At 37.7% G+C, this 72,089-nt stretch overlaps 1 long non-coding RNA gene across 1 annotated transcript; it reads left to right on the top strand.

Moving 5' to 3' along the window:
- Positions 1 to 44,061: 44,061 nt before the first annotated feature.
- LOC129006801 (uncharacterized) lies at positions 44,062 to 52,967 on the top strand. Its single transcript, XR_008492078.2, has 3 exons — positions 44,062 to 46,755; positions 47,924 to 48,011; positions 51,587 to 52,967. It is a non-coding gene; the product is annotated as an uncharacterized LOC129006801 (long non-coding RNA).
- Positions 52,968 to 72,089: the final 19,122 nt, after the last annotated feature.

Here is a 72,089-nt window from a genome sequence, read left to right as displayed (position 1 = left end):
ATTGGTGCATTTACAAACCTTGAGCTAGATACATAGTGCCAATTGGTGCATTCACAATCCCTTAGCTAGACATAAAGGTTCTCCAAGTCCCCACCAGATTAACTAGATACAGAGTACCAATTGGTGCATCCACAAACCCTGAGCTAGACACAGAGTGCTGATTGGTGTGTTTACAAACCTTGAGCTAGATACAGAGTGCCGATTGGTGTATTTACAATCCCTCAGCTAGACATAAAGGTTCTCCAAGTCCCCACTAGACTCAGGAGCCCAGCTGGCTTCACCCAGTGGATCTTGCACCAGGCTGCAGATGGAGCTGCCTGTCAGTCCCGTGCAGTGTACCCACACTCCTCAGCCCTTGGGTGGTTGATGGGACCGGGCGTCATGGAGCAGGGGGCTGTGCTTGTCAGGGAGGCTTAGGCTGCACAGGAGCCCACAGCGGGGGAGAGGGGGAGTCTCAGGCATGGTGGGCTGCAGGTCCTGAGCCCTGCCCCACGGGGAGGCAGCTAAGGCCCGGCAAGAAATCAAGCACAGCAGCTACTGGCCCAGGTGCTAAGCCCCTCACTGCCCGGGGCTGGCAAGTCCAGCTGGCCACTCCAAGTGCGGGCCCGCCAAGCTCATGCCCACCCGGAACTCGCGCTGGCCCGCAAGCACTGTGTGCAGCCCCAGTTCTGGCACGCACCTCTCCCTCCACACCTCCATGCAAGCTGAGGGAGCTGGCTCCGGCCTTGGCCAGCCCAGAAAGGGGCTCCCACAGTGCAGCGGTGGGCTGAAGGGCTCCTCAAGCGTGGCCAGAGTGGGCGCCAAGGCCAAGGAGGCGCCAAGAGTGAGCGAGGGCCGTGAGGGCTGCCAGCACGGGGTCACCTCTCAATATCTCAACAAGTGACCAGTACATGTAAAGGGCTCATGTCTCCTCCACTTAGAAGAGTGCAGTTCACAATCCATCGAATACTTTGATGGGTGCAGGAGACCTAATATTATTGAGAAAGATAAAGTCTATATGCCACATCTGAGCTTTATTTTTGAGGCAAGAACTGTGTCCTAGTCTATGTGAGTTGCTATAAAGGAATACCTGAGGAGGAGTAACTTATATAGAAAAAAGGTTTATTTGGCTCATGATTCCACTAGCTGAAAGACTGGGAATCTGGTGAAAGCCTCAGGCTGCTTCCACTCATGGCAGAAAGTAAAGGGGAGCCAGCACGTGCAGGAATCGCATGACAAGAGAGGAGCAAGAGAAGGAGAGGGGAGGTTCCACGTTTTCTAAAAAACCAGCTTTGTGGGGAACTAATAGAGCAAGAACTCACTCATCTTCCCTAAGGGCAGGCGTTAATCTATCCATGTGGGGCCCATCCCTATGACCCAAACACCTCCCATTAGGCTCCCATTTCCAACATTAGGATCAAATTTCAATAGAGTCTCTGGGGAACAATTCTCCAAACCATAGCAGCCTGCAATGTTTTGGTTGGTTGGTTGGTTGGTTGGTTGGTTGTTGGTTGGTTGGTTTTGTTTTGTTTTTGAGACATGGTCTCATTCTGCCTCCCAGGCTGGAGTGCAATGGGGAGATCTCTGCTTGCTGTAATCTCCCTGTCCCAGGTGAAACCATCCTCCCATCTCAGCCTTCCTAGTAGCTGGGACTACAAGTATACACCACCATACCTGGCTAATTTTTGTATTTTTCATAGAGATGAGGATTTGCCATGTTGCCCAGGCTGGTCTCAAACTCCTGAGCTCAAGTGATCCTCCCACATTGGACTCTCAAAGTGCTGAGATTAGAGGCATGAGCCACCATGCCCAGCCAGCAGCTTGCAATCTTGTAATTAATTTTATAAGCTACATTTACTCAATGGAGACAGCAGGATCTATTCTTTAGAGAGAACACTGGAATTCACATGGTGGGGGGAAGGCAATAAAGTTAGGAAAGTCAGATGTTTTAAGCTTGAATTTAAGAAAGTTTGAGTCTAACAGGAAGGATAACTCCATGTTGTGAATTAAGCAGTTGGAGAGTGGAAAAAGAATCATTTATGAAAAATAAAAATATCTCTTAGTTGTTTCATTTTGAGACATCTACCTTAAAATATATACAACTGTCCTTCAACTCAAGTATGCTTCACATTATGTTGATATTTAATAACTATAGCTACAATATATTGACAGTTCTTTAATATCAGTATTAATATAGGTACTTTACCTATATTAACCCTAATATTTGTATGGCAGGGAATCTATTATAATGTATATGTCATAACAATGAGGAGAGATTAAATAATTTCTTCTACAAGGGAAAACACTTATTTTATACTATTAACTATAACATTTGTATCTACAGGGAAAAAAATAGCCTCATCATTTTACAATCGTATTGCTTACTCATAAAATGGTTTAAGAATAAGGATAAAATATCATGCCAACTCTGAGGGTTAATTTTATGTGTCGACTTTACTGGGCTAAGGAATGTTCACATAGCTGGTAAAACATTATTTCTGGATGTATCCATATGGTTGTTTCTGGAAGATATTAGCATTTGAATCAGTAGACTGTGCAAAGACAGAACACTGGAATTCACATGGTGGGGGAAAGGCAATAAAGTTAGGAAAGTCAGGGTCTAACAGTAAGGATAACAAATAAGACTAATAAGAGATGTCTCACCAATGTGTACAGGCATCATCCAACCAACTGAGGGTCTGAATGGAATGAAAAGGTGGATGAAGAGTGAATTTATTCTTTCTGCTTGAGCTGGAACACTCATTTTCTCCTTTCCTAAGAGATTGATACTCCCACGTATTGGGCCTTTAGACTCAAACTAGAATTACACCACTAGCTTTCCTGGACTTCCAGCTTGTAGATGGCAAATCATGGGACTTTTCAACCTCCACAGTCAAGTGAGCCAATCCCTCATGGTGACTTTCTTCATATGTATCCATCTATAGAAATATAGATATCTGTTAAATATCCTAACATAGATAGATAGCATGATGGTTAATACTGAGTGTCAACTTGATTGGATTGAAGGATACAAAGTTTTGATCTTGGGTGTGTCTGTGATAGTGTTGCCAAAGGAGACTAACATTTGAGTCAGTGGGCTGGGAAAGGCAGACCCACCCTTAATCTGGGTGGGCACCATCTAATCAGCTGCCAGTGCAGCTAGAATATAAGCAGGCAGAAAAATGTGGAAACAGAGACTGGCCTAGCCTCGCAGCCTACATCTTTCTCCCATGCTGGATGCTTGCTGCCCTCAAATATCAGACTCAAGTTCTTCAGTTTTGGAACTCAGACTGGATCTCATTGCTCCTCAGCAGGCAGATGGCCTATTGTGGGACCTTGTGATCATGTGAGAAAGATGTAGGCTGGGACTTGAGTCCTCATGGTATGGTGCTGTTTTTGCGATAGTGAGTTCTCATGAGATCTGGTCATATAAAAGTATGTGACACCTTCCTGCCAGGCTCTCTCTTGCTCCTGCTCTGACCATGTGACATATCTGCTCCCCCGTCACCTTCTGCCCTGATTGTAACCTTCTAAAACCTTACCACCACCATGCTTCCTATAAAATCTGCAGCACCATGAGCCAATTAAACCTTCTTTCTTTATAAATTACACAGTCTTAGGTATGTTTCTTATAGTAATGTAAGAAGAGCCTATTATATCTTCTATGGTTTCAGTGTTTATGTCTCATTCAAAATTCATGTTGAAACTTAATCTCAATTCAACAGTATTAAGAGGTGAGGCCTTTAGAAGGTGATTAGGCTACGAGGTCCCTGCCCTCATGAATGGGATTAGCATTGAAGCAAGCTTGCTAGGCCCTTTTTGCCCTTCTGCCTTCTTTCATGCAAGGACACAGCAACAAGGAAAACTGAACACAGAGACCAGGCCCTCATCAACACCAAATCTGCCAGTGCCTTGATATTGGACTTCCCAGGCTCCAGAACTGCCCTTTTGGAGGCATTTTGTTATAGCTGTACACATGGACTAAGACAGAACTACAACTATAATTAAGTATCAGTAAGTAATAATTAGTGAAAATAAACATTTAAAATATTTTATTTGGTATATGACAAGGCTACAACCACAAAACTTGAAGTCTTTACTAGATGTGCCCCTGAGGTGAGCTTAGAGGGAGGATTTGCCTTGAAGAAGTTCTTTGGTCTCCATCCATTTCAAAATCCATTCCAGTTCCTTATTCCTAAGCTACCAGGCAGTCTTCCCACAAGGGCCAGGCAGAATCCCTCTCTCATTTTTTGGCCCCCTTCACCTGTGTTAGAATGCTTTTCATGGCCTGGTGGAAATTGTGATTAATTAGATTTATGTACCTTTCCTTTGTTAGATGGTGAAGGCTTAGAGGATAGACAGTTTGTCAGATTTATCACTGATCCGTCAAAATGTTTAGCATAGAATCTCCTGCATATTCATTAGCTGTTCAATGAGAGAAGTAGCCATATCCCTTGAACCTCTCTTTCTGTCTCCCTTTCTCTGCGTCTCTTAATCTCTCTTTTTCCTTCTCCCTCTTTTATTTGTATTTCTCTTTCTCTTTCATTTCTCAGTTTGGGCCATTGGTCACTTCACAGAAATATAAAATGCTTCTAATCACTCTTGCTGCCCCAACTCTCTAGTTTTGTTACCCAAATACAGAAGCTAAAAGAGTTAAAGAAAAACAAACTTCCAAAGGGACAAATTGTATTTCAGGCTATACAAATTAAATTGGACTTTAAAAGTTCTAATATAAGAAAAAATACTTGCAGTTTTGCCATCTGGAATGAAAGAGGTGTGAAGCAACGAAAATAGGCTCTGTGCGCGTAGGTGTTGTGGCAAAGATGGTAGCTGGGAGGGGCTGTTTTATGCAAGAGTTATAGTCAGAGAAGTTATAAAGAATTTCATCAACCCTTGGTATTCTATAGCCATATGTCATTCACTGTCTCTCCTAGCTTAGTTTGGCTGAAGCAAGGACTCCACAGATGGTTTTTGCAGCCATGTATCTCAACCTGTGCCTGGTTGGGCTAAAAACCTTCAGGAGAAGAAAGGATACTTTTGCAAGTCCAGGCATCTCAGAAATTTGGAAAATCCTTTGCCCTACAAATATTTTTCTCATAAACTGGGATTTTGTTTTTGTTTCTGGCTTGGACAGGAAAAGAGAAAAATGGGTGGGAAAGCAAAGAGTTGCAACATGAAGGAATCAGTTTCAATTCTGTGAAAACCTTGAAGTCTGGGTGTAAATTCTAGTTAGTCTCTTTTGTTATGTGAGTCTATTTATTTATGCCTAATAAAAACAAGACCATATTCTGAGAAGTTCAGGAAATGATTTCTCTATTTGAAGGTATGTGCATTTCTAAGAAACATTTTGCCATTTTCATAGGGGTAGTGGTGGTCCCGTTTGACTCTTAATCTCCATTTCATATTATGCTATTTAGTATGAAGTAGTTTCCCACTAAATGTTTATTCAGTTAGTAAATGAGTATACTGACTACTTGAACAGTCTGATAGTTTTCTATTGCTGTGTAAAAATTACCACAAGTGTAACGGTTTAAACAACACCCACTTATTATCTTACAATTTCCATGGATCAAGAGTCCAGGTTCATGTTAGCTGAGTACTCCACTCAGAATATCACCAGGCTGAAATCAAAGCGTTGTCCGGGGATTCAGTTATCATCTGAGGCTCAGGATCCTTTTCCAATCTCAGAAGTTTTTTCTTTGCAAAATTCATTTTTTTTTTTTTGCAGATATTTTACTGCAGTCTCATTTTCTTGCTAGTTGTCATCCAGGGTAGCTCTCAACTCCTAGAGGTGACCTCCATTCTCTCCCTCATGGCTGCATGGAAGTTTACACAAACCTATTTGCTTTCATCCAGTCAGCAGGAGTGCATCTCTCTGACTTCTCAATTCCACTCCAATCTGCTATAAGGAAGTCTTACATCATGTAAAATAATAGTAGAAGTGACTATCCCATCACCACTTGTCAGATATAACATAACCTAATCAAAGGAGTAACTATCTCATCATATTTACAGGTTCTGCCTGTAGAAGGGAAGAGGACTATCCAATGGAGTAGGAATGTGGGTCCATCTATGAATTCTGCCAACTACAAGTGAGATGGATCTATCACATATCAAGATTAAGGATATATACATTTGATTTATATATGAATTTTATGTGGCTTGTTTTAGACATGGTCAGATTTCAATCAGATATCATAGTTAGTCTATTTCCTATATTTTTAAAAATCTGTCTTTCTTGTCAGTAGGACAGGTAAAAATTATCATTTTGCCCTAAGGCACAGAAGATGTAGGCTAATGTACCCAAATTTGCACAGGTGGTTTGGTTTCTTAGATAGTCTTAGTTCTTGGCCAAAAGGAAGGCCCCATCATTTTAAGAGTTCTTTTATTCTTGCCTGCTGAATGTTGGCAGTCTTTCGATAGAGGAAGAAAGTATTCACATCATATAAATGTTTGATTTTATCATCCATAGTCTTCCAGTTTTACCCCCTTATTCACTAGGCAGTGACTGGTCACCTGAACGCAGATGAGCCTGCAGAGTTCATTTGTATTTCAGTGAATGTACTTTGTGTAAAGGTCCCTATATGATCAGGCATGTACTAGTCACTATGAGAAATACACACTTACATAAAAGTAGGACTTTCTATAGAGACGAGTATAAAATTCCTAACTTCCTAGGGAGATCCACACAAAGGCTTTCATTTGTAGTAAGATGTAATTGCCATTCTCAGAGCCTTTGTCCAAAATAGACATTGATCATAGCTAAGGAATTTTTTGCTCTATTGCAGAAAGAAAGGCCTGCTGGAAAAATAGACAATGGGCCGAAAAGAGTGTCTTAGGCCATAGCATCACTCTACATAGTCCAGTCCTCCAAAGATTTGATTTCCTAGAGATGCTAAAGTTAATCCATGCTCTTTCTCCAGTCTGTTCATCCTGAGCTGGAGATAAAACATAAAGATCATGTTTTTATGTTTATCCAGAGTGTCTTAGGGTAACTTTAAGTGACTGTTTCCTCATGCAGTGAGATCATTTTAACCCATTTCCTGCCCACTGTGTCCCATTTGGTTCTGTTTAAGCCTGATTATTCCAATGCATCTCTCTTTCTCCTTCAATGTAGGCTTGGCAGTGTCTTCATTCTGGCAAGGTTGTGGGGTGCTAAACATCTATTCTCCTACCCTCCCACTTATTGAAACATAAGATGTCTCAATAGTGTTCTTTATCTTACCCCCATCAGTTGATAAGTTAATCATCCATGGCATGTTGGGTACCTGCGTTGTGAAGAGCACAAAAGAGATAAAAGTCACTATCTTTTCCATAGGGATCTTTATATTTTTCTGCAACTTTAATACTATTTATTATATATTTAGAAGGAGAGAATGATCCAGGGCAGTTTATTAAATGGTGAAGTAAATTAGATCACCCCCAACTCCACTGAAGCTGTGATTATATCTCAGTCTGAATGAGCAAAGCTAGAATAATAAGAGTCTCTTTCCCACAAAATTTGAATTATAGGAGTCTTTACTGTGCACTTGACCTAAAAGGACATGTAACGTTTAGAGAATTCAGCCATAATGTGGCACAGAAAAACACGTGTAAAGAGAGAAGACAAGGAACAAATGTAGAGAGAGAGGGTGAGAGAAAAAGAAAAGTTTTCTCATTTTGGTTTGAATCCCTCATAAAGTCCAGATATATTATGTGCCCATGGGTTACCAAATATGCCTTTTTGTTTTGCTAGTTCTTTCCTCTTACTTGGGTAAGCTAGTTTGACTCATGTCTAATACTTTTGAACAAAGGCTGTCTCACAAAGAAAAACGCTAATCTTTATGGTTCCAACCATGCTTGCAATATGAATGCTGAGAAAGGAGAGGTTTCAGTAGATCAGAACAAGCAAGGTGGTACTTCATTGGTCCTGAAAGAATGAGGGATATTTGGAGAGGCATAAGAAGAAAGAAGGAATCACAAGTGGTATGAACAGTATGACCAAGAGCAAAGAGAGAGTAAGGGACATTGTATACGGAGAGTATGGGACCAACCTGGTTTCCACAGTAGGTTTCTGTCATATGTTTGTGGTACATTTAAACTGGAATATCATCAATGTTCACTATTTGAAAGATGAAAACATTTACTTATTTTATTACTAACCTCAAAATGTCAGGATTGCAAGAATAATAGTCCTAATTTCCCACTGATGGTCAGTTACCCATGCATTTAATGTAACTCCTTCTGCAAAATGTCATAACAAAAATTGAGAAAATCTGGTGTGGACAAAAAAATCACATATGCTTTGAGAGCAGTTAGATGAGGGCTCAACTCCTAGCTGCATCACTTACCAGCTGGATGATAGTCAGTAAATTACTAAGTCTCTCTGAGTTTGAGTTTCAATTTTCTCATGTATAAACTTGGGACAATAATACCTAATTCACAAGACTAATATTTGAATTAAATTAAACTGTCCATATATAATGATCTTAGAAAGATGCACAACGTATGTATGTGACTTCCTTCCCTACTCTGTTCATTAAGTATCTGCATTGCTGCCAATTCAGCACTAATCTACTGTAATAATAATAATGTCATGACTGATAGAGACAGAATATGACTTAAGAGCTTTACTAAGTATTAATACTTTGTGTGCCTTATCTCATTAAATTCTCACAACTAGTCTCAAGAAAGAAAAACAAATCCAGTTTAAGGTTATCTTTGTAAAGATTTTCCATCGTGCTTACCTCTGGAATTCCTTCCTTTTGCTAGCAATTCTGGATAAGTGAGTATGTCTCTGAACTCTGAAATAGAGTTCCACTCTGTCATGAAAACAAATGCTGTTCCTCAAACCTAGGCAATTAGGAAAGGCTTAATGAAAACTAAGCATCGCTTGAGATCAACCTGTGTTTATTCTCAGAGACAGAATATGTGTGTGTGTGTGTGTGTGTGTGTGTGTGTGTGTGTGTGTATGTACCAGGAAAGGCATTCAGAAAGCATGACTAAGAATTCTTGTACTTGGTAATTTGTGAAGAAAGAAAGGATTAGGCTCCAGATATAGCTTTGCCACAATTATATTATTTTTGTGACTCTTAGATAAGTCACTTTATCTTTTTGGATTATACTTTCTTCACTTATATTAAGTGGCTTTCAAAATATGTAATATGATGAATTTCAGTGGTTTTAAACCAGGGCTTCACATTAGAATCACCTGAGGAATGTCTAAGACCTACTTCAGACCAATTAAATGAGAATTTCTGGAGGATGCGGTTCAGTCACAGATAATTTTAAGGAGTACAAAAATGATGTAAATGTGAAACCAGGTTTGAGATCACTGAAATAGATGGTTTCTAAGATCTAGTATATGTCTAAGATTCTAGATACCAGGACATAATTACCAGAAAGAAAAAAGAATAGGGCCACTATTGGAGGAACTGAAAGGGGTCAATGAAAATGATATGTTTCAAATAGAAACTATGGTAGCCTAATTACTTTGGAACCATTTTTGAGACTGAGAGCAACCTAGTAAAGACAATTTTGAGATAGAAGCTGAAACTGGTAATGAACTTTGAGATTATTGTGTTGATAGGTTATTTTATTTATTCAATAATTTTTTTTACCACCTACTATGTGCAATCCTCTAGGCATCATAGTAGAAATAGAGATAAATTAGACTTGGGTCTTAGCTATAAAGAACAGAATCTCTTTCTGTGGGCATCTGGAATACTTCACGGAGGGATGAGGTAACGTTTGAGTTGAGCCTGGAGGAACAGGTGGAGACATATGCACATGTGGAACTCGGGGTTGGGAAGATGGGTGGAAGAACATCCAAAGCAGAAGTGAAATCAATGCTTTTCACTCTATTCAGCATTGCTGAATTGTGCAGTTGCATTGTGCCACTTTATAATTCCATATACCATTAATCTAGCTATATATTCACCCAGACCTTAATTCCCTTCACTTCTTTTCCATATTCAAGAGTCAATGGAAGGCTTCCTCCTGGAAACTATCCCATTACACCTGGTCTGGTATGTCTACCCATATGTCCCTGGGCTCCTCTCTACCATGATATTTACAATGTAATATACCAACTAGGTTGTACGTGCTTCAAAGAAGGAACCATGCTGCTACCTTTTATATAGAGTACTGTGCCTATTACATGACCTGGCTCAAAATAAGCCATAAAAAAATTGTTGAACTGCAAGAATTAAATATGTCTTAAATAGGGTAATTGTAATGATTCAATCTCTAGCTAATTCCTATAATATAATTTTTGTGTTTTGCTATACTTAAAATTAAACCCACTACCAGATTTCAAGTTTTTTCAAGGTAAGATTTATGTCCTTGCCTTAATATACAACTCACACTATTTGTCTCCTGAATATTTTTCTACTATTGTGTCATACCCTTCTCCCTCATTCTTTACTGCGTCCCATCCACACTGTTTGCCCTTCTTCTGTAACATGTGAAAACCATTCCCTTCTCAGCTTCTTTATACTTGCTGCTTCCACTTCCTGAAACACTCCTCCCTCTCACATGGAGAACATTAACATTATTTCCCTTCCCCATTGTTCCTTTTTTTTTTTTTTTTTTTACACTGAGTCTCACTCTGTCACCCAGGTTGGAGTGTGCAGTGGTGCGATCTCAGCTCACTGTAACCTCTGCCTCCTGGGTTCAACCGATTCTCCTGGCTCAGCCTCCCAAGTAGCTGGGATTACAGGTGCATGCCACCAAGCCCGGCGAATTTTTGTATTTTTAGTAGAGACAGGGTTTCACCATGTAGGCCAGGCTGGTCCTGAACCCCTGACCTCAGGTGATCCTCCCACCTTGCCCTCACAAAGTGCTGGGATTACAGGCGCAAGCCACCGTGCCCGGCCTCCTTCCCCATTGTTCTTGTCTCAGCCTAAATGACATCTCCTCACAGAAGTCTACCTTGATCACCACTTCTTTCTACCACCCAAATGCTCTCTTTTTTACATATATTATTCTGTTGAATTGTCAGTTTACTTGTTTATTATTTGACACCTCCTGGCCAGAACATAAGCTATATGACAGCAGGAATATTGTCTCTTATTATTAACTCTTGCATCCCTCATCCTAGAATGAGGCATGACATATCATTGGTCCTTGGTATTCATTCTATTTTAATAAGTGAAAATAACTGCACAGGAAAGAACAATTTGCCCACTGTGCCTACCCATCTGGTTTGGAAAAGAGAATAATGGAAGACAGGGGTGGAAAGTTTCACTCACGACAAATTATGTTCAGTCTTAGATGCCAAATCTCAACATTGGTCACAAGTTCATGTACCAATTGTTGGCGAAAAATAATAATAATAGTAACAATAGCCCAACATGAAAAATGGGACAGACTCCTAGAAAAACATGTGTAAACTGATTAGCTTTACAAAATGTCATATTTTACAAAAAGGCAAGTCTTCCTTCCATCTCCTGATTGTGTCCTTTCCCATGAGAAATGCAGTAATTGGTTGCCATGCATTTAGGTGGCCAAATGCCAAATGCATAAACAAGCTAGGTGGCATGTAAACAATGGTGACATTTACACTTCACACTGAGAATCCTCCTTCAGAAGTAGAAAATGTATTTGTAAACTGGGAAGAATGGTAAGTATAATCTTCCCTTGGTGTTAAATCAATATAGAAACTAAAAACATTACAAAATATATAGGTCTCAGAAAATATCTCCTATCATTGTTTTTATTCTTGTCAGTATATTATTTTTGTCATTGCAACATTTTTTTTTAATTCAAAAACCACCAAGTCTAAAGTTCCTGGAATTAAAGGTATAACAAGATATAAGAAATATACTTTTTTTGGCTTGTTTTGATGAGGCTGATAGAAATCTCCTATTTTATAAGCTTCAGCCCTGTGTGTACCCTAAATGCAGCCTTTGACTCATTAAATACAACACGAACAGGAATACAAATGAGAAAGTGCTAAATTATATTGACCAGTAGGGGTGGATAAATGCTGACTTACCTCCCTTCCCTAGAAAATAGAATGCTAAATGTAACTAATGATCAGGGAAATGCGAATCAAAACCACAATAAGATACCACCTTACTCCTGCAAGAATGGTCATAATTAAATAATAGTAATAATAGATGTTGGCATGGATGTGGTGAAAAGGGAACACTTTTACACTGCTCGTGGGAATGTAAACTAGTACAACCACTATGAAAAACAGTATGAGATGCCTTAAAGAACTAAAAGTAGAACTACAGTTTGATTCAGCAATCCTACTACTGGTTATCTTCCTGAGGAAAAAGAAGTCATTACATGAGAAAGACACATGCACACGCATGTTTATAGCAGCACAATTCACAGTCACAAAAATATGGAAGCAGCCTAAATGCCCATCAACCAATGAGTAGAGAATGGAATACTACTCAGCCATAAAAAAGAACAAAATAATGGCATTTGCAGCAACATGGGTGGAGTTTAAGACCATTATTCTAAGTGAAGTAACTCAGGAATGGAAAACCAAACATTGTATGTTCTCACTTATAAGCAGGAGCTAAGCTATGGGGATGCAAAGGCATAAGAATGATATAAGGGACTTTCGGAGCTCAGGGAGAAGGGAGGGAAGGGGGCAAGGGATAAAAGACTACACACTGGGTGCAGTGTACACTGCTTAGGTAATGGGTGCACCAAAATCTCATAAATCACCACTAAAGAACTCTCCCATGCAACCAAACACCACCTATTCCCCCAAAACTATTGAAATAAAAATAAAATTGTAAAAAAAGAAAATACAATTTAGGAAAGATTAAAAATAACGAATCAGGCCAGGTGCAGTGGTTCACGCCTGTAATCTCAACACTTTGGGAGGCCGAGGTGGGCAGATCACGAGGTCAGGAGATCGAGACCATCCTGGCTAACATGGTGAAACCCCGTCTCTACTAAAAAATGCAAAAAATTAGCCGGGCATGGTGGCGGGTGCATGTAGTCCCAGCTACTCAGGAGGCTGAGGCAGGAGAATGGCGTGAACCTGGGAGGCAGAGCTGGCAGTGAGCCAAGATGGTACCACTGCACTCCAGCCTGGGTGACAGAGTGAGACTCCGTCTCAAAAAAAAAAAAAAAAATTAGATTTTGGATGTAAATCTGAACTCGCCCATTTCAATGAATGATTGGTATATGTTTTACTACTGTCTATCCCAGTAGAAGATAAAAGGCACAAGGATTTGGTTGTCCCTAAGTATTTGGGTTAGTTGTGATATGATAACAAAGGCTAAGATTTAGTCTGAATTTTATTGCTTATTCTGCCCCTAACTACATATGTGACCTGGGACAAGTCACTCAACCTTACTAAGCTGTAGTGTTCTCATTCGTGAAATAGCATTAGATTTCCAAATCCTTTCTAGCTTGAAAATTTTATGGACATGGCACATGCCTACACAAAAAAATTTCCAATATTTGTAATATGCCTTGTAAACCACCATTTGTCTTGAGTCCCACAAATGGACCCACACCGTATGTTATTATATTCATTTTGCTGCTGAGTAAATGGAGGTTTAACTGAGCTGAAGGACACATGCAGTGATATCATCAGCAGGTGATAGTTCTGTTTCCGAGATCCAGCTTGCTTTTCTTATAAATTGTAAGAATGAAAAAAAAAATGGTATTGGAAGATGTTTAGGAAGCACTGTGCAGAAAATCTTTGAAAAAGATTTAGATGTGATCTAGTCCAAACTTTGACTTCATGCTAACATCTCCCAGTTACTGAGAGCCGGCTATTTTAACTATTTTCTCACTTTCCTTGAGATGAGGAGCTACTTGCTAACTGACAACCTTTTATCATTTGTAAGTTAGAGAAACAGAACATGTCTGTTCTTCCTGTATTTTACAATGTGAAGAACGATATGAAGGATTCAAATAGATGAAACTTGCCAGTTGTTGTCAGACTGAGCAGTATACTAAATCTCCCTTTAGTGACAATGTATGTCTAATGTATTTTTGGGTAAAATCATAGAATGATCAAATATTACAGAAAAGAAAATGCACTTGGGAAACATTTATTCTTTTCACCATGGTCGACTAAAAGTTAGTAGGGATCCTTTCCCTACTGAAGAGGATGGAGGTATTTGATGACAATTTGAGCAGTTTTACTTTGCAACAGTTATCTTTAGTGTTGATGATGTCCTTATTATTCAACCCTCTACATCGGGTTTGGCAATGATTCTCTTTTGCTAGAGCAAGAGGACAGCTCCTTTGTTATCAGTTTGAAAAAAATAATGGCAAATTTGGAACATCTGCACATTGTCACTTTGGCCCTTTTAAGGAAAGAAAGTGGCTATTAAATACATTATTTTTATTATTATGAAAGAAGGAAGTGAATAAATTGGGAATCCCATTACCTCAGCTATTTTCTATGCTTTTTTTTTTTTTTTTTTTCAAGATAAGAATGAAGCAAGGAAAGCACAGATTTACTGAAATGAAAGTACACTCCACAGACTGGGAGCAGGCTTGAGCAAGCAGCTCCAGAGTGCTGGTTACGGAATTTTCCAGGGTTTAAATATCCTCCAGAGGTTTCCCATTGGTTACCTGGTTTACACCTTATGTAACTGAAGTAGTGGCCTGCAGTCAGTCTGATTGATTGCAGAAGGTGACCAATCAGAGGCTGAAGTGAAGTTGCAAAGTCTGTTACACGAAGTCTTGGCGTAAGACCAGTCTGATTGCTGATTGGTTGCAGGAGGGACCAATCACAGGTACTTTCATTTTTTTATGGTAGAGCCAGTACCAATATGTCTGTTAGTGTCGGAAGCAGAACTGCCCCGTGCTTTCTTGCCACACTGCCTTACTCACACTCCCTCTTCCACGTTTAATGGCATTATCTCCTTATGCCTTTCGATGACCTATGTCCTGATTCTCATAGGTGTTAAGTATTCCTTCTCCATCAAATACTTTTACAAAATACTTAGCCTTTCTCCTGTCATTAGTTCAATTCTTTCCAGTATTGTGGTTATTTCCATATTGTCTTTTCTTTCATATTAAATGTTACATTTATCTAGGACCAGATAAATATCTCCTTCCACAGGATATGAAATTAGAGGTTTAAACCAGCATTCTCTAAATCACCATGGTTCCAGGAGATCCTGATTGACATCCTGCTTTACACAAATTTTCTTGGACACTGAAAAGCTTTAGACATAAATGATCAAAATATTTGCTGAATACTGACTACAAGTTTATTTATTTGCTTTTCTTTGAGGACACTATGTAATGAATTAATCTCTTCTAAAACCAAATCAAATTTATAGAACAGCTGAGAAATTTCTATCTATATTTGTGCAAAATTTCCTCCTAGAAAACAAAGTCTAAGGTGCCTTTGTAATTTTTTATTCCTTGTATTACCAGGAGAATTTGGGCTTGTTTCTAATGTGTAAATGATGGAATTAATGTTGTAATATATTTTTAAATGTCCAAAATATGTTGTTTGGAATGGAAGAATTTTTATTTTGATGCTTTAAAACATTATTCAGCTGAATGCTAACCCATATTCTTAATCATCATAAATGTTTCAAGGCACAGAATATTTACAATGTTATGCCTGTTGTAGATAGGGTATATTTTATTTGCTCTATAGTTTATTAGACTATGAAGACTCAGACTGGTGCTTTTAAATGATCATGCTGTTAAAAAAAAATAAAGTTCCTCATCTGGACGTTTTCATTTGAATCTTCAAAAGTGTTGTTTTCTGTACCTCTTTAGAGACAAAATTAAATCTCGTCTGTGACATACCCTAACAGCTTAAATCACATTCAGTATTTTTGCTATATCATCTCTGTACAGATAATACTGATATGGCTATTCCTTACAGAATACGGCTAACTCTTAAAAGAATACTTCTCAGTACATATTTACTAAATGAATAAAATATTTTTTCATTAAATTTCAGAATTTGAAATAACTCTTCTCTATTGTTTTGGTTTTTAAGAGGAAGTGCTGGCTGTGTCAATCACTTAGAGAGGGACAAGCCACAGCTTTTCCTTTATTCCTGAAATTGTTTCTACTTTTATCTTCTAATCATTTGTCTTTTTCAATTTCTTTATGTCCCTTCTTTTTTTAACTGTTTTTCTGAAACCATTATCCTTACCATTTTTCTTCTTTCATTTTGATCATTATTTCCTGCATTCAGTTGTAGATGATCAATTAATATTTTTAATAGAAAGAAAATTATTCTAGCAAATATTTTTATTAGGTGTTAGGTACAATACTAGGAACTAAAGATAGAATATTAGAAAATAAGCTGGACTTGGTGGTACACGCCTGTAGTCCCAGCTACTTGGGAGTCTGAGGCAGGATAATCACTTGAGTCCATGGATTTGAGGCCAGGTGGGCAACATAGTGAGAGCTCATCTCTGAAAAAAGTACATAAAATTAAAAAATAAAAATGTTTCTGCCACTGCAGATTTTGTAGTTCATGGGGTGTCTTTATCCAAATCATCAAATGAATCCAGTGGAACGTTGTTAAAATAGATAAAGGAAGAAAAGTAGCAGGACTGCATGGACAGAAGAGAAAATATTAATCAGAGAACAATACTACGTTCTTACCTATTGAGCTGTTGTTGTGTACCAGCCTCTGCTACAGTGATACACCTGTTCCTAAAGTAATTGTCCACTTTACGTCAACTCCAAGAAGAATCTCTGGAACTCAACATCCTGTTCTGGACAATGGGCTTTCAGCAGTGTTAATTTGCAAAGCAGTTAATGAAAAACAAATAATAAAGAAAAATTACAAGTAAATGAGTTATAAGAAATGAGATGAAAATTCCAGTGGCTATTTAACTCATTCAGTAAGAGTTTAGAGACCCCAAAGCCATATGACAGTTCTATGTCATATAGGCTGCTCAGCTGCAAATATACTCCAGCTCCAGCTAAACTACAATCTATGATAATCATTATTCTAAGACATATCATGGTCACCAGGATATCAGCTGATACTGTGCCACTCTTATGTTTGCAGAAATCCAGCAGATGTGATTTATTGACCTTGACTAATACCATTGGTTTGCCAAGAAAGAATGTTCCATTTGCTTATCATCTAGGATGTTTTAATGACATCACATTTCACCAGAACACTAAATACCATTTTAAGTTACGGAACTATCTGATATGATTCATAGCATTAAACATAAGAATCATACCTTCATGTATAAAGAAATATCCTTGTATGGATTGCAGTAATAATGTGTGAATTACCAGTTTGTTATGACTATTCTCTAAATACCAAAAGCCTTTTAACTGTGACTCAGACTATTTCTCTCAATTTTTTTCTTCCTCATAGAAGAATATAATGAATAGACTATATTTTTAAAAAGTGATCTAATTTACATATCTATCATCCTAATTAATTCAAGCAAAACTCTTTACCTTTCCTTTGCCCTCTTACACCATTGAACACAATTTTAAGGTTTATGACTTCATAATACCTCTATCATTGAGCATTTAGCCACTCAAGTGGCTAAAATGTCTTGTTTTGTTTTGTTTTAATTTTCTTCTCCTTTGAAATTCCTAAAGCTTCCATATCTCATTTGTCCAACAATTGCATTTTGCCTTCCATAATTATCACCCACCCTCACTCGATTGAAAGATTTTAAGGACAAGACTCATGTTTGCACATTCACTTCTGCAACCTTTAAATTACTTATCCCAGCTTATAATAGATTCACCATTTATTGAGGTTAGCCTTAACCGAACAACAGAAAAATTCTAGGGAAATTTAAACTTGAATCCCAGCTCTACTAAAGCCTCATTGACAATGTGTGAAAATATGTTTCTTATGTTGCAGCCACCATTTTCCATCACTTGAGCTGGATCTCTTTGCTGCCAAAATTCCGATAAATGTGAATCCAAGCTTAACAACTGAGAAAAGTTTTTTTTTAATTTGCTTAGCTGAGATGATTTCAATCTCAATTGTGAAAATTGCTAAAAATTTTAAGACATGTATATTAGTCATTTTAGAGACATTGTTTTATTTACGTGTGTGTGTGTGTACACACACAAATATATCATTTCTTTTTTTCCTTATAATAAAACAGATCAAACTTGTTCACAGAGATCAATTGACTTTCTTAATGTCACAAAATTGGAAAGCAGTGAAGGTGAAATTCTGGGGTAGTCTTTCTGAGTTTGGAGTGCAACCTCTTAACTTCTAAACTCTTCCTTCCTAAATAACATGGTGTGGAGAGCATTTCTGTGCACTGCTACTTTGTATGTGCTCTCTAACATTGGAAGAAGTTCAAATCCTCACTAGAAAAAAAAACACTCAACTTGAAATTTAATTCTTCCTTTGCAGCCATTATTTGCTTGAAGATATAAAAAGTTCAAAGTAATTCCTGAGAATCTGAATGAATAAATAGATTTTGTGTGAAAAATACAGAAAACGATTTTCCTAAACATTCTAGCTATTTCTCTCTTGCCAATGTCTAACATTTAAAATACGATTGAAAATAACTAAGGTTTTTATAAAAATTCCAGTGAAAGACGTTTGGAGAGCGTTTTTAAGTATTAGCTGCTGAATTGTATCCTCACCCCATTTATATGTTGAAATCTTAACCCCCAGTACCTCAGAATGTGACCATACTTGGAAAGGGTGTTCAAAGTAGTAATTAAGTTAAATTAAAATCAATAGGGTGGGCCCTAATCCACTATAACAGCTGCCCTTATACGAAGAAGAAACTGGGACACAGACACCTGTGAAAGGCAGATCCTGAGAAGACACAGGGAGAAGGCAGCCATCCACAAGCCAAGGAAAGATGGCTCTGAAGAAATTAACCCTGCCAACAACTTAGTCTCTGATGTTTACCCTCCAGACTAGTGACAGAATAAATTTCTATTGTTTAAACCATGTTGTCTGTGGTATTTTTATGGCTTTCCTACTACCCTAATACAGTAACTTTTTAGAAAATTGGGAATGTCAACTATATATCTTGTTCTTTAAGAGGAAAGTTCTGTGAAGCAGGGAGTCATTATGTACTTTGCTTCATCTGGGGTCAATTCAAACTATACCCAGAAATTTAACCAGTAGAGGGAAACAGAGAAGAAGCAATCACAGTGGTGCTCTCAGCATAGAGGGCCAGCTTGAGTGAAAGGGCAGGAGAGAAGCTGTAACTCTGCTGACTCTCTCCTCTCTAGTGTGTGATTCAAGTCCTTCACTGAGAACCAAGCAAGTAAGCCATGAGAAAAGCCAGGACAGAGGAGCTAAAAACTAGAAAACCAAAAATAATTTAGTATTGTATAATAAAATGTTGGGAGTGCTGAACCAACTATTAGTCTAGTAATAGTATAATGCCAACACACACTCCAGAATAATTGAAAAAATCAGTAACTACATATTATTATCATCACCCACTGAAATTCTTTAATAAGCTGGGCATGATAATAACCAAAACATTCTGAGAAAGATGATCTATGACATAAAAATTTGCTTCTCTCTTTTTATATAGAAGCTATAGAGGGATAAATACAATGGGAGATATTATAACTAATGACTAAAAGAATTCCAAGTCACAGACACAAGATTTAAAAGAGTTTCAGTTGTGTCAAAATTTTGCAGACCTAATGTGTAGATTTCCAAATTGACTGAAATTTCTACTGTATAGAAACACTCAAAGGTATGTAAACATATGTGTGGTAATAAGTCCATTATAGGTATTCTGAACTTATGAAATAATCAATTTCCCAAAGGAAATTATATATGAAAAAATGGAGTTTTACTGTCAATATCTAAATCTGCAATGACATATTTTTGTCATTTGCTAAGTCATTTATTTGTTTGCACTATATTTAATAACTTTGTTTTAGTTTGTAGACATTCACCTGAATTATTTGAATAAATTTGGACAATCAAATAATGAGTGTTACCTAAAAATAAGAATTCAAGGCCCTTTGACATAAACTGACAGCTTGTTTAAGTGAGGATTTCTCACCACAGTCATATCTAGAGCAATCTTTTTCCTTTTTGGCAGCAAAGCTGATAATAACAAATGTTGTTTGCTTCTTAAACCCCTCTTGTTTAAAATGAAATAAATTTTTGACAACCTGGAATGGTTACCTCTACATTTTGGTGAATACCTGTGTCTGTCATAGTTAAGGGAAAAAATAGCATATGGTTCAAGATAAGAATAGACTAAGAAGGCGGGAGCAGGTATGTCTGATAACCCTTAGAATTCCCTCCTCACCGTTGAAAATACTCAGGAATGTTTTGGGTTGATGTTCATATTACATTGTATTAGAATATCTTTTAAAATTACTATCAAACCCCACATTTCCAAATAATTTTAAAGTTTTCAAAAGTGTCCAGTATGATTTTTTTTTGAACCCACACATACTCTATGGGAATGCAGGACAGTCATTTTAGCATACGACAAAGAGGTTTAGAGAAAGTAAACAAATTGCTAAAAGTTACACTATAAGTAAGCGGACAGAAACAGGAATGTACAATCCATTTAGCTACCAATATCCTTTGATAATTCTACGTAATGGCATGCTGTCGATATTAAGAATCACCCAGACCAGCCATTCATTTTGCAGGCCTATGGAATGTATAGGATGTTCCACATAACACAACTACTGTGTGGCAGAGCTAGAATTCCCAAGAAAGAACTCGAATGAAAGGCTGAAAATCTTCATTCATGATGCTGAATTGCCATTGCAAGATTACTCCATATCATTACAAATGGTTTTAAAAGTTAAACTTGCAGCTTATGTTGCCTGGAAAATCTGGTGTTTGTCAATGCATATACTTGCTGTTAGTTCAGCTCTGGCTCATTAGACTTCCTGAATTTAAAGCAAATTGCTTAAGATACAACACATGTGAGACTAGTACATTGATTAATATGACTCATGACGTAATCAAAACATACTTTATTTTTATCTCTCACTATTTCTTTAAAATTTTGCTTAAAAGGAGGTCTTTCTCTGACCCTAAATAAAAATTCCCAACGTTCATGATTTTCATGTTAACTTTTTGGTAACAGAAAATTCTACCTTAAGTCACAAAGTCATCTCAAATCAGAAATTAGAATCTCCAAATCTAAGATATTAATCAAAAGTTGAAACTTAATTTAGCATTGAAATCTCCCTATGCCCCAGTTGGAGCCTACTTCACACACAAAACCTACTGTGAGAAAGAGAGTTGTGATTTTCTACTGCTTTCCTCTGCAATGTCCACTATTTGTTTATGCAGATATATGCTATCTGAATATTTTACCCCTTAATTCTACTGAATTTAGTTTCAGTTAATATCATTCATCTTTGAGTAAGTTCTTTGAAAATACATGGAAAGAACTAATGGCTTCTTCCCTCGACATAGCCTGTCGCTATTCCTTAGAGAAATGTGTAGAAAGATATTCACCTCCCTTGCTGCTCTTCCTCTAGCTGGTGATCCCAAGGTAATTATAAAGGACAGTTGTGGCTCTCTGACTTGTTCTTTCATTTGTGCCTTTCAGAGTTGGGTTTGTGAATTAAATGAAAATAATACAGCGTGTTATTTTTAACCTGGTCTAGTATGTTAGAGAGCTAACGGGGTTCAGGATGGTTCTTTTCAAGACTAAATGTATGAAATAAGACTAAGGTATGTTAGATCATTTCAAGACTATTTTGATGTAATGCTAATGTATTTTAAGACTTTGCTATAAAATAAGAAATCTAATTAGATTTGTAAATGCCTCTACTGAGATGTGACACACATTTCATTTAATTGTTATTCTACTCAATATGACTTCCTCTAAAGTATATATACACATATATAAATATATATATAATATGTACATGTGCATGTATATATATTCATACATTGACAATTACATTATTTTACTATTCTCTTTTGCAACATTATCACACAAGTGATGTTTTAGAAACCTGAAATAATTGAGAAAGTACGTAAAGCTAGGAAGCATTCTGTAGATTCAGTGTATGTAAAAAGAGTGAGGAGATAATAAGATTAATCTAAGGGAAAAAGGTATACAATATTTCTGCATTTTATCTCTAAATCTAAATATATTTTTAGATTGCTGTGTTGCATAGAAAGTTCATGTGCTCAAATGATAAATAGGTATTTATTCCTTGCCACCTATTTATCATTTGAACTTTCGTAAGACTAAGAAAATTAGAGAAAATAAATGGAGAAACTGTGTATAGATTTGATGGGATACATGTCCAATAAATATAAGATAATGTACATAGTGCCATTTATGTTGAGTATATAATCAGGAGTATAATTGACGGAATGTAGGTTTTACATACATTTGGCCTTGCTAGTACTCTGATTGATTTGTAAAATGACAGTAACAATTTATTCTTCTACCCACAATATGAAATCAATCTTTTTACTGTGCATCCTCACTGATGTTTAATATTATCCATCTCTCATTTTTTTATTTTTTGCCATTTTTTTCTAAGCTTTATATTCAAGTGGAAGTGAAGTATTATCTCCTAGTAGTTTTGATTTGCATTTTCTAATGGCTAATGATGTTGAACTTCTTTAATTTCTTGTACCTTGGTATATGTGCTGTTTAAGTCTTTCATAAATTTTTCAGATTGTATTGTTTGTACTTTTATTACTGATTTGTAGATATTTCTCATATATGCCCTCTACAGGTCCTTTGTCGTTTCTATTGATTGTGGATATTTTTCTCAGACTGTGTTAGGCTGTCATACCTTTTCATTTTGTTGATAGCGTTTTTGAAAGAGCAGGAATTTTTTAAGAACTTTATTGAGATAAAATTTGCATACGATAAAATCCACCCATTAAAAGTAAACATTTATTTTACTAAATTTATATAATTATGCAACCATTAACACATTCAAATTTTTGTTTGTTCGTTTGTTGGTGAGATGGAGTCTCGCTCTGTCGCCCGGGTTGGAATAGAGTGGCGCCATCTCGGCTCACTGCAAGCTCCGCCTCCCGAGTTCACGCCATTCTCCTGCCTCAGCCTCCCCAGTAGCTGGGACTGCAGGCGCCCGCCACCACGCCCGGCTAATTTTTTTTGTATTTTTAGTAGAGAGGGGGTTTCCCCATGTTAGCTAGGATGGTCTCGATCTCCTGACCTCCTGATCCGCCCACCTCAGCCTCCCAAAGTGCTGGGATTACAGGCATGAGCCACCGTGCACGGCCCCATTCAAGTTTTTGAACATTGGTATTGCTCCAAAAAGTTTACACCTACCTCGTTGTGGTTTATCCCTCCACTCTGACACCCAGCTCTGTCACTGTCAGTGTCCATACACTGACCTCCTTTCTGCCATAATTTATTTTTTTAAACATTCCACTAAATGGAACCACACAATATGTAGTCCTTTTCACCTGACTTCTTCTAGTGAGCATATTATTTTTATGTTTACCCATGTTGCATTGAATCTTTCACCATTAAATATAGTGTTAACTGTTGATTTTTCATAAATGTCCTTTATTAGCTGGAAAAAACTTCGATTCCAATGTTACTGAGAGTTTTATAATATTTTATGTTTTATAGCTAAATGTTTTTCTGTTGCAAGGATATACCATATTTTGTTTATCCAGTCACCAGTTAAACAACATCTGGATGATTTCCAGTATTTAAGCTATTATGAATAATGTGGCTATGGATATGTGCACACACATTTTATGTGGACATACATTTTACTACTCATGAATAAATCTCTAGGAGGATAATTGCTGTGTTGTATAGAAAGTTCATTTTTAACTTTTTAAAAGTTGCCAATTGGTTTAAAAATAGCTGTGGAATTTTACTTTCCCAGCAGCAGTATATATGGGTAGTTCTAATTTCTCCACATTCTCAACAACACTTAGTATTGCCTGCCTTTCTTTTTTGAATTATAACAAGTTTGATACATTTGTAATAGTTTTCATGGCTTTAATATTCATTTCCTTAATAATTAGTGTTGAATGGTGTTGACCATGCTTCTATGTGCTTATTATTTATGTGCATAGCATAGCTGCTTTAGTGAAATATATATATATATATTCAAATTGCATGTCTATTTTTAATTTGGTTGTCTTATTATTATTGAGTAATGTAGTTTCTTTATATATTCTAGGTACATTTCTTATTATCAGGCATGTGATTATCAACATTTTCTCCTTATCTTTGCCTTGCCTTTTCATGTTTTTAATAATGTCTTCTGAATTGCAATTTTAAAAAATGATAAAGTCCAATATACCTTTATTTTTCTTTTATGGAGTGTGTTTTTAGTATATTTTGTAATGTAAAATATTGTTATAGGATTTTTCTTGCCCTAATAAAAATGTAATTTAGTTTGAGGCATTGATTTTACTTCCTGATTGCACTGGCTAGAACCTCCAGCATAATATTTAATAGAGGTGATGAGAGTGGACACTCTTGCTTTGTTTCTAATGTTGGAGAGAAAGTTTTCAGCGTATCACCATTAAGTACAATGTTGACTGTTAGTATTTCATGCATGTCCTTTATTAGGTGGAAAAACTTTCTTTTACTTCCTTCTTTTTTTTAAGTTCAGAGGTAAAGGTGCAGGTTTGTTACATAGGTAAACTTGTGTCATGAGGGTTTATTGTACAGATTATTTCATCGCCCAGGTATTAAGCCTACTACCCATTAGTTGTTTTTCCTGATCCTCTCCCTCCTCCCACCTTCCACCCTCTGAAAGTCCCCAGTGTGCATTTTTCCCTGCTCTATGTCTATGTGTTCTCATTATTTAGCTCCCACTTATAAATTAGAGCATGCGGTATGTGGATTTCAGGAAAAAAATACTTCCAACATTTGTATGATGACATGATTTAGAACTTGTACGTCTATTGATACGATGTTCCTTTATTTCAGCCTTTATTACTATTGTGTGTTACATTAATTTATTTTTGAATGGTGTACAAACCTTATAGTATTGGTAAAAATCCTATTTTTGGCCGGGCACGGTAGCTCATGCCTGTAATACCAGCACTTTGAGAGGCTGAGGCAGGTGGATCATGAGGTCAGGAGTTCGAGACCAGCCTGGCCAAGATGGTGAAACCCCGTCTCTGCTAAAAAGACCAAAATTAGCCGGGTGCGGTGGCAGGCGCCTGTAATCCCAGCTACTCCAGAGACTGAGGCAGGAGAATTGCTTGAACCCGGGAGGTGGAGGTTGCAGTGAGCTGAGATCATGCCACTGCACTCCAGCCTGGGCCACAGAGCAAGACCCCATCTTAAAAAAGAAAAAAAAATCCTATTTTTGTCATGGTGTAAAGTCATTTTTATATGTTGTCAAATTCTGTTTGCTAAAATTTTATTAAAGATTGTCTATCTATGTTAGTTTTTTGTTTATTTGTAGTTTTGTCTGGCTTTTATGCTAGTATATTATTTGCAGAATGAGTTGGAAAATTTTTTCTTCTTTTCTGTTTTTTGAAAGTGTAACAGACTGATATTATTTAAGTATTTGATAAAATTCACCAGTGGAACCATCTGGGCCAATTTTTTGTGATATTTGTTAAGAATGCTGAATCAGTTATTTCACTTGTTACATGTATTTAAGATTATTTTATTTCTTCTGGAGTCATTTATATTATGTCTTTCCAGGCACTTTTCCCATTTCATCTAAATTATCTGTGTAATTTGTTAGCACAAATGTGTTCATAATGTGATTATTTTAGTTTCTTTGGGATTGGTAATAATGTCCTCTCTTTTGTTTCTAGTGTTGACATTTTATGTATTCTATTTCTTTGGTCAGTTAATCAAAGAGTTTGTAAATTGTTGGTTTTGGTGTTCCATTTGTTTTCTCTATTTTTCTTATTTCTATTTGTTGGTGTCTAATCTTTATTATTTTCTTACTTCTTTCTAATTTTTGTTTAGTTACTCTCCAATTTCTAGTTTTTTTTGGTAGAATCTAAGGCTAATGATTTGAGAGATTTTGTCTTTTCTAATATAGGCATTTATGTCTATAAATATTCTCTAAGAACTGACTATGGTTTATTAGTAATTGATACATCAAAGAGGCAAAAAAAAAAGTAAGAATATAGTTAATCTGTACAACAAAATTAATCAATTTAATCTAATGGATAATTATAGAATATTCCATCTAACAATAGCAGAATACATATTCTTCTCAAGCTCATATGGAACATCCACCAAGATAAACCACAAGATAGACTGAGCCATAAAGCACACCCTAATTCGTTCTATTTATTTTTCCTATTGCTTGTATAGTCCATATTTCATTAATTTCTACTCTAATCAATTATTTCCTTCTTTTGCTTGCTTCAGATTTAGTTTGCTCTTCGTTTTCTGGAATTTTAAGGTGAAAAGTTAAGTTATTGATTTGAGAAATTTCTTCTTTCTCAATATGGATATTTAAAGTTATACATTTTTCTCTAAGCACTACCTTAACTGAATGCCACACATTTTACAATGTCGTATTTTCATTTTCATTCACCTAAACCTGTGGTTTCTTTTATGACTCATTGGTTATTTAGGAGCATGCTGTCTAACATTCACATATTTGAAAGCTTCACAAATTTTTGTTATTCATTTCCAATTTGTTGAAGAACATACTCTGTATTATTTCTATACTTGACAATTTTTTGAGGTTTGTTTTATAGACTAGCAACAGGTCTAAGCTGAGAATGTTCCATGTGCACTCAAGAAAATGCATATTCTGCCACTGTTGAGTGGAGTGTCCGATAGTTGTCTGACAGAGCTGGTTGGTTTATAGTATTGTTTAAGTCTTCCATTTCCTGTTGGATATTCTGTGTAACTGTTCTATTCACTACTAAAACTGGGTTATTGAAGTTTCTGACTATTATTGTCACATTGTCTATTGTCTATTTCTCTCTTTACTTCTGTCAGTTTTTGCTACATGTATTTTGGTGATATGTTATCAGATGCATATACGTTTATAACTGTTTACCTTCCTCATGGATTGGCCCTTTTATCATTATAAAGAATTCTTTAATAATTTTTTTGTTTTATACTGTATTTAATCTAATATTTAACATACTAACTCCAGCTTTGTTTTCATGACTATTATTATTTTTTTATCCTTTTACTTTCAATTTCTTTCTTTTTTTAAATATAAAGTATATTTCTTGTAGCCATCATATAGGTTGGATCGTTTTTTAAAATCTCAGTTTTTTAGTTGGACTGTTTGATTCATTCTCATTTAATGTTATTATTGAAATAGTTGGGTTTATATTTGCCTTTTGTTTTGTTTTGTTTTCTATATGTATCACATTTTCCCCCTCTATTCCTTCTTTGGTGTATAATTTAGCATTAAGTTGATATTTTTTAATGTAGTAATTACATTTCTCTAATGATATTTTCATATAATTTTGTGTTATTTTTTCAGTGCTTGCCCTAATGCTTATCATTTTTATTATAATTTGTCAGAACGGCTTCAGATTTATACAGACTTAATTCCAGTAAGATATAGAAAACTACTCCATGGAGCTCACCTTCCCTTTTTTGTGCTATTATTGCTGTATATATTGTAGCTATAAATGTTACAAACATAATTTATTTTATTTTTTATTGTTTAACTTTTATTTTAGGTTCAAGGGTACATGTGAAGGTTTGTTATATAGGTAAATTGGTGTCATGGGGGTTCGTTGTACTACTTACTTCATCACCCAGGTATTAAGCCTGGTACTTAAAATTAGCTTCTCTACCCCTCTCCCCACTCCCACCCTCCCACCTTAAGACACCCAGTGTCTGTTGTTTCCTTCTTTGTGTTCGTAAATTCTCATCATTTAGCTGCCACTTACAAGCATGAACATGCAGTAACCATAGGCAGTTCTTAGATTTTAGAATATGTGCCATGTGGCAATGAGAAAATATATATTCTGTTGTTTTGGGTGGAGAGTTCTGTATAGGTCTACCAGACTCATTTTGTCTAATGTTGAATTCAGGTCCCGAGTATCTCTGTTAATTTTGTGCCTGGTTGATCTGTCTAATACTGTTAGTGGAGTGTTGAAGTCTCCTACTATTATTGTGTGGTAGTCTATGTCTCTTTGTAGGTCTCTAAGAACTTGCTTTACGAATCTGGCTGCTTCTGTGATAGCAGCATATATATTTAGGATAGTTAGGGCTCCTTGTTGAATTGCACCCTTTACCATATGCAATGCCATACTGCCATATTTTTATCTTTTTTATTTTTGAAGTCCGTTTTGTCCAAAATTAGCATTGCAACCCCTGCTTTTTTTTCTTTTTCTATTTGCTTGGTAGATTTTCCACCATCCCTTTATTGTGACACTGTGGGTGTCATTACATGTGAGATGGGTCTCTTGAAGACAGAATGCCATTAGGTCTTGCTTTTTTATCCAGCTTGCCACTCTGTGTCTTTTAAATGGGGCATTTAGCCTGTTTACATTCAAGATTAGTATTGATATGCGTGGATTCGATCCAGTCATTGTGTTGTTATCTGGTTCTTATGTTGGCTTGTTTGTGTGGTTGCTTTATAGTGACACTGGTCTGTGTGTTTAAGTGTGTTTTGTATTAACTAGTACCAGTCTTTCTGTATTTAGTGCTTCTTTCAAGATCTCTTGTAAAGCAGGTCTGGTGGTAATGAACTTTCTCAACATTTGCTTATCTGAAAAGAATCTTATTTCTCCTTTGCTTAGGAAGCTTAGTTGGCTGGATATGAAATTCTTGGTTGAATATTTTTTCTTTAAGATGTTCAATATAGGCCCCCAATCTCTTCTGACTAGGATTTCAGCTGAGCAATCTTCTGTTAGCCTGATGGAATTCTCTTTGTAGGTGACCTGCCCTTTCTCTCTAGCTGCCTTTAACATTCTTTTTTTTTATTTTAATCTTGGAAAATCTGATTATTATGTTTCTTGGGGATGGTCTTCTTGTGTAGAATCTTGCATGAGTTCTCTGCATTTCCTGAATTTGACTTTTGGTATCTCTAGCAGGGACGGGGAATTTTCATGAACAATATACTAAAATATATTTTCCAAGTGACTTGATTTCTCCCCCTCCCTTTCAGGGATGCCAGTGATTTGTAGATTTGACGTCTTTACATAATCCCATACTTCTCAGAGGTTTTGTTCATTCTTTTCTATTTTTTATTCTTTTTTTTTTTCTGACTGTCTTATTTCAGAGAGCAAGTCTTCAAGTTCAGAGATTCTTTCCTCAACTTAGTTTATCCTGCTGTTAATACTTGTAATTGCATTGTGAAATGCTTATATTGTTATTCACCTTTGTCAAGTAAGTTAGGGTCTCTTTTATACTGGCTATTTCATCCTTCATCTCCCGTATTGCTTTATTATGATTCTTAGTTTCCTTGCATTGGGTTTTGCCATCCTCCTGAATCTTGATGATCTTCATTCCAATCTATATCTTAAATTTAATTTCTACCATTTCAGCCAGCTCAGCCTGGTTAAGAACTCTTGTTGGAGAACTGATGCGCTTATTTGGAGGACATGTGACACTCTGGCCACATGAGTTACTGGAGTTCTTGTGTTGATTCTTTTTCATCGCTGCATGTGGGTGTTCCTTGCCTGCAGTGTAGATTGAGTATAGCCAATAGACTTCTTTTCTGGGTGTATACATAGGGTCAAGGCTTTCTGCAGGGTCTTTATTTGAAGCTGACTTCTTGTCTATGATTTCAGAAGGGGGTATGTTAGCAAGGTATTTTTAATATTGAAGATTTGGAGTGTGATCCAGCAGGGGCTCTTAGGCTTATTGGTCAGTTGGTAGACTCTTACTTGGTTGTGTGGCTCCCCTATATTTTCTCACAGTTGCAGCTGTGTTCCCTCTCAATGCTCTGAAAATGTGGGTTCCTCTCCTCCTTGAGTGCTGGCGGTAGATCATGCCTTGGCACTCCTGGGGTAGCCACTGCAGCTCTGGGGTGATCTCAGTAATTATGTTCTTTCCCCAGCTTGGAGGCAGCAAAGGGACCTCAGTAGTGGTGTGGCCAAGGGGTCTTTTGCTTTTCTTCTGGAGGCTCCACCTCACAGAGATGCAGGTCAGCAATTGCTGAGTGTAATCAGCCCAGGTTAAAGGGTCTGTGCTATGAGCCCAAGCCACAGGATCCCTGTCTGGTGACAAGCAGTGTGTGGTATGTGGGACCTGTGGGAGATGGACTGGCCTCCTCTCTTTATTTTGACTACAGCTTGTTGGAGATGTGGATAAGGCACTTAGGGTCTTTGTTTGTTGGTGAGTCTGAGGGTAGCAAGGAGAGTTCCACTGCAGAGTCAGTGACAGAGAAGCTTTCAGCTTCCCCTGGAGGTTCTGTTCAGGGAGTTGCCAAGTTGCTACTGGCTCAACAGCTTTGGTGGCAGGAGACTGGAGGCCCAGGCCTGGAGGACCTGCCCAGTGAGGGGATACAGGAATGGGAACCAACTTGACAGTCTGGCCACTTTTCTGTAGGGCTGCTGTGATAGACTAGGGGCCCACTCCAGTCCCTAGTCACCTCAGATTTTCCAGTATTTAGGGGTATCATCAACGAAAGCTGCAAAATAGCAAACATAGCAGCCTGCCTCTCCCTCTGAGAGTTCTGTCCCAAGAAAGTACAGACCTGTTGATGGCTGTAGGAGGTGGCTGGAGACCCCAGTTGAAAGGTCCTGCATGGTAAGGAGGAATGGGATTGGGGAACTACTTTAAAAAAGCAGTCTGGCCACATTTTTGTAGGGTAGTTGTTCTGTGCTGGGGGTGCACTTCAGTCCCCAGTCACCTTGGACTACCCGGAGTCTGAAGGCCAGAATAGCTATGTCATCCAAACACCAAAGATAGCAGCCTGTCACTACCTCTAGGATCTCCATCCAGGGAGGTTTCAAATCTCCATCAGTAGAAGAGCACTGGCAGGGTGGCTGAGAACCCTGATTGGGAGGTCCTGCCCAGTAAGAAGGAATGGGATCAGAGATCTATCAGGAAAAGCTGAGTGTTGGGAGAAGCTGAGGCAGGGCTTGCATGCCTGACATAATGTAAAAGAGTATTGGAACACGTCCGGGGTCCAGGGTCTAAAACCCCTTGTGGCCTTTGGAACACCAAGCTCTGTGCTAAAGGGTGGGAGGCTACCGTGACGCACCATAATCTAAACCCAGGGCATAACATCCCTCGTGGCCTGGATAGAATCCAGGACTCGTGGCTCTGGAATGTGTCTAGACTTGCTGGCTCCTTGCTCCTTGTTCTCCCAGGATTGATTGTATCTTGAGTTAAAAGAACCTGCTCTCCATTATCTCAAGTAGAGCAAATGCTAAACCATCACAGCTGTAAATCATGTGCTTAATGCAACATGCCCTTTTGACCTCCACATTCTCACCACCTGTTTCTCTGTTGTATTACCAATAAATAGCGTGTGCTCCCAGAGCTGGGGGCCTTATGCGGCCTCCATACGCTAGCGATGGCTCCCTAGTCTAAGCTTTTCTCTCTTTCTCTTAAACTGTCTTTTTTCTCAATCCTTTGACTCCGCTGGACTTTGTCACCCCCCACGACCTGGTGTTGGGTCTGATCACACCAACAGAGATCCACTTACAGAGAATTTGATCACATTTTCACAGAGCAGCTATGCAGTGCTGGGGGACTGTTTCTTTCAAGACTTTCTTTTTGCCTTTTTCTTACAGCATTTTCACTATGATATGAATACTTGTGAATCTCTTTGCTCTTATCCTACTTGGGGTTTGTTGTGTTTCCTAGGTTTGTAGATTACAGCTTTTCAATAAGTTTGGGAAGTTTTCAGCCATCATATTCTTGAATATTTTATCTGTTCCTTTCTTCTCTTTCTCTGTTACTCCCAGTACAGATAAGTAGGGGTATTTAATGGTGCTCCACATTTCTCTGATGCTCTGTTCATTTTTTATTTTTCTGCCTATTGGAAGTATAATCTCTATAGATCTATATAACTTTTCTAAAGCCTTATATCAGTTTAAAGCTGTCATTGAAACCACCCCTAGTGAATTTTTAATTATATACACCTTTCAACTCCAGAATTTCTATTTGTGTCTTTTGTATAATTCCTGTTTCTTTTTCAACATTCTTTTTAGAGCAACATTACTGTCATATTTTAATCATGTTTTTAATTCTTAAAGCTATTTATAAGGGCTACCCTTAAATCTCTATCATTTTCACAGTTCCTCTGGACTGTTTCTTCTGGTGTATTGGTCATACTTAATCTTTTTGTTTCTGCTTTGCATTCGTCAATATTTTTTATAGTAATTGGAAATTTAAGATAATGTATTGTAGCAACCCTAGGCACTTCTTCAATCCTCCACAGCTTATTACTGATGTTTGCTTGCTTATTTAGTGATAGTCTGGATTATTTTAGAGCAGTTTAACTCTCCTCCTTACCCCGCTGTAGTGTGAAGCCCCTGAAGTTCATTTTTTTTTTTTCTGCCCTTTGGAAGTATCTATAGACCTATATAATTTCTCTAAAGCCTTATATCAGTTTAAAGCTGTCATTGAAACCCCCCAGTGAATTATTTTAATTATATATACCTTTCAACTCCAGAATTTCTATCTTTTGTGTAATTCCTATTTCTTTAATACCTTTTTAGAGCAACGTTACTGTCATATTTAGGTATCCCAGTAGTTAGTGGGACAACAGTGATTATAAGGACCTCATTAAGGGTCTCTTTCCCTAATCATACACAGCTGCTATGTTCTGATGATCAATTCTGACCAATTGTGCCATTGTTTGCACTGATGCGATGGGGTTATACCCATCACAGGTTAATCAAATCTAGAGCCCTTTAAAGCAGGGGCCCCAACCCTAGGGCCACAGACCATTACCAGTCTGTGGCCAGTTAAGATCTGGGCTACATAGCAAAAAGTGACAGGTGAGGGAGCTTATTGCCTGAGTTCCGCCTCCTATCAGAGATCAGCAGCATTAGTTTCAAATAAGTGTGAACCCCGTTGTGAACCATGCATGCAAAAGGCCTAGGTCATGCACTCCTTATGAGAATCTAACTAATGCTTTGATGATCTGAGGTGGAACAGTTTCATGCCGAAACCATCCCCCACTGTCCGTGGAAAAATTGTCTTCCACGTAAACCGGTTCTTGGTGAGAAATACTGGGAACTGCTGCTTTAAAGGGATAGTTGCTGAGGTCAGTGTTTGTGTTTGAACCAGTAGTGCTCTTTCTGCTGACACTGTCCTCTTCTCTCCACTGAACTGATTCATTTAGCAATGAATCAATTTCCCAGCTGCTTTTCACCATCGCTTTCACTGTTTTACCGAGTGCTCTAAGGGCTGAACTTCCTCTTCAATATCATCTTTTAGGGTATATGGGTAGAAAAGGAGCTCTCTGTTACATATCCTGTTTCTCATTCTGGGCAAAATATTTGAGTTGCTGCTCTGGTGCTCCAGGCAGGGAAAACAACAGGCCGTAATTTGAGTAACCTTGAGTTGCCGAACGCCAATTGATACAAGGTGGGAAGCAGCCTCAGATCTCTTAAGATTGCCTTCTCACTGAGCAGCTACCTCAAGAGTCTGAGCACTCTCTATTGTATATCACAATTTTTCTATAACTCTACACCTATTGTAAAAATTTTTTAAAACATGGTAAAAGATGCTCAACTTCAGTTAATTCCCATTAGTCTCTTGGACTACCTCTTTAGTGTAGGTGTGGGGATGTATATTCGGCAGGATGAAGTAGTAGTATTCATGTGGAGGGAAACAAAGCAAAGCAAAACACCTGCATTTTTGCATATTTTATCTGGGAATTGTCTAGATATCCATTTTGCTAGTATGCTACAATGATTGTAAATAATGCAGACCTAAAATGTTAAGAACATTATTTCAAAATCAACATTAGCCATTACCCTTAAATTTCATTACATTTTTCCAGTTCTATTTTTGCATAGGAACCTTATTTGTACTCTGATACATTAATCTGGATTCCTACCCATGGAGTAATTACTCCACATAGTGTACTTCTCACACACGTATCCTGACAAAAGTAGTAAGGCTTACAAAAAGACATTAACAAGTAATTCTGCAAATCTGTGAAGCCTTTGGGAAATGAGAAACAGCTCTTCTGGGCTAATGAGTAGCATTTGTGATTTGGGATGCCAAAAGAATCCCAGATCACTTTCTCCCATCTATACAACACAACTGGCCAACACACTGCCCTGTTAGTAGGGTGCAGGTTTATTTTCCAAGGATAAGCCCTTACTCTTGGGTAGTAAAAGGTATTTTTGGAGGCATATTCCATGTTCTTTTCATGACTGAACTAGCCAGCTTACCATTTAGGACACTGTTCATGGAAACACTGAAATTTAAAGGCTGAGATAGTTGATCTGCTGGCATTTGCTCTTGTCTTAAAGTTCATGCCATAGACTTATTCTATCTTCCAAAAGCATATAAGAGCTTGCGTATAAGAACTTTCCCATTACAAGTTAGTAAAAGCTGACTTAACCACTCTTATCTTCAAAGTGGTCCGATCACAGATTGAGATTTTTTAATGAAGTTACCACGAAGGAAATGAGTATGCACGCACACACAAAGAATTTTACTATTTTGTTACAGCTGTTACCTTTTGGATATATATTGACAGTTGATAGTGTACATACAACAGTGTTATTATAGATTCCTTTGTGGTCTTTACAAAAGATATTTCATCCTTCTAAAATCAAACTGTCTACTGGAAAAGGTTTAAGCTTAAAAAACAATTCGAAATTTTCAAATTTCATTTTCCTTCCTAAAATCTCCACTTGAACTTTATACTAGCCAGCAGCAGGGGAGCTGGCTTGGCACATTTTTGTAATACAATTGAATTTTAGGCTTAGAAGATTTTCAAGGTCATTTAATCCAATCCTTTTATATGTTGATCAGACCCAATTTTCTATTTTCATTTTAAAATAAGACTAAAAATTTTTAAAACTTCTTACATACCTTATTCTGCTTCCACAAACATCTGACACAACCACAGTTCAACTTCAAAACTAGGAAATTAAGAGTTATATGATGACCATTCTACATACCTTATTCAGCTTTTGCCAACTGACCTACTAATGTCCTTTTCTTGGACTAGGATCTAATTCAAGATCATAGGATGTATTTTCTTACTCCTAAATCTCCTTCAATCTGGGACAGTTCCTCAGTCATGAAAGAACTTCGTGACGCTGACACTTCTGGAACGTACTGTTGTTCCTTCATTTGCAGAAATGTTCCTCAGTTACAACTTGGTCATTTTCAAACTTAAGCAACCAAGTGTGGTGATTGTCAGGAACTCACAGCATATTAGTGGTGAGCACCTTATACACAAAATAGAAGATTGCTCACCATGTGCAAAGTTTATTCCAAGATTTCAGAAGGCATGCCAGCTGCTTCAAGGGTTGGGGTGAACAAAGTGATACAGGTCAATGGATTGGTTTAACAGTCATATAACAAATGTAGTAGATAAATGTCTCCAATAGATTTCCGATTTCCTACGGAATCGTGGGTTTAGAGCTAAACCCTTGGACTACATTGGTGTACTCCAAACGAAAATGTTCCCAAGTCACAGTTTTGAGTTCCTTTTTCTTTTCTCCTAGTGTGTATTTTTTAAAGCCATAGTGTAGGTTTACAAGCCATTTAGAATATGGCTAGTAACAAAGTGCTCTTTCAAATGGGATTACACAAGACTGGCTTTGGGCAGAGTGAGTGCTACAGAAGGTCAAAAGGGAGCAAAGCTGGAGACTGATAGGGAAAAACCCTAAACACACATAGGCTCACTCTCACAATCATGTACTTTTTAAATAAACTTTTTTTAAACTGCACACGGCCCCACCTCCATCCCCGCTGCCCTTCGTGTGTCTGTCAGGACACGCAGCCCCTGCGCTGTGGGTTACACCAAGGTGCCAATGTAGAGACTAAGATGGACAGAGCAGGAATCCCTCTCTTCTCCAGGACATTGTCTGGAGTCTCCAGTGCAAGGCAGTAAACAGCAGAGGGGGGGGAGGGTCCGTGGCGCTTGCAGGTCGACCTCAACCTGCAGCCGCGGAGAAAAGCAGTGGGGAGAACCGGCCTGAGGCCCCGGCAGCTCCCGGCCCCGCACGGGGCTCTGCTGGCGGCTGCCGAGTCCCTGAGACTCCCGCCCCCGCCCGCGTGGCGGCGCCTCGCTCCGCACCTGCGGCAGCCCCTGCCCATGCCGCCTCCGCCCGCCCCGCCGCGGCCCGACTTGGCTGAAGTGGGGGGTCCCGAGCTCCGGTCCCCACAGCCGCCCGCGCAGAACCCCGCGCCGCCGCCTCGGGTCCCGGACTCCTCTCTGCCGCTCTCGCTCCCGGGATGAGAAAAGTTGGCGCCGGTGAGCGCGTTCCTCGGCGGCGCGGCGCTCTGGGTCCTCCGCGTCAGGGCGTCTGCGGAAGCGGCTCCTCTGCTCCTCGTGGGACGCGGCCCAGACCCCAGAGTGCTGTCCTTCCTGGCATTGCGAGGCTGGGCTCCTGCTGCCTCTTTCCTCCTGGCGTGCCACCAGCGCCCAACGATGGGGGAGGTGAGCAGGAGACAGCGGGAGCGCAAAGCTCCTGAGGACTGGGGGGGGCGGGGCGACAGCAGCCTGGAACTCCCGCGGCAAGATGAAGAAAGATCCCTGGTTCCCGGATGGAGGAGCTGAGGCTCATTAGCAGCCTGTCCGCGGAGACGAGGAACCCCGCCCACAAAAACGGCTCCTGGGTGCGACCAGGACAGCGTTGCGAGTAGCAGAACGGTGATGGGGCGGGGTCGGGGAGCGAGTGGGGGAGGTGAGGGTGAAAGTGGGCTCGGAGGATCAAGGGCAGAAGGTGATCTGAGGCTTCTGACTTGGGAAGTGTGCAAAATAAAGGCTTTGCCCGCCTTCTCCAGTAAGTACTTCATTTCCAAGCTGTGCCTCAGTCCTCCTGGAACTCCCATCTTCATCTCTAAGCTCCAAACCTGAAAAAAACAGCTTTCAAGTAAGAACGTAAATCCCTGGTTTCTGTCAATATGGCTTTTGCGAAGCTGAAGACCCGGCAGAGTAGGGTGTTACAAGTATATCGTATGCGGTGGTGAAAGGGTTAACGTTGTAGGGCAGGCTGACATTGCCCTCAAGGATTTCCACTTAACTTGCTATAAGCTTACTTGGCTCCTGTCTGATGACAAATGTATAGGTTAATTTAAAGGGGACGAAATCTCAGTGGACAATCACTGCCTTCTAGTGTGGTCCCTGTCTCTGGCACTGAGGAGATGCAAGTTACATGGAGAGCAGGCACCATTTCTCTGAAGAGTGTGATTTAAAGCTGGGGCTTTCCAGCTTGTGAATTATTGATCTCCAATGTGATTCAGTCCTGGAAACAACAATATTCAAGGGACTACAACTCCCTGTTCACCTTTCATTGCCTGACCACCTCTAGTGAAACCATAAAGACCTTCCCCTATGAAGAAAGGGATTGTAAGATTCCTGGAGGCTGAGCCCTGGGGAGGGAGAGTGGGTGTGTGGTGAGCTTCTGCAAGATAGAGAAACTAGCAGGGCTGAAAGTTAGTGATTTTTTTTGGCCATGTCAGGAAGTCTTATGTTTGGGTGAATAAATCTGAAACTCTCTAACCTATCAGAAGTGTCAATTTAAAGTGAACCTGGAAACTTAGTGACAGATAGTAAAACAACAGCTTTGGTGGTGATCATTAAAGACCATTTAAAAAGTTGTCGAGGCTACCACAGAACAGGCAGTGAGGGCACTAATCAAGAGTGGGTAAAAATGGAACACATAAATAAATGGAAGTTTAGATCTGGAAATTACAAGTTTACTCTTTGAAATATGCACAGATTATCCAGCTCAGTATCAGTCACCATACCTTAATTTGTAATGCAATTGCTCCCAGAGACATGACACTGTATGCCCATTATTAGCTTTTAAAATAAGTTGAACAGTTTACAACACAGATTTACTCCTTGGGAATTCTGTTGTACATTCTTATAGATTGTGTATTGAGGCAAATCATAACAGCATTCAGCATTGATAGTCCTGTCCTGAGAACACCCACACTGCTCTAGTATCTTGCCTTAGGACAAGGGTTCTGCTTTGTCATTCTGTAGAATATTTTATTGAGGTAACTGCAGCAGAGATTTCATCAGCTCCTGGAGACCTCTGACTTCACTGCCTACCTTAACAATCATCTTTTAATATCAGTAAAATATTCAATACTATTAACACATCACCACTAAAATAAGCATCTCACCTAAATCTAAACTTACAAAATGTTTCCCTTCTCTTGGTAGTTAACTCAGAGTTGCTGGCTTTAAGTGCATCAAATATTATAAGCACTGTGAAACGAACTTTTGGACTAGAAATAAATACTGTTACACTAAGCTGCAAATTATTTCTTAATCCTGAAATATTTTGGCCTGAAGGAGATTATGCATCTTTGGCAAACCGAATGTTCACTTAAATGACAATGTTTTGGCAGATTGGGTGTGTGTGTGTATACATGTGCACACACAAGCCCAGTAGAGACAAGTGTGGGTCAGGCTTCGGATAGGTGGCTTGCAGTAAGTCTACTTAAGGCTATTGAATGTAATAAGTAATAGGGGAAGTGACTTAGTGTTTCAGCACCCAAAGTTGGCTAAGTAGTGAGATCTCTCACCTCTGAAGTCTATTTCCTAATGCCAACCTCCTCAGCCACACATTTTCAGTACATATGTTCATGTTTTCAAAAAGGGCTAATTTCATCGAAACACATTGATCTGTTTCAGCATCATGAAGGAGGTAACGTTTAAAGCTATTTTTGTAAATTTGGAGCAGGGAGGATCAGATGAAACTTAGATGGAGGAAACTGAATTAAATGAAAGCAGAGTGGAGACCTTGACTTCTAGTCCTATTTGTTATGTATCCTTGACAAGTTGTAGTAGTAATCTGTGTTTGAATTTTCTCATCTGTAAAATGGGGTCAGTGCCATTCAGAATTCATCCAGAGCATCACATAATTTGATACAAATAACGGTATTGTAAAGTCCTGTACATGGGTATGTCACTGCCTTTCCACTATTTTTTTCCTCAGATTAATAGACAGTTCATTAACCCTAAATCTAATAATAAAATCCAAGACTTACGATTTCCCACTTAGATATCCTACCCTAGAAAGAAGCACCATACACTGTTAATATACATCTTTGGAGTTCTCTGATCATCTAAAAGTTGCTGCTAAGAGAGACTAATTATTATAATATCTGAATGACAGGTACAAACTGATGGTAAAAATTGGGTGCTGCCCCTCTAACTTTTCAAGAATTCTGGATGGTTTCCTTGCAGCATTCCTCTCTCTCCTGTTCCTTTTGCTGATGCTTTTGGGGAAGGCTTTTGAAGATGTAACTGTTGCCTTGTACATGATTAGTACTCAGAATTTTGTATGGATTAATTAGCTAATGCTGGTTACCATTTTAGAGTACAATGGAAGACAGAATTATACACACATTCACAGACAAAGCACTAAATATATTAAAATTAGTACATGATTAGTACTTTCCTGTGTGTGTGTGTGTTGGGTATGTTTTGTTGTGAATGTTTAGTGCAATTCCCAAAATTTGAGAGCCATTATTTAAATTCATTTACTAATACAGCCTTGTCATATGGTACTGCCTTTCTCGATAGAAACCTTTGCTCGAATGCTAGAACTAGACCCAGTGGGGGAATCTTGTGGCATGAAAGATGCTGAGTAGTAGGGACAGTTTGTCGCGAGCAAGAACCTGTTTCATCTGCACCACTGTTTATACGTGTCATGTGCTGTGATCTTATTTTACATGTAATATGTAGTACTTTGTGTCTGTGAATGTGTGTATAATTCTGCTTTCCATTGCGTTCTCAAATGCTAACCAGCATTAGCTAATTAGTCCATACAAAATTCTTATTAGGTAGATGGTTTTATTCTCTTCACATTTTTCTGCTAAACATAATTTAAATGTTTCACTTCACTGTTTCTTTAGCATTAACAATGTTGTTCAGAGATGTTAACGTAAGACCATTATCTGCAGTATATTACTTACATCATTATGATGGTATTAATGCTGCATTCTCAATTACGTGACTGGCTGCTTGACATGTGCTTGTGCCATCAGCTATTTTTAAGCACATGTATCAACACAACCTTGGTAATTACACTGGGCCAAGTTTTTTGTTTTAATAAAATGCTTTTATTTAGCATCTCTTAAATTTTCACAATCTTGTGAAGGTGGGATTATCACTCATTACACAAAACTAAGGTTAAAAAAGATCGTTGACTTGGCCAAGATGATGTGAATGGTCAGCGATAGAACACAATTTGGAATTCACATTGATCTGACTCCAAATCTGCCTTAGACTTTTAATGTAGAACTTAGAAATCAGATCCTTTTAAGAACTGTCTGTAAAATTATTCATCTTGCATGGATTTTAGCGGCAGCTGCTAGCAGGCAAATGTTGGTAATGGAAGCTTTATCTTATGAAAAATCTCTGTTCACATTTTTATTCTTTACCTTTAAGTAGTAATTGCATTGTTTTCACACTGTTCTCTTCATCTTTAGAGTCTTGAAATCAATGCTTGGGTGATTATTTGATCATTAGGTCATCGGAAAATCTTGAGATCTGGTCTTTTTGTTAATAGATTTCTAAATGAGCAACTAAATCTGATTTTATTTCAGAATTGACTGAAAACTGTTTGGTGTTTAAGTTTGCTTTTTTTTTTACCTGGCTTTTTAGATTTTAGTATAATTGGCATTCTTTAGCAAACTTTTTTTTTTTTTAGATGGAGTCTCACTCTGTCGCCAGGCTGGAGTGCAGTGGCACGATCTCGGCTCACTGCAACCTCTGCCTCCCGGGTTCAAGCGATTCTCTTGCCTCAGCTTCCCGAATAGCTGTGATTACAGGATTGCACCACCACGCCCGGCTAATTTTTATATTTTTAGTAGAGACGGGGTTTCGCCATGTTGGCCAGGCTGGTCTCTCTTGACCTCATGATCTGCCTGCCTCGGCCTCCCAAAGTGCTGGGATTACAGGCATGAGCCACCGCGCCCGGCCTACATTTTTTTTTTTTTTTATGATCAGGGCTCTGATCCTAATCAAAAAACGCAAATGCAATGTGGTATGAAAGGCAAGGTGTTACACAAGAAAATAGTATAAGATATGAAGGTAGACAGACCTACGTTCAAATATAAGACCGCCTTAATATCTAAAAAGTAGACTACCTGCATTCTGCTTTCTGAGAAATAATCAGTAGCTTTTCTGAAGCCCTGCCTAGGCTTCCCTCAATACATTAGTGTCTTCAACCTGAAAGCATTTGAGCATCTTGCATGTGTAAGCTCTGGGGAAACAAAGATACCACATTTAATCTATGCTTCTGACTTGAGAGTATGAAAACCTTAGTTGGGTCTTTTCCTATTCATATGCGTACGGTTTATAGAAGCCTCGAAATTTGAAAGACATTACTTAAATCAGGTATTGATATTTGCAGTAAGATGTAAAAGCATGTTAGTCTGATTTATATCTTTGTGTTGGCAAACATGCAATATTTGGCTACAAAATGCATAATCTAGGAACAGAATTTAAATCTTTTTGAAATTTACTGTTATCCTCCAGAAAAGATAATTAATATTGACTGAGAACGATTTACATCTTTCATAGAAAGTACTCTCAAAACCGTAGAACTGGCCAAGCACAGTGGCTCATGCTTGTAATCCCAGCACTTTGGGAGGCCGAGGCAGGTGGATCACCTGCGATCAAGAGTTCTAGACCAGCCTGGCCAACATGGGGAAATCCTGTCTCTACTAAAAATACAAAAAAAAATTAGCTGGGCATGGTGGTACAAGCATGTAATCCTAGCTACTCAGAGTGAGACAAGAATCGCTTGAGCCTGGAAGGTGGAGGTTGGAGTGAGCTGAGATCACGCCACTGCACTCCAGCCTGGGTGACAAAGTGACTCTGTCTCAAAACAAAAATGAAACAACAAAACATAGAATTGGGCACAAAAATGCATGGAGTATTTCATTAATGGTGTTAAGAATTGCAAATATTTATGGAGTATTAACTGTGCCAGAGAAAATGCTAACAACGTTATACTTTTTCTTATTAACTTTAAATTGTGTAGATATTTTCTGAGCACCTGGTATGGTTCCAGTCACTGATCTCGATGTGTGTGAAGTGGTACAAAATGTTATGATCATATGAGACAGTAGAAGATGTATGTTACCTGAAGGACAAAAGTGCTAGAGTAAAGATGAGATGGGAACCTTCTGGCTCAGATGGTTATGAAGGCTGTGGCAAGAGTGGTACTTAACCTAGATCATGAATAGGAAGGATAAGTTTAAAAGGAGGGTTTGAAATGGCTGTAAGTACAGGATAGATAAAGGAACTGCAAGAACAAATGTAGAGAGGAGAGAGATTAAGATTCACTCATCTATAAGATCACTTTAGAATGAATGTAGGTATATTTCATGCCCAATGAGAAACTGAAAATCAATGTCAGGAAAAAAAAAAAATCAGTTAGCCCTTAAAGACATGATTGCCCTGGTTTGCACATTTAAATCTCATCTTGGATGTTGTTTCTTTATGCTGGTTTCTCACATGGACAGTGTGAGGGGAACCAGACTGCATGGCATGAAATGGTCACTTCTGACGTGAGCTGGCTCTGCTCAGATCAAATGGATGCAATAGTCAAAGATTGGCAAGAAACAAAGGTGAAAGCTTACTGTGCAAGTTTTATAGTGAAAGAACGGTCTAATTTAAAATATAGATAGGGGAAAAAAGGACCAGAATGCTCTGAAGGAAATCCTACATGTACATAAAAGATTCCTATAGATCTCTGGAATGTTTCTATACCACCCTTAGATCAGTAAGGTACATTTTTGCTTTTTTTCTAAATGCTTCATTTCTGAAGAATTTTGTCACATTACTTCAGTTTTATTCTCATCATAGTCCTAAGCGTGCTAATCATCATAGTCTTAAGTGATAGGACAGATATCATATTATATGGGAGATGAAACAGAAGAACTGCTGATGTATCAGTTGTTGGAAGAAGAGACTGAAACTTAGGATGCAGCATTCTACTGATACCTGGACTTGCTTGGAGTTTGTTTTGACATGATCTGGGGACAGACAGTGTTATTCATAGTTCTATTTTGGCTGAAGTCTGCTTCTGCCCATAAGAGACCACCATTTGGAAGAAGAGTTCAAGGAGAACATATACAAGTTATATGTGCTGTGCTGTGTTAGAGCAAGTTGCTTAGTCTAGGGTGACTCCTGAGTTTACTTATTCACCTTTAAAAACTGACCTTACAGGGTACTAATAAGACTTACTGCGAGCGAGGTGCCTGCTCACCTATTTATCCAACTTATGTGTAGTGCAAGGTGAAAAGAAGGAAGGTAATAGAGGCAAGATGAGAAGAGGGAAGACAATAAGTGGTTTGCACACTGTTATGAATGTATGTCATCCCCAGCTTGTTATCTGGGGAGCATGTGTGAGAGGTGACATTTGATTTTTCCTTGCTGGCTACTGACCCCGGAGGGACAGCATGGACAACTTCATTGCTTTAAGTTATCCAAGTTGACTGTTTTCTCTGACAACCCTCTTTATAATTAGTGCTTCCAATGTTTATGCTCCAACTTCACCTGGCTTTACTAGATTTCACTTGCCTAAAATTATTAGAAGTTAGAGAAATCAAATGCCATTTCTCATAGAGAAATCAAATGCCAGATAACAAGCTGGGATGACACGCATAGTAACACTGTACAAACCACTTATTCATTGCCCATTGATGTGAATGTTATTTTAAATGCTGACACCATTGTATTGAAGCTATCCATTTTTTTTCTTTAGCTTTTCTTGTACCTGATGGGGGCTGAGGGTTGGCAATGGGGATGGGGGGAGTTTGCTGAATACTAGAGCAACTCCTGCTCTAGCCACATAGGCTATCCACATTATAAAAGAAGCTAAAAATTACATCTTTTGAGCAATTTTCTGCAAGCACATTACATAATATTACATTAGTCAATTTAATCCTCAAAGCAACCCTGTAAAGTAGGTATTATCTCCTTGCAAACTGTCGAAACTGGGGCTCAGAGGAGTTAAGAAATGTGCCCCAAACTAGCTATCTAAAAAGTGGCAGAGCAGATATTTGAGTTGCATATGGGTTTATCTAAAAGTTTCTTACAAGGAGACTTCCTAAGCCCATTGAGAAGGGATAGTAGAGAGAACTCTTGGTGTGAGTGGAAAAATCTAAGTGTGCCTCTTTCCCGTGTCACGTATTCTGTTACTGACCTATTTTCTTTCATGCCCTCTGTCTATCCCTATGACTAACTCATACAGCGTTATTCATGTGTATCCTTTTTTTTTAGCTGTTTTCCAGGAAGAAAATACGGGGTCTTGACATTTGACTTCTCCATGCTGGCCATTGAGGCTAGAGAGACAGCATGGACTTCTGCATACTTGTTTTAAGACAGGGCTACTAAGGCATGGTATCAGGTAACTGGCTAATCAGATTGTGCCCTTGAGCCAAAGGTTTGATGGTTCTGGTCACATTTCCTAACCAGAATCACAGAACCCAAACTCGTGGGCCATCTGATGTAGGGCTCTCCTGTTTGGAAAGTAAAAGTTCTTGTTGACCTCTTTAATTCTCTTGGCACTTTTGAATACAATCATTAGAGGATTTGTCACTCTGGTTTAGAAATGCTGTCTCCAGTCCCCCTGGGAAAGTCGGCCAAAGACTTTCCCTGGCTTTGGCCGAGTGGGATGGATTTTGAACTAGGAAGGTCCTGGGCTTTCTCATAGGCTACTAAACCAGCTATTCAGTGTGGACTTCACTTGCCTGTATTTGCATTACCTAAATTGAGACTCCAGAATTAGTATTCTGTTGGAGGGACCAGGAGAATAAGCAGGTACATTCACGTTTTAATAACTCCCTAGATGATTCTTACAAATACCGAAGATTGAAAACCATTTCCTAGAGGATTTTATTGTTGCACATGCAGGATGTCCTGCCAGCTCTTTAGCAAGAGGAGACAATGCCTTTTCCTGGAAAGGGATATTTTTATTGTTAAAATAAGCACTTTGCTTAGTAATTCTTGTAATTGGAATGAGTTACAGGGAACCATCATACCTAGATATCCGCATGAATAATATATGCATTGTGAGGATAAAGGGGTACGGTCTTTTGGCTGTAGCGTAATGGTTAGTAGCAACGACTCTGGAAACATGCCTTTAGATACGAAGTCTTTCTCCAACTTTTATTAGCCTAGTGACTTCATGAATATAACTTTGTGACTCTGTGCCATCATATGTAAAAAATACCCTTAACAAGTTTGTTATGAGACTTATATAGGTTGATATCTAGCAGTTAAAATAGTGACTGGCACATAAAAACACTCAAATGTTAGATGTTGATATTACTTTGTTATTGTCATTTTATTAACAATCATGATCATAATAGCTAATACAACTTAGAAATATATATTATATATATATATAAAATCACTTTTGATATTACTATCTTTTTATAATGTGCTCCCTCCCTTTTCTATTTTTTCCCTTTTCCTCTTTGAGGGCTGGAGCTATTTCTTACTGTATTTGTTGTTCTGTTTTGTTGTTTACATCTCCCTTACAACATTTGTAACTATTTGCCCAGAGTAAATACTAAATTTATGCTGGTTTTTCTTTTACTTGGTGCAGAAAAGTATAATAAGACTTATGACCTTGCACAAGAATGAGAATAATATATAGTCATTAAATATAGAATCTATATGTAATGGCTTGTAAAATATATGCAGCAAAAACAAAGTAAAATCATAAATTTGAAAAACATTAAGACTTCAAGACAAAACTTTTGTCTACTGAGTTCTCTTATGCCTCCCAAATATCTAATTGGGCAACTGGTACATAAAAGGATCTCAATTTTGTTGAATACATTTTTGTTTTTGTAAAATGAAGCTGTAAAAATGTGGAAAGATGTGGCTTAAATGTTACCACATTATGGCTGAGGGTTTTGATTATCCTTAAAATTTCCTGTATCTTCTGATGTTTATTTTATGAACATAAACTACTTTTTTTAAATTGCAGGCTGAAAAAAGGAATGGTGAACTTAGCCTCATTATACTTCAGGCAACTAGATTTGACAAATGTCTAATTGCTAGGGTTGGTGGCTAGTTTTGATGACAAAGGTGGCAAGAAGATCACTCTTTTCTCTTCTGAATGAGTAATAGCAGATATTTTCACTCCTTCATGAGTTTTCTTTTTCTTTACAGAAGAGACATATTTGAAGGTATTTGCACCAACAAGACCATATACAGTTTTTAGACATTCTGGTGAGCTGTGCTTGCAACAAAGAGAATATGTATGGGTAGATACATACATAGATGGATGGATAGATATAAATATATTTCAATTTAAATCTGACATTAGCTTAATCTTGATATTAATCTGTCTATGCATAGATATTAATGTATGTACACACACATGCACTTAGCCATAGGTATACATAGCAAGTCAAGCAATGTCATTTATTTCCCTGACAGCAGTAATACTAATAATCTTCATAATCTGAGAAGCCTTCGCCTCAAAACGAAAAATCCCAATAATTGAACAACCCTCCACAAGCCTAGAGTGGTTATACGGATGCCCCCCACCCTACCATACGTTTGAAGAACCCGTCTATATGAAACCCGAACAAAAAAGGAAGGAATCGAACCTCCTAAAGCTGATTTCAAGCCAGCCCCATAACCTCCATGACTTCTTCAAAAGGTACTAGAAAAAGGTACTCTTCCTATAACTCCTCACTCATGGAGGGGAGGTATTAAATGGTCGTCTGCTTAAATGGAAAAATCTTAAGGCAAAGGAAATTGGAGGAGAAGGTGAGACAGATACTGAGATACCGAGAAGATGGAGAAAGAGAAAGACAAAGTCAGAAACATGGAGATTCAGAGATACAAAGAGAATCACAGAAAAGAAAGGTAATGACCATGGAGAACTTGTAATGATCAATATTTTTAAAAAGTACCAAAGTGAAACATGAGCCTTGTAGTCACAATAATTTTTCCTAATACACTAACATACTTTTCTACATTTGGTGGAAGTTCTGAATTTTTGATTCACACATGCTACACTGAACTACTCAATTACCCATGAAATGTGCACCAGATTGCAGGGCACAGGCCACCCATAGTTTGTTTTTTTTGCAAAGGTGTATTCATGTGGCTCCTGAATTTTCAAACATTTTTTTCTTTTTTTCCTTGTTTGGCTCAGAATGCATGTTACCTTTTGAAACAGTATTCACTGTAGTGGTTAAATTTCTAGGTCAAACCACAGAACGCCAGGGTTCTCATTAGGGCTTATGCTGTGATTTTGCCGTCAGGTGAGTTAGATACTTTACATGCTTCATCCAAGCATCAAACTAGTATTGGCAATTTTTTTCTGGTAAAAACTAGTTTAGAACTCACTGAATAGTTGTGGTGGCCAAAAACCTTGAATGTTTTTGTCCTTTTTTGACTCTCCAGAGCCACTGAACAAAAGGTAATTGGTATGTACCCAAGCCACATTGTACTTCTCTTCTTTATAGAAAAAATAGTGATTTAGTCATTTTTCCCTCTTTGAAAAAAAATAGCACAGGTGAACCACTGTATTTTTGCTGTCTGCAAAAGCTACATATTGTTTAGCTGGGGCTGCTTAAAAGACATAAACAGCAATGTGTTTTACAAGAAACTGTTAACAATTGTTAACTTGGGCCATAAGACTGATGGTCTAGTACAGGAGTGGGCAAACTGTCCTGCGGGGCAAATTTGGTTTGCCACTTGGTTTTTTTTAATAAAGGTTTTTTGGAACACAGCCACACTCATTTGTTTATTTACATATTGTCTATAGATGTTTCTGGGCTGTAACAGCAGTGTTGAGTAGCTGTAATAGTGACAGTATGTTCTACAAAGCCTAAAATATTTGCAATTTGGCCCTTTACAGGAGAGGTTTGCTTACCTCTCGCCTAGATCATGAGGAAATTTTTTAACCATTCCTTTCATATTTGTGCTATTTTGAAATATTTTTGCTGTGTGTGTGCAATAAAACTATTAAAACATTTTACATGATTGTTTTGCTATCTACTGAGATTGTGCTCCTATGCATCCTCAGAAATCAGCAAATGTCTTGTTGTGAAACAACCTGAACATACAGATGTCCTAGAATGGAGGTGAAGAGAGCATTTAGAAGGACAATCTAGGTAAGAAATTGTGGTTGGCAGCATTAGCAAGTGAAATATTAATATGCATTGACATAGATTAAAGAAGATTTGATATAGACTGTAAGATATATTTTAGTGATCTTGTGGGGAAGCTAGAAAGGAAGGTGGGGAAAACAGTCAAGGAGGAAAATGCTCATGTTTCCAGCAATGGCAGTTGAGTGGATAATGGCATTATGCATTATGATAGGGGAAAGTCACGGATGCGGGATGTGGGGTTGTGCCAGTAAGGAAGAAATGCTGTTCGACTCTGCTTTTGTTGGTACTTTGCAAGGTAGATGGAGCTCCAGTACTGCTGAAGGTAATTTTGTGTGTGCATGTGTTTGTGTGTCTACATATGCACCTACTTTCAGCTTGGCTACACTTGCACATGAGAATAGTATGTGTGTGTGTGTGTTTGTGTTTTAGTCAATTTGGGCTGCTGTAGCAAAGTACCATAGACAGAGTGGCTTATAAATGACAGACATCCATTTTTTTAGGGTTCTGGAGGCCGGGAAGTCTGAGACCACAGTGCTGGCAGATTTGGTGTTTGGTGAGGGGTTCCCTTCCTGATTCACAGACATCATCTTTCTGTATCCTTATATGGCAGAAAGGGTGAAGGAGTCCTCCAGGGTCTCCTTTATAAAGGCACTTAATGCCATTCATAAGGGCTCTACCTTCATGATCTAATCAACTGCCATTCCCCCCCCAATACAATCACGTTAGGAGTTAGAATTTCAATATGTGAAATTGAGGGGAACAAAAGCATTGTCTATGGCATCTGGCTTCTGGCCTTACTGCAGGATTTTAAATCAATGATAACCCTACAGCAGCCCCTGATACGAATAATCTCTTGTTGCCTGACTGAGTCCTGTGTGCTGAATAACAATTCCTTGGGGTGGTTCCTTACAATGTCTGCCCTGGATGTCAAATACAAATCCCATGCTTAACCCTACAAGTCATTCTGAGCAGAAGTACAGGAGTAAGGACTCATGCTATCTTTCCCTGAGGGGAGAACGTGTTGATCAGATACACGGGCCAGCATATTCTTGAGCAAAGCCTTTCTCAAGGTTGGTGAGGTCCACAGTAAACTCATGATCTTCACATGGTAGCACCAAAGAAAAGCTGCTACTCCTGAACCCTTGTATCATCTGGCCATCTCTCTGAAGCTTCCTGAATGAGGTGTACGTTATTAATGCGGACGGTCAAGAAAAGTATGTGAATCAATGGCTGCTATAAACCTTATGAGTTAAGTCAAGAGAATTGGTGAGTAACTGAATTACTGGATAAAATTGCTAAGCCAGTTCTATCCACTAAGTCTCTTACTACCAAAATCATTTCTGATGCATACCCACCCTTTCTTGAAATATCTTAATATGGCTCGGTTGTCATAAAAGACTACGTGTTTGTTCCATAACAAGGTTTTCTTTTTCACGTTAAAAAGATAGAGGGAATCAAAGTTTTCTGTCCAGTCCATAAAATTATCAGTCTGTCCTGTATACCAACAAATCCCTGAGGACTTTTATAAAGAAAGTTTTGTTTATTCAATTAGGAATGAATAAATGAATTAGAAATGAGGGTGCTCCTCCATTAATTTTCTTCTCTTGCATCCTGCTTTCTTCAGATTTATCCTTCATGCAAGTATCTCAGTAAATAACATGATTTGAGTTGGGGCTTGATGTAAGAGACTGAGAGGATGCGAGAAGTGGTATAGAAAGAGCAATTAGAATGTGTGACTGACAGTTGACCCAGTGATTCACAGCAATGACGTTTAATGCTGCATTGCTACTGGAAATTGTGAATGTGGCTAATGGAAAAACCTAATTAAGAAACCAGCTTAACAGACTCTGTAGAAAGCAAAACTTTTGATTGAAGTGTTGCTATTAATAGTAATAGTAAACTAGTAAAAGTCTTAAGGCTTTTTTGGCAAAGACTTTCCTTCACTGATGGATAGCAACACAGTCTCAGGACTATTTTATTCTGTTTGAGGATGTAATGAAGTTATTCCAAGAGTTAGCACCTCTGTATACTCAAGATCTCTGTCCAGTGAATCCCTTGCCATTCTAATGTGAGTAGTTGGGTTCCAGTTCAATTTAATTTCTTCTGAAAACAGACCACTGTTTTACACTTTCTTGATGCTAGTATTCTCATGCTGCTGATTTCAGTACTTCACTGAGAGCATCGGTGTAAAACCTGAGATTCATTAAGTGCCAGTAGCTGGCTGAGTTCATTCCTACACACAGACTGCTTGTGTGATTAAAGTCTCTTGCTTGCTCGCTTGCGCGCGCGCTCTCTCTCTCTCTCTCTGCCCCCCACCCCCGCCAAAGGCTCATCCTGATTAAAAATAATCCATTCTGTTCCTTTTGGAAATGCTTGCCTCTACATTTGACCTGAGTTGTGTGTTTGGATCCCTTGTTCTATGAGAAGATCACATGGGGGCTAGAGAAGCCAACTTGCTTCCTTAAGGACATTGCTTTTGCAAAAAGTGATTGCAGACATCAGTAAAATTATGAGGGAGAGTAAAGGGGCTCATTACAATAGAGCAGGGCTTACCTAGTTTATGAGCTCCATTTAATTACTAAAGGCTAAGACATCTAGAGAAATTTTTTAACAACATTCTATTAAGGTCAAAGTGAGAAAGATTGAAGTTTAAATGGCTCTAACCACTGTGTTTCAAGAACTCTTGATTTGTGGAGGCAAACTGAGATGTGAGGTAGAGGCCTCTGGACTAAGGATACTGACTTCGTATTCATTTTCTGCTGTTAATCAATTCTACAACCTCAAATATGGTACTACTCATAAATGTGGAAATGAAAATACCCATTTATTTGGCTGGTTGTGAAGAATTCATAAGTTATGAGAGCGGCTGGCACAGGGAGGGCTTAGCTCACTCCAGATGTCCAGTGAATGTTTGGTTCAATCTGTCAATCTTGTCTAGAGAATTTGTTCAGGAAATTTGAGTCAAGGAGTTTTGTAAGGTGCTAGGAGACACTGTTGGTGACTGGAGAAAGATCTCAGACCCGATCTAGGTAATTAGTTTTAGTTCTGATTTGTGATTCATTCGTTTGCAAATGAACTAATGGGCAAACTAATGCCCTTTTAGGCAAGTCACTCAACCATTAGTTTTCGCATCTGGGATGCAAGCGTAATACTGCTGTCCAGTGTAGCATGGGCTCTGAGTGAGAGTGCCTGAGTTTGATTCTTAGTCCTACCAGTTACTAAATGCTTACCTGGGCAAGTTATTGAAAATTCATTGTGTATATTTTCTTATCTTTAAATAAGCACAAAAATAATAGCCATTTCAAATGATTTTCAAGAGACTGACATAAATCAACACATCTAAAAGTGTTCTAGCAGAGTGCCTGTCACCTGGTATTTGTTCAATAAATGTTAATCAGCATGACTTTTATTTCTTTTAAACCCTGACTCGAGTAATATCAGCAATCACAATTGCAATGCTGAGTACACTGCTAATACAAATGTTAACACTATGACTGTCTCCAAAGTAAAGGAAAATCTATCTAATACTTCCAGTTTTATCTTACCTGACTTGTTTTCCTCATTTGTTCTTTCCCCAGATTTCTCTGTGTAGCAGAGCAGCAGCAACTGCAGCAAGGCCAAACTGGCAGAAACCAAAATCAAAAAGGACTGCCCTTCCTCCTTAGTCCTCTGTGTTCCTGGCTTTTCTTTGGCGGGAATGCTTCACATATTTTCTCAGGAGCCACGTACCTCTGACCACAGGAGGTTTCCTGAAACCAGAGGTAGAAGGTTCCTGCTTTCATACAGCAGACTCATTTCCTCACTCAGGGAATCAGGTGTTGCTTCACTCACGTGGAGGTACATGGCCTTTCCCTTCCTGTTCTAGCAGTTCCCACTGTCAACCTCAGACCCAGCCAACACAAGTGCCAGTGCTACATAGAGTAAGTCGCTTTGAGCTGCCTGAGGGAACTCAAAGGGCCTCTCACAGAAGAAAGCTTAGGGATAGGACTGTGGCCTCAGCTGTGACCCTTTCTCCTGGCAAACTATGGCACTGGATGAAACATGAAGATGCCTCTTGCGGACGGTAGACTAGCACAAAAGCCAAAGATGGAAGGAAAGTGGCGCTTCTTTCTGTCTCCCATTCAGGGGGGTCTATCTCCCTGAATTACTGATATCCTAGCCTCATGTATGTGTTTTGTTAATTGAGTACCAGTGCTCAGAGCATTGGTTCGGGAATTAGTGATTCTGCCACTTTTCAGTTGTATCACTTCGGGCATTCACTTCATTTCTCTGAGCCTTAAATTTCTCATCTATAAGTTGTAGATAGTCATGCCTGTCTTGACTTGCTTGGCCAAATAAAAACTCAAGTTTTAAATTCTGAAACCTTAGGGTTCAAGAGCTGGGGAAGGGAGTTTACATGTTTTCTAATGCCATTATCTGCTGCAGGCATTCATTCCCCTCACCAGCATCCTAGACGATATCATCCTCTTGATTCAGTTGGAATGCTGACATGCCTGGGGAGCTGCCCTCGGGAGGTCTAATTGTTAGAAACTTCTTCCTGTGCCCCCTAGTGACTTTTATCTGTTTTGCCTCTGGACTCAATAAATTTCATTCCTAAACTGTTCTGCATATTGACAAATACTGTAAAAAATCATCACTTTCTTAAAGTTGTTGTCAAGTTATTGTCTCAGCTCCTTTACCTGCTCTGCCTTTTGGGATTTTTGTTTGGATTCATGAATGAAACAGGGCATGACATTAGGTGTTTCTGAATGTTCTCAAGGGTCCTTGTGGGATTGGTTCTCTAAAAGCTTCCCTGATTATCTCTGGAGGCATTGAATATTACCAATAGTTTGAGTCCTAGAACCATGATTAGAAAAGCATGTTATTTTTTATTATGAACAAAATGGAGATGCATTAAATTTTAGTAAGAGACCTTGAAAACATCTAAATAATAAACGCTGTTCGTAACCCAGCTATTGCAAAAAAAAATTTTAATACCTTATATCTTGATCGTGTTTCCATACATGATTATGTGCACACGTGTGACTGTTGGAATTATACAACATGTGGATCTGCATTTTGCTCTTACTATTATATTTTATTTTCCCATGCCACTACCAATTATAAGTATTATCATGATGCTTGCATCACAATATCTTATTGAATGAATACACCATAATTTACCGAATGAACTCCCTATTTTAATCCCTATCTTATGGTAAGTTTTCAGTAACACCAAGTTTATTCTCTTTGAGAAATGGAAATGGAGAATACAACACCTCTAAATTCCCTCAGCAGTGTTTTATTTTCCAAGTGTTGGGGTAGTAACTTTACCCGTTTCTTCTTTGCATAAGTGAGCATAGTTATGAGGACAAGTGGATCCGATCCTGTTAGAGCTGGACAGCTGGAAAAAAATTTAAAAAGTTGGCGTGTTTATGTAAATACTACCTTTCAAATTTAAACTTAACATGTTTTACCTGGTGATCTTTATGACCAACACGAAGTTTTTGGGTTGTTTCACTTATTGGTAGAACAATGGGCCCACCAAGGGCTTCAGCTGCTCCTTTCCTCTGATGTCAGGAATTTTCCTGGAAATTGAGTTTCTATATCAGGAAGAACATTTTTAATGCACTTGAACTCAGGGCCAAGAATCAGAGTCCCAGGTGTGCCTTCCAGTCACGTAATTTGGGGCCCAGTGTTTGTTAGTGCGTAACTCGGACAGCACAAAGGCCCCATGCTCATACAACTAGATCAGCTATCTGTGGTGCTTGTTAAGAGTGGCAGTACCCCTACTCCTCAGCAGACTTACAGAACCAATCGCCAAAATAGAAGGAATCAGAATTCATTTTATTTTACAAACACTCTAAGTGAAATGTATCAGGAAAATTTAGTAAATAGATTGTGACTCACGTAAATAAGTGATGTCTAGACAGCTAACTTAGTGTGAAAGACAATTGCCAGTTGCTTTATCGTGTTCTCACACTGATACTGGAGTCCTGTAGGTTTAGATGTAGGGCTTTACTTGATCTTTTACAATTATCAAAAATAACAGAATTGGAAATATATAGGTTTATGGAGCTATTTAACAAGGCAGGAAGAAGGGACCTTTCAACACAGAAGTGATCATTTTGGAAAGAGGCCTCTCATATCTCCTCAAAAGCATTACCACTAAGAGAAGCAGCTGCATCATTTCATCATGGCCAATACTAACTTTGTGGATTGGATGAAAACTTTGCCATATCCTCTGGGGAGTGGCTAATTTGAGATAATGGCGTATAGTTGACTTTTAAATCAAAACCAAACAGAATGTTCTGATTGCTTAGACTCAGTTGAGTTCTCAAAAAGCCAACACAAAAGGGAAGTCCAGACACATTCTCATTCCATCTGTGCTTCATCTCTAGTCCAGAAAAGAAAAATGTTAACTTCATTGGTCCTGATGCACTGGGATGTTTCCAGCAGACTGTCTCCTGGCTTTTCTGATGTCATAGGTTTGTTTTTGCAGAGGAGAACCTGCTAAGCATGTTCCTCATGTACCTATTAAGAAAGATGAAAAGTAACCTACCAAGATGACCCCCTGGTTTTAGTAGTGAGAGTGCCTATATCTGGTAGGCAGATCCTCATGATGGTAGGTTATAATAAAAAAGTGAAGGTACTTTATCATTCCTTACCCCATAGTATAACTTTAATGAACAGGAATGCCAGACCATTAAACTACTAACTTTGGTCCAAACACAGACAAAAGGGATAGTAGGAATTATCTTGTTAAAAATCAGAAAAGGAGAAAGTATGTGGAGCACAGGTAGGGGAGACTTATGATTAGTCATCTTTACACTTCATGTTTTACAAAATTAAGGATTATGGGCATCCTGAAACTCAAAGTTGTAGACCATTTGAAAACAAGAGAAGCTTCTCAGCGAGAGAAACTCATTTAAGGAAACTCCCATAATGCTATCAGTAGATTTCCCAGCAGAAACCTTGCAGGCTAGAAAAAAGTGGGAGAATAAAGTGCTAAAAGAAAAAAGCAGGAAGAAAAACTATCAACTAAGAACTCTATATCTGGAAGAGTTGTCTTTCAGAAATAAGAGAACATTTCCAGACAAAAGCTGAGGAAGTTGATCACCACTAGACCTAACTTAATAGAAATACTAAAGGCAAATGAAAGCTGAAAATAAAGGGAAATTAAACTAAAATGAAAGAATGTTATTTAACAAGAAAACATAAAATTCCAAAACTCACTGGTAAAAGTGTAGTGTCAATTTCAGAATATTATATAATGGTTGTGTGTAAATCACCTAACTCACATAAAGATTAAAAGACAAAAGTATTGAAAGTAATTATAGGTACAATCATTTGTTAATGGATACACAATATATAAAACGTGAATTTTGACATCAAAAATGTGGGTGGAAGGTAAAAGATACAATTTTTGTATGTTGGAATTTAAGTTTTTAACAGCTTAACATAAGCTGTTATATAAGATATTTTATGTACGTCTCATCATAAACACAAACTCTAATGGATACACTAAAGAAAAAGGAATCCAAATATACTGATAGTTTGGACATCTGTCCCCTCCAAATCTCAAGTTGAAATCTGATCCCCCATGTTAGAGGCTGGGCCTAAGAGGAGATGTGCAAATCACGGGGCAGATCCCTTTAGAACGGCATGGGGCCGTCCTAAAGGCAATGAGTAAATTCTCTCTCCATTAGTTTGTGAGAGCTGATTGTTAAAAAGAATCTTCCACCTCCCCAACTCTTGCTTCCTCTTTAATTATGTGATCTCACATGCCAGCTCCCCTTCACCTTCCACCATGAGGGGAAGCAGCCTGAATCCTTCACCAGAAGCAGATGTTGACACCATACTTCTTGTATAGCCTACAGAACCAGGAACAAAGTAAACTTATTTTCTTCATAAATTACCCAGCCTCAGGAATTCCTTGATAGCAACACAAACAGACTAAGACACATACCATTAAAGGAAATCATCAAGTAACAAGGGAAAATAGTAAGAGAGCAAGAAAGGAACTACAAAATAGAAAGTAAACAATGAACAAAATGGTAATAGTATCTATCAGTAAGTACCTTGAATGTAAATGGATTAAATTCTCCAATCAAAAAACAGTGGACAAATGGATAAACTAAACCAAAAAAAAGCCCAAACTCTGAACTATATATCACCTTTTAAGAAACTTACTTCAGCTATAAGGAAAAGCATATACTGAATGTGAAGGAATGGAAAAAGAAACCTCATGCAAATAGAAAGCAAAAGGGAGCAGGGATAGATATACTTCAGACAGAATAAACGTTAAGTCACCAACTATATAACAAGAGACAAAGATCATTATATAATACTAAAGGGGTCAATTAATTACAAGGATATTATAATTATAAATATATACATTCAGCATTGGAGCAACTAAATATATTAAGCAACTATTAGCAGGTTGGAAGGCAGAAATAGACAACAATGCAATAGAATTTTCTGCAGAGTATTCTCCAAGATAGATTATATTGTTACATCACATAATAAACCTTAGCAAATTTAAGACTGAAATCATATTATCTGGTGTCTTTTCCAGGCACAGTGGCATAAAACTAGAAATCAGTAACTGAAAGAAAATAGAAATTGTCACAAATAAGTGAAAATCAAGCAAAACACTCCTGAAAAAAAATCAATGAATCAAAGAATAAGTCAAAAGTGATATCAAAAATACCTTTAGACAAAATTGGAGACACAACATTCTAATCTACAGAATGCATCAGAAGTAGTTGTAGGAGAAACATAGCAATAAATAGCTACACTAAGAAAAAAAAAATCAATGAACAACCTAACTATACCACAAGGAACAAAAATAAGCACAAAGCCAGGAGAAGGAAGGTGATAACAAAATTCAGAGCACAAATAAGATAGAGACTAGAAAAAGATAAATGGAACTAAGAAATGGCATTTAAAAAAAATACAATTTGACTAAACTTTAGCAAGAAAAAGAAGACTCAAAATCAGATATGAGAAAGGAGATATTACAACTGATATCATCACAAATACAAAGGATCATAAGACTACTATGAACAATTTTACACCAGCAAATTGGATAACCTAGAAGACACGGATAAATTCCTAGAAATATTCATCCTACCAAGACTGAATCATGAATGAATGGAAAATCTTAACAGACCAATAATAAGTAGGACTGAATCAATAAACATAAACCTCTCAACAAAGAAAAGCCCAAGACCTAATGGCTTCAGTGCTGAAATCTATCAAACTTTTAAGGAAGAATTAACATCAATTTCTCTCCAGCCCTTATGAAAATTCAAAAGGGACACTTCCAAACTTATTTTACAAGGCCAGCATTACTCTGATGCCAAAGCCAAACAAGGATACTACCTGAAAAGTATAAGCCAATATCTCTGATGAACATGTATACCAAAGTCCTCAATAAAATACTAGAGAACAGAACTCAACAGCACATTAAAACTTTCTTATACTATGATCAAGTGAAATTTATTTTGGAATGCAAGAATTGTTCAACATATGCTAATCAATAAAGTCATACACCATATTTACCAAACAATTTATAAAAATCATAGTCACCTTAATGAAGAAAAATCTTGACAAATTGAACATCCTTTTGTGATGAAAAACACTAAATAAACTAGACTTAAAATAAATGGACCTCAAGACAGTGAAGGCCATGTATGACATACCCACAGCTAATACCATCATCAATAGTGAAAGACTAAAAGCTTTTCCTCCCAAACGAGGAACAAAACCAGAATGCTCACTCTTGCCACTTCTATTCAAAATAGTTTTGTAAGTCCTAGAAAATTAAGCAAGAAAAAGAAATAAAAGCCATCCAAATTCAAAAGGAAGAAGTAATATTGTCTCTGTTTACAGATGACATGATCTTAAAGGTAGAAAACCCTAAAGACTTAACCAAAAACTGTTAATACTAATAAATTCAGTAAAGTTATAGGACATAAAATCAACATAAAAATCGGTTGTATTTCTATACACCAATAACAAACTTAAAGAAAAATTGAGAAAGCAATCCCATTTATAGCAGCATGAAAAACCACAAAATATGTAGAAAATAAACACAATCAAGGGGATGAAATATCTTTATAGTTTTTGGTGTAAAGTGATGTTGAAAGGAATTGAATACAGAAACAAATGGAACAGCCCATGCACAGGAATTGGAAGAATTAATATTGCTAAAATGTCCATGCTTCTCAAGGGACCTACAGCTTCAATGCAATCCCTATGAAAATCCCAATGGCATTTTTCACAGAAAAAAAAAATCTGAAAATTTGTGTAGAACCACAAATGACCCTGAGTAGCCCAGGCAGTAATGAGAAAGTAGAAGGAAGCTGGTTATCTTTTACTGATTGATTTCAAACCATATTACCAAGCTGTAGTAACTTTAAAAGTATGTACTGGTATAAAACCAGACACAAAAATCATTGAGACGGGACAAGAGAGCCCAGAAATAAACCCACAATCATTCAGTCAGCTAATCTTTGAAAGGAAGCTAACGCAAAATGTAGTAAGGATAGTCTGTTCAATAAATGGCATTGAGAAAACTGGATTTCCACATACCAAAAATATAACCAGACCCTTATATTATAGCACTTACAAAGAGTTACTCGAAACATTAAAGACTTTAAGACTGAAAAAATGTGAAATTCCAAGGAAAAAACATAGGGGAAAAATTCCTTGGCATTAGTCTTGTCAATTATTTTCTTTTATAACTTATGACACCAAAGACAAGGGCAACAAATGTAAAAATAAGTGGAACTTTAAGCTTCTGCATAGCAAAGGAAACAACAAAATGAAAAGGCAACCTATGGAATGGGAGAGAATATTTGCAAACTATATATCCAATAATGGGTTAATTTCCAAAATATGTAAGATACTCATAAAATTCCACAGCAAATACAATCTGATTAGAAACTGAGCAAAGGACCTAATAGACATTGCCCAAAAGAAGACATAGAAATGGTCAATGAGTACATGAAAAGGTGCTCAGCGTTACTACTCAAAGAAACACAAAACCATAATGAGATAATGTCTTACATCTGTGTGGATGGTTTTTATCAAAGAGATAAATGTTAGCAAGAATGTGGAGAAAAGGGAACCTTTGTGTTACTGTTCGGTATATAAATTGGTATAGCCATTCTGGAAAACAACATGAAGATTCCTTAAAATAGGGGGGAAAAAAACAACTACCATTAAATCCAACAATCTCACTTCTCTGTATTCTTCATATAAAGCCAAAGAAAATGAAGTTAATTTCCCTAATGGACATCTGCACTCCCATGTTCATTGCAGCATTATTCACAGCAGCCAAGATATTGAAAGAATCTTAGTCTCCATCAATGGATGAATGGATAAAAAAATTATTTTATACACATACGCCCCAATGCAATATTACTTTTATAAAAAGCAAATATGTAATTTTTTGACAACATAAATAAACCTGAAGGACATTATTCTTAGAAGCCAGAGAAAGACAATATATAGTATCACTTGTATGTGGAATCAAAAACAGAACAAAACAAATCCAAAAACCAACAACAAAAAAACTCCAACTCTTTAAAACAGCGTGGAATAGAAAGATGATTGCCAAGCACAAAGGGTGACGGAAATGGAGAGGAATGTAGGAGAAAGGGTACAAACTTTCAATTATAAGATAAATAGTTCTGAGGATCTAGCGTATAGCGTGGTGACTACAGATAAGATCTTAGCAAATTTCAAGTATAATATTAAGTATTCTCGCCAAAACAAAGAGAACTATATGAGGAAAGAGATGTTAATTAACTTGATTGTTGCAATTATTTCACAATGTATATGCATATGTTACTCATTGTACACTTTAAATATGTACAATCTTATTTGTCAGTTATACCTCAATAAAGCTGGGGAAGGAGGGAAAACATTGTTTTCTTTTCTTTGCTCGGATACCTGCAAGAGGCATTCCTATCCTTCCTTCCCTAAATATTGTGAGGTTGTTGGATTTTATGAGTAGGAGATGAAGAAACCAGGCTTTCATCAGAGCAGGAGCCACAGCTAAGTTTGAGCATTCCTCCATTGAAGGGATTAAGTTTGAACATCCCACCATTGAAGTTTTGTTTCTTACAAAACCTGTAGATGGACTTCAGGGCCATTAGCCTATTGCAAATATCCAATTGCTACCTTCGTTTTCTGAAGCATGAAAGAAAAGAGAAACAGATTCCTTTATCATTTGCCCAGTTTTCCCATGGAAGAGAAGAGAGGCAAGTAAGTTAACCTCTTGTCACATCACCAGAAATCCATGGAACCCTTCACAAAAATAGCTGGTCACTCCAGAGTCTGGATGTCAGTCAGGTGCAGAGGGTAACAGGTCTCAGAAACCCATTCTGTAAAGGGTGTTGGTGCCAAAGAGATGGAAGGCTCAATGACCTGGGGCATAGCTGCATGAACCAGGTAAGTGTTTCAAGTAAGAACAGAGCCATCAGGGCTGGTACAGTCAGCACAGACCAGAAAAAGGGACTCAAATAGGAAGATGGGGTCAGTGGCAAAAATTCTGAAGGCAGAGCAAATTAGGTGGTCATAAGTTCCATATATAAAGGAAATAACTCCCAGAAGTCAAAAGGGCAGGGCCAAGTCAACAGGTGAGTCCAGGAATAAGGAATTATTTTAATCTGAGTTAGTCACTTGCTTCATTCCAGAAGCATTTGTTTATGTATGAATAGTAAGGCAGAAGTACCAGTTTAGGTCTTATAGCCTCTATGGAGGTACTAAATAATGAAATAGCAGAGTAGAACCCTAAAACTTTACCGGTTTGGGGGTTATATTTGTAGCCAACCTGGGGAAGCTTAGTTATGTCTCAGAATAGCAGCCTAAATTTTGATACGTGATCATTTTTAAAATACTTTTTACTTGCCTGAACCTCTAATTTATTTCATTAGGTTACACTAAGGGAGGCTTCTTCTCGAACATTTTTAAAGACCAATCCATAATTTGTTTGTACCCCCTTAAAAACCTGGAAACATCCCCTTTGGGCTTGGGTAATTGTCTCTTATATTATTCTGAAACTCCTCCTATCCCACATATTCAGGAAATGTGAGCCCTGAATGGTAGTGGATTTGAAGTTTAAACAGATAACTCAAGTGAGAAAGCAACTCTGCTGTTTGCTCACCAGGCTGTTAAGCCTGCCATTTCCAAAGGCAGCCTGCAGGATAGGCTGGTTAAGCACAAGAAACAAAAAATGTCCAGTTACCGTACTTGTCTGAAGCTTTTAGCCTGGACCTTGCCATCAGTTAGCATTTAAGTCAGAGAAATAAACTAGATGGCATGACCCCATAAAGATGGAAGATCACAACAAAATTAATAAGCAAGATCTCAAAGGGATAACTCAGGGATAAAAATGTAACATGAAAGAAATATTCTTCCTCATTTGTATATAATTTTTCAAAAAAAAATGGAGAAAATGGTCATTAAAGTCATAAAATAAATCCAGATGAGCAAATCCTATTTCTATGACTCATTACTTTATTCTTTTCTAAGTTTTATATACAAGTTCAACAATTAGTACTTGTTTAGCACTGAGGGTTCTGGCTTCTCAATTATTATTTTGACAGTCTCACTCAGTTGCCACCGCTGGAGTGCAGTGGGCTAACATGGCTCACTGCAACCTCCACCTCCCAGACTCAAGAGATTCTCCCACCTCAGCCTCCCTAGTACCTGGGACTACAGATGCACACCACAAACCTAGCTAATTTTTGCACTTTTTGCAGAGACGGGGTTTCACCATGTTGCCCAGGCTGCTCTCAAACTCCTGAACTCAAGCTATCCACCTTCCTTGGCCTACCAAAGTGCATGGATTACAGGAATGAGCCACCATGCCTGGCCTTGACTATTATTATCAGTTATCCTTCATCACATGATTCAGAGTGGGAAATTGTAACAGTATAGTGGGATGAAAAATGGCTTCCCTCTATCCTTCCAGGTTCTTTGGGCTACAAATTAAATTGATGTAAGAAAGAGTAACAGGAGTAAAACTGTATTTAATTATGTATGTATGCACAGGGGTCCCACAGAGCATGAGCCTTAAAAGTCACATGATTGAAGCTTCTACAGCATCCTGAGCAACAGAAGGGAACAGGAGCTTTGGGCTTCTGAGGGATGGTTGGTGGTGACATAAGTCATAGGAGAGTGAGGGAAGGAAATGTTTGGTGAATAAAGGTTATCTTGTTATGTAATTAAAAATCCCTCAGATAATAAAAGTTACCTTCAGTAGTCTTCTTTTTAATACAGGTACTTCTACGAATATACTCTTCCTTTATGGATATAAATTTATTTTACAATAGGACAGCTTTTCAGGGATACTCCTCTACCTGCCATTTACCAGAATAAACAGCTCAAAACTGCCAAATAAGTATATTTTGGGGTGGCATTCTGGTCCCCTATGGTCACATTTTTGGGCTATGTTCATACTTTGGTGTCTCCTGAGCCTCAGCATTACTCCATCTGAAATTTCCCCAAGAAGTTTTAAAATCCAGAGACTGAGTTGGTAAAGTATTTAATAACCCATTGAAGAGGCATTTCTATGGCAACAAAAAAAAGGGAAAGTTAATAATTGAAGCAGACTATAAATCATGTTTCTGAGTTTGTAGGGCAGCCAGTCAAGACTTCTAAACTGTAGGTTAAAAATATCTTTTGGTGTCTAAATGTCTCTGGTGATGTCTGAGTGGCCCACAGGGCAATAGGCACAAAGGTTTTCCATATAACAGTTGTGATCTCTGTAATGTTTATATCAAGTCATCCAGCTTCAGCACGCAGGGCTTCAGGAAAAGGGCGATTTTTGTTCTTAGTCACACTAAGTGAGAAAGGCGGGAGAAAAATGTAAATGTTTGAAGAATTCTAGGCAAATACTGGAGAAATTCAGGATCCAGTCCACTTTAAAAGGTTGAATAACAAAACCTCAAAGAACAAGATTAAAATCTATTAATAGCTGCAATACAGGTAGGCTTACACTGAAGCATAATTTCCCTCTATAGTCACCCCCCATTTTACCAAAGCTAATCACAGTAAGATCCTAGTTTGTTTGCAAGATAAGTTTAATCTCATGAAACTTGGCCTGATTTATTTACATAAAAGAAGCAAGAATAGTGATTGTTTAATATAGGCTTTTTAAGGTAACTATAAAGTTTTTTACTCCTTAAATTTTTAATTTTTATGGGTACATAGTAAGTGTATGTATTTTAGGTACATGGGATTTTACTACAGGCATACAATATATAATATATCCATCAGGGTAAATAGGATATCCATCACCTCAAGCTTTCATTATTTCTTTGTGTCACAAATATTCCATTTGTACTCCCTCAATTCTAAAATGTGCAACAAATTATTCTGGACTGTAGTCACCCTGTTGTGCTATTTTTGTGCCTATTAACCATCCCCACTCCCCCACTCCCCCACTCCCCCACCATCCTTATCTACCATGCTCAGCCTCTGGTAACCATCATTCTACTCTCTATCTCCATCTGTTAAATTGTTTTAATTTTTAGTTCCCACAAATGAGTTAAAACATGCAAAGTTTGTCTTTCGATGCCTGGCTTATTTCATTTATAATGTCATCCAGTTCCATCTATGCTGTTGGAAATGACGGGATCTCATTCTTTTTATGACTAAATAGCACTCCATTTTGTATATGTGCTACATTTTCTTTATCCATTCTTCTATTGATGGACACTTAGGTTGCTTCCAAATCTTGGCTATTGTGAATTGTGCTGCAGTAAACATGGGAGTACACATAACTCTTCCATATACTGATTTCCTTTCTTTTGGGTATATACCTAAAAGTGGGTTTTGTTCTATTTTTAGTTTTTTGAGGAGCCTCCATACTGTGCTCCATAGTGTCTATATTAATTTACATTCCCACCAACAGTGTACAAGGGTTCTCTTTTCTCCACATCCTTGCTAGCATTCATTGCCTGTCTTTTGGATAAAAGCCAATTTAGCTGGGGTGAGATGATAACTTATTTTAGTTTGGATTTGCATTTCTCTGATCAGTGATGTTTAGCACCTTTTCGTATACCCATTTGCCATTTCTGTGTCTTTTGCAAAATGTCTGTTAGATCTTTTGCCCGTTGTTTTAACTGGATTATTAGATTTTTTTCCTATTGAGTTGTTTGGGCTCCTTGTATATTCTGATTATTAATCCGTTGTCAGATGGATAGTTTGCAAAAATGTTCTTCCATTATGTGGGTTGTTTCTTCACTCTATTGACTGTTTCCTTCACTGTGCAGAAGCTTTTTAATGTGATTTAATCCCATTTGTCCTTGTTTGCTTTATTTGCGTGTGCTTTTGGGATATTACTCAAGAAATATTTGCTCAGATCAATGTCCTGGAGAATTTCCCCAAGGATTTTGTCTAGTAATTTCATACTTTCCAGTCTTAGATTTAAATCTTTAATGTTTTGATTAGATCTTATATAGTGAAAGATGGAGTATAGTTTTATTCTTCTGCATATGAACATTTAGTTTTTGCAGCAACATTTATTAAAGAGACTGTCCCTTCCTCAATGTATATTGTTGGCATCTTTGTTGAAAAGGAGTTCACTGTAGATATATGGATCTATTTCTGGATATTCTGTTCCATTATCTTACGTGTCTGTATGTGTTTTCTATGCCAGTACTATGCTGTTTTGGTGACTATAGTTCTGTAGTATAATTTGGAGTGACACAGTGATTCCTCCAGTTTTATTTTGCTAAAAATTGTTTTGGTTATTCTGGGTCTTCTGTGGTTCCATATAAATTTTAGGATTTTTTTTTATATTTCTGAAGAATGTCCATTGGTAGTTTGATAGTGATTTCATTGAATCTGTAGTTTGCTTTGCTCAGTATGGATATTTTAACAATATTGATTTCTTCCAATACATGAACATGGAATATCTTCATTTTTTTGTGCTCTCCTCAATTTCGTGCATCAATGTTTTATAGCTTTTATTGTAGAGAACTTTCACTCCTTTGGTTGAGTTTATTTATAGGTATTTTATTTGTAGCTATTGTAAAGGGGGGCTTACTGTCTTAATTTCTTTTTTAGATGTTTTCACTGTTGGCATATAGAAATGCTACTGATTTTTGTATGTTGGTTTTATATCCTGCAACTTTACTGAATCTGTCAGTTCTAATTTTTGATTGAATCTTTAGTTTTTTTCAAATATAAGATCATATAATCTGCAAACAAAGATAATTTTACTTCTTCCTTCCTAATTTGAAAGTCATTTATTTCTCTTGTCTGATTGATCTAGCTGTGACTCCCAATACTATGTGGAATAACATTGGTGAAAATGGGCATCCTTCTCTTCCTCCAGATCTTAGAGGAAAGGCTTTCAGTTTTTCCCCATTCAATATGATACTAGCTGTGGGTTGGTCATAGATGGCTTTTACTATATTGAAATATGTTTCTTCTATAACCACTGTATTAGTCCATTTTCACACTACTATAAAGAACTGCCCAAGACTGGGTAATTTATAAAGGAAAGAGGTTCAATTGACTCACATTCAGCATGGCTGGGGAGTCCTCAGGAAACTTACAATCATGGCAGAAGGTGAAGTGGAACCTTCACAAGGCAGCAGGAAGGAAAAGTGATGAACAAAGGGGGAAGAGCCCCTTATACGGCCATCAAATCTCATGAGAAACACTATCACAAGAACAGCATGGGGGAAACCACCACCATGATTAAATTATCTCCATGTGTTCTCTCACTTAACATGTGGGAATTATGGGGATTACAATTCAAAATTAGATTTGGGTGGGGACAGAAAACCTAACCATATCACCCGGTTTTCTGGGATTTTTTGGTTATTAAAGTGATGCTGAATTTTATCAAATGCCTTTTCAGCATGATATGGCTTTTATCCTTTATTCTTTTGAAATGATGTATCATATTGATTAGTTTGCATATGTCAAAACATCCTTGCATCCCTGGGATGAGTCCTACTTGGGCCTGATAAATAATCTTTCAATATGTTGGTAAATGTGGTGTGCTAATATCTTATTGAGGATTTTTGCATCAATATTTATTAGCAATATTGACCTATAGTTTTGTTTGCTTGTTTTTTAATATGTCTGTCTGAGTTTGGTATAAGGGGAATACTGGCCTCATAGAATGAGTTTGGAAGTATTCCCTTCTCCTGGGATGGAATATTCTCAAAGGAATTTTTGGAATAATTTGAGTAGGATTAGCATTAGTTCTCTAAATATTTTGTAGAATTCAGCAGTGAAGTCATCAGGTAAAGTTATTTCCTTTGTTAGAAGACTTATGGTTTCAATCTCTTTACTTGTTACTGGTCTGTTCACATTTTGGGTTTCAATCTTGGTAGGCTGTATCTGTCCAGAAGTTTATCTATTCTAAGTTTTCTAGTTTACTGACATATAGTTGCTCATAATAGTCTCTAACAATTCTTTGAGTTTCTGTGATATCACTTGCAATGTCTCTTTTCATTTTTTATTTTATTTGGATTTTCTTTTTTTTGTTAGTCTTCCTAAAGGTTTGTAAGTTTTATATTTTTCACTTAATCTTTTGTATATTTCCATTTGAATTTTATTTATGCTATTACATTCTTTGTACTAGTTTGGGGTTGTGCTTTTGCTTTCATAGTTCTTTAAGATCCATCATTGTTTATTTGAAGTTTTTCTCCTTTTTGTTGTAGGCACTTATTGCTACAAACTTCCCTCTTAGTATTGTTTTGCTGTATTCCATAGGTTTAGCTATTTGTGTTTCCATTTTCATTTGTTTCAATAAATTTTTAAAATTTCTTAAGTTTTTCATTGACCCACTGGTTATTTGGGATTATTATGATTTAATTTCTATATGTTCATATGCTTTCCAAATTTCCTCTTATTGATTTCTACTCTTACTCCATTGTGATCAGAAAATATATTCGATATTTCCATTTTTTGAATATTTTAAGACTTGTTCTGTGGCCTTGACATATGGTCTATCTTTGAAAATGATTCATGTGCCGAGGAGAAGAATGTGTGTTCTGCAGACATTGGATGAAATAGTCTGTAAATATTGATTAGGTTAATTTCGTCTATAGTGCAGATGAGGTCTGATGGATCTTTGTTGATTTTCTGTCTGGATGATCTGCCTAGTGATGAAAGTGTGGTTAGATTTCCCGCTATCTATGTGTTCATATTTATTTCTCTCTTTAGTATCAATAAAATTTGTTTATATCTGGGTGCTCCAGTGTTGGGTGCATAAATATTTGATAGTGATATCCTCTTGCTGAATTTATTTATTTTACCATTAAATAATTACCACCTTTGTCTCTTTTTACAGTTTTTGTCTTGATCTATTTTGTCTGATATAACTACTTCTGCTCTTTTTTGGTTTGCATATGCATGGATTATCTTTTTTCATCCCTTTATATTTAGTCTATGTGTATCTTTATAGGTGAATTGTGTTTCTTATTGGCAAGAGATAATTGGGTCTTGTTTTTTAATCCATTCAATCACTCTCTTTTGATTGGAGAGTTTATGCCATTTACATTCAATATTACTATTGATAAGTAAACTACTGTCACTTTGTTATTTCTTTTCTGGCTATTTGTTTTCTGGCTATTTTGTGGTCTTATCATTCTTCCTTCTATTCTGTTTTCTTTATTGTGAAAGTGATTTTCTCTAGTGATATGTTTTAATTTCTTACCTCATATTTTTTTTGTGTACCTGTTGTTGGTTTTTTCATTTAAGGTTATCATGAGGATTGCAATTAACACATTATAACCTATTTTAAACTGATGAGAACTTAAATGTAATTGCAAAACAAACACACAAACAACAAGAAAACTAAAACAACTCAACACTTTATCTCCACCCCTACTTTTTAAAATTTTTACTGTTTATATTATGTCTAAAAAGTTGTTTTAGCTTTTATTTTTGTTGATAGGCTCTTTTCCTACTCAAGATATGTATAGTTTACAAACCACAATTACAGTGTTATAATATTCTGTATTTGTGTGTACTTTTACCTGTGAGTTTTGTACCTTCAGATGATATCTTATTGGTTTTTAATGTCCTTTTCTTTCTGATTAAATAACTACTCCTAATATTTCTTGTAGGATAGGTCTGGTATTGACAGAATTCCTCAGCTTTTGTTTGGGAAAATCTTTCATGTTTGAAGGATATTTTCACTGTATATAATATTCAAGGATAAATATATTTTCCTTCAGCATTTTAAATATATCATGCTACTTTGTCCTGATCTGTAAAATATCCAGTGAAAAATCTGCCAGATATATTGGAGCTCCTTTATGTGTGTTTTTTTCCTTTTCTCTTGCTGTTTTTAGGATTCTTTAACCTTGATAGTCTGATTATTAAATGTCTTGAGGTAGTCTATTTGACTTAAATCTACATGATTTATAATTATTTTGTACTTGAATATTGATATCTTTCTCTAGGTTTGAAAAATTCTCTTACTATCTTTTTGAATAAACTTTCTACCTCAGTCTCTCTCTACCTGCTCTTTAAGGCCAATAACTCTTAGATGTGCCTTTTTGAGGCTATTCTCTAGATTTTTATATGCATGGTTTATTTTTTTTCTTTTATCTATTCTGACTTTCTACTTTCAAATAGCTTGTCTTCAAGCTCACTTAATTATTCCACTCGTTCAGTTCTGCTGTTGAGAGACTGATGTATTCAGTTTGTCAATTGAATTTCTCAGCTCCAGATTTTCTGCTTAATTATTTTAAATTTTACAAAGACAGTGAAATAATTAATCTCATGATTCTGAATTCCTTCTGTGTTATCTTGGATTTTATTGAAATTCCTCAATAAAGCTACCTTCAATTATCTGTCTGAAAATTCATGTACTGTTACTCTAAAATTGATCATCAGTGTCTCATTTAGTTCATTTGGTAAGGTCTTGTTTTCCCGTATGGTCTTGATGTTTGTGTATGTTCATTGATATCTGGGATTGAAAATCATGTATTTATTGTGGCCTTTGCAGTCTGGGCTTATTTATACCCATCCTTCTTGAGTAGGCTTTCCACGTATTAAAGGGAATTGAGTGTTGTGATCTAAATCTGTGGTCACTGCACCCATTTGTGCATTCGAGGGCACTGCAGGCCCCATCATGCTGTAACTTTTACAGACTTAGAGTTATTTGCCTTAGTGGTCTCGGATAAGATTGTGGAGAATTCCCTGGATTTCCAGGAAGAGTCTCTCTCTTGTTCTTTTCCCTTACTTTCCACCCAAACAGAGTCTCTCCTTTCTGTGCTGAGTTGCCTGGAGTTGAGGGAAGGGTGATGCAAGCATTCCCGTGGCCACTACTACTGGGACTGTGCCGGGTGACACCTGAAGCCAGCACCGTACTGGTCCTTGCCCCAGGCCTGGCATGCCTATTTCTTGGCTGCCACTTATGTTATTCCAAGACCCAAGGACTCTGTAGTCAGCACATAATGTATCTTGCCAGCACTGGGTCTGTCTTTTTAGTGCAGCCAGTTCCCTTCTGGCCCAGAGTAGGTCTAGAAATGGCATCCAGGAGCTTTAGGGCCACGATCAGGGGCGTTAGGAATCTGTTGTGTGCTTTATTTTACTGAGGCAGAGCTGGTAGGTTGCAAGACAAAGTCCTCTTTATTTTTCCCTCTCCCTTCCTCAAGCAGAAGTTGCTGCTCATGACTATCACTGCTCAAGGCCCATAGCAACTGCAATCAGGGTACTGATGGGTATTTTTTTTTTGAAGGCCCAAGCACCCCTTAATCAGCAAGTGATAAGTCCTTCCAGGCCTGATTCACCCCATTCAGGGCATGAGTTCCATTCTGGCTCAGGGTAGGTCAAGAAATGCCCTCCAATGAGCTAAGGCCTGAAACTTGGGACTTGAGGAGTCTGCTTGTTGCTTTATTTTACGGTGGCTCAGCTGGTACCCAAGTTGCAAGACAATGTCTTTCATACTCTCCTTTCATCAAGCAGGAGTGTCTCCCCAGGGCCACCACAGCTGGGAATGTGCTAGGTCACACCTGAAGCCAGCACAATGCTGGGACTTGCCCTAGGCCTGTGGCAACTGCTGCTTGTCTATTACTGCCATTTATTTAATGCCTAAGGGCTCTTTAGTCAGCGGGTAGTAAATTCTGGCAGGACTGTGTCCTTATCTTCAGGGCAGTGGGTTCTCTTTTGGCCAAGATGGGTCCAGAAATGTTGTCCAGGAGCTATGTCCTGGAATGGCAACTTTAGGACCCTGCTTGGTGCTTTGACTGTGGCTGAGCTGGTATCCAAGTTGCAAGAATAAGCCCTCTTTACTCCTTCCTCTCCTCTCCTCAAGCAGAAGGACTCCCTCCTGGAACTGTGAGCTCTGTTACCTGGTGTTGGGGGAGGGGTATTACAACACTTCCTTAGTCACCTCAGTTGTTGTTTCACTGGGTCATATGTACCCCAGGTCAACTGGCTCTGAGTACAGCACAGCACTAAAACTTGCCCAGGAATTTCTGGCCTTGTGGTCTGGACTGTTTTTCAGGCCTATTTAAGACCTTAGAGCACTTTAGTCCATGCTAGTGGGGCATGCTAAAACTCAGGTTTTGATCACTGGGATGGATGATTCCTCTCTGGTTAGTGCTGGCCTACATACTCCCTCCACGGGTACAGCCAAATTCTGCCCTGTGATGTTTTCCACTGTGACAGGGTAGCATTGAGTTCCAACGCAAAATCCCATAGCCGTTTTGCTCTCTCTCCCCCAAGTGCACAGATTGTCTCTCCATGCCATGCTGCACTGCTGGGGGATGGGGAAAGAGTGGTGTTGACAATTAGACTGTCTTTCCTAATCCTCTTTCAGCACCTCTTTCCTTGCTATGATGTTAAATCCAAGTTCTGTGATTGTTCGCCTGATTTTTTAGTTCCTATGAAGATGCTTTCTTGTGTGGATAGTTGTTAAATTTGGTGTTTCTGCAAGGGTATGATCACTGCAGGGTTCTATTCAGTCACCTTGTTCTGCCTCTTCCTAGGCTCTTTTAAGTCTGCTTTGCTAGAACTTTTAGTAAGAAATTTCAGATTGGGCTTTTAAAAGCTTCTCGGAACTAAAAAGCCAAACCAAGGACTCACCATCAAACTGCCTGTAATACCTATAGATAGGGGTGAATTCCTCTCTTTGTAGTTCAAGTATCTTGAGGTTCCTGGGCCTACCAGAAAGTGACATTCCTTTCCCATCTCTCAAGCAACCATGTGAACCATGTACTAAAGGTACCACACCATTTATTTCCCATAGGCTTTATTGGCCCCATGAAGTCAACCCTAGTTCCTTAAAGTTGTTTGTTCATATCAGAAAGTAAGACATCACAGTCAAAGCCTTGGTAGTATAACCACTGTTTCCAATTGTGTTTTGTTACAAGAATAACAAGTTTGTTTTGTTTTGTTTTTTTGGTTTTTTTTATTGTGCAAATATCTGTATTGCCATTGGAGGAAGAAAAAAGGAATATTCATGAAGCGTGTCCAAATTCTGGAGAGATCAACTTGGGGGAAAAGTAAATGTGTCCATTTTTATACACAAAATTGTACTTTACCAAATTGCTATATGGTATAGATAGCTTAAAAGAAAAAGACGGTTTTCTTAAATCTGGAAAAATAAACATTTAAAGAATGAGCAATGTTTCAAACAAAAGTCATTAAACAATTATCACCGTCCGTCCATTGAGACCCATGTAATTCTTGTTCTACTTGATGTGGGGTTAACAGCTTCATGAACCTGTCGATGTTTTCACTAGAGCACTGGATAGTCATACCCAGTCCAATGGTATGATCTTAAAGTTATCAGGATTCTGTACTTGTCAGTCATTTCCATGAATTTTCTTGAACATAAAGCACTTTTGGATTTCAGATACTTAATGTCTGTAGATGATGACAAAAGACTTAAAAATAGACATGGTTAAAGATCTGATGAGAGTTTATTAAAATGTAATTGGCAATAAAATTTGGTTATCTCTGTAACATAATATTTAAAAATAACTGGGATTATGACTGATTTACCAGGACTTATCAGTTTTCCAGGAATTTTACAAAATTTCTGGAACACATTAATGTATATACATATACCTCAAAGAAGGTTAAATATCATTTTTTCCA

The sequence above is a fragment of the Pongo pygmaeus genome, chromosome 8, assembly GCF_028885625.2.
Source record: "Pongo pygmaeus isolate AG05252 chromosome 8, NHGRI_mPonPyg2-v2.0_pri, whole genome shotgun sequence".
Taxonomy (NCBI): domain Eukaryota; kingdom Metazoa; phylum Chordata; class Mammalia; order Primates; family Hominidae; genus Pongo; species Pongo pygmaeus.
Note: the sequence above shows the minus strand (reverse complement) of the source record. Positions and strands in the feature narration are given on the sequence as shown.